This window comes from Notothenia rossii (genome assembly GCF_949606895.1).
Source record: "Notothenia rossii genome assembly, chromosome: 6".
In the NCBI taxonomy this organism is placed as follows: Eukaryota; Metazoa; Chordata; class Actinopteri; order Perciformes; family Nototheniidae; genus Notothenia; species Notothenia rossii.
In genome coordinates, this window is record NC_136909.1 from 61802893 (window position 1) to 61867565 (window position 64673).

A 64673-nucleotide genomic window follows, 5' to 3' on the forward strand; every position below is an offset into this window, starting at 1 on the left:
TTGACCATGCCACATTGCGCTCATGTAGTAAATCAGAAAGATCTGATGTGAACCATGCATTGTCTCTGCCTTTTACTCTGTATTCTCTTAAGGGGGCATGCCTATCAACTATTTTAATAAAACCATCATAAAATAATGTCCAGGCAGTTTCAACATCTGCAATGAGATTGATTTTGTCCCAATCAAATAGAAACAGGTCGTGAAAAAACCCTGCTCTACAAAATGTTTCATATCACGCTTTATGATGATACGGGGTTTTGTCTTAGGGACTTTTGTATTCCGTACCGTGGCAATGACACAGTGGTCACTGATGTCATTTGCAAATACAGAAGCAGGGGTGTATTTATGAGAAGCATTTGTAAGGATTAGATCAATTAAGGAGGATTTTTCAGGAGATTTCAGATTGGGTCTAGTGGGACTGCCAACAATCTGAAAGAGATTTAAGGAATTGCAGTATGTTTTAACATCATCAGATGCTGGTAGCAGCCAGTTCCAGTTAAGGTCACCCACAATGACAATTTCAGTATAGTTAAGACTGGACAAAAGCTGCATTAAAGATGGTAAAGCTTCGCTGACAGCTGAAGGTGGTCTGTAGCAACCAACAACAGTAATATGGAGCGCTTTTGATACTTCCAAGTCAAGAGCCAAAAGTTCAAATTGTTTTGTCAGTGATTTAGAGAGAATAATTGTTACATGAAACTTCGATTTAACATAGACTGCAACACCTCCACCCTTTTTAGGTCGATCAGTCCTATACACATTATAGCCATCAATACAAATATCCTTGCTTGAAATTGATTTGGTCAGCCAAGTTTCAGATATCACTATTATATCAGCATCGGTTGAATGTGCCCAAATACGAATCATATCCATTTTAGCAATCAAACTGCGCACATTCAAATGGATGAGACCAAGACCAGACCTTGATTTAAAATCTGCAGGGGTGTTAAAATTAACACAATATTCTGGATCCGTGGGTGAATAATGTCAATCACCACAATAGATACGTTATTTTCCCCTGTGCAATTCTCAATTTACTTAACAATAACACATAATTATCCTTGTGTTTATTTATTTGTTTGATTAATAAAAACAAGTTGGAGTCCGTCAGGAGGACCATATATACAGTCTATGGTCAGGAGCAGCTCATTTGCTTTACAGAATATTACACCCGGAAGTAAGTACTCTCTCCGCTTCGCTTGGCAAACCCCGTGATAGTCCTCAAGCTCTGTGATTGGAGAGTGTGCTCCGAGGTTTACGCCGAGCGCCGAACAGCACTTTGAAAGGGAATGGAACGACGGAAGACTGTCCAAAACTGGATTTGAACGGGTCCACCCCGTCCCCCCCTCCCCCACTCCGTCCCCAGAACTACACATGCTGGCTAATGTGTTTCGCAGCATGTTCCCTATCTATGGCACGTCTCTACTGGGAGTTGTAGTTTTAAAAGACGTTTTCATATTTCCCATAATAAGAAGTTGCCAGTATTAAACTGTGTACATCCCTGGAGGTTTAGGGGATAGGAAACACTCAAATTTAAAACATATAATCAATAAATGGGTGAAAATTGCTTGTGCCCATAATGGGCAGCCTTAATATATACCCACATGCCAGCTAAGGTCAGAAGAGCTTTATTTAACAGCTGGTCTTCTGTCTGTGACCCCTCCTGTTGTTCATTGATAAGCCTGAAACATGCACTTGTCAAGGTTCAGAAGCACATTTTTGCAAATATGGCAGTAGCCATCGATCATCTTAAGATAAGATATACTTTATTGATCCCAAGTTGGAAACACTTGCGTTACATCAGCATGTGTAACAGTTGTAAATATGCAGTGGTGTTTATTTGTAAATCATAGTATAATCACACAAATTCTGTGTTCCATATTTAATAATTCTTTGTTCTTTATTTATTGATTGTTCAATACCTGACAAGGCCGGAGATGAAAAACTCGGGTCGCAGGTTCCTCAACAGTGCATTACAAAACATCTATCAATATGTGTGTACCTCCACCATTAAACTGTCATATTCTGCACATTTCTTATACTATCTAAATACATCTTATATAAGAGTACAATACATATGTATAATATCAGTTAAAATAAGTGCTTCAACATAGTTAACATTGCTGGAGGTATACACAAAGTTTTTCATTCATTGCATAACTACACTGTTTGTGTATATGTCAATAAACCTTAGAAAATCTTGAAATCTTGAAAGGGATGTGCAAAATAGTCATTATATACAGTCTTTAATTAACTATTAGTAGAAAATAACGAGTAATGAATATACTTTATAGGGATCCTATTAATATCTAATAATAAAAATAATGAAATTCAATAACATGCTTTAACCACCTGATATATTATATAAAGCCTTGATGAGAAGACTTCTAGACAAACATGAGGAACTGCCGCCAACACTGAAAACGTGACGTGGATCATAAATATATCAGCAATTAAACAACATCTTACATTTATTTTCACACAATACATCTCCTCACAATATCAACACTAATTTGGCTGACTTTTATATTTGATCCAATTGGTAGATAGGCTGTATTTACACCATAAACGTGCACAGCTGATAGAAAGGGACACCTGGTGGTTAAAGCATGTTATTGAATTTCATTATTTTTATTAAACTAATGCGCAAGTATCAGCCGTATCTCGCGTTACCTAATGCAACTCCACACTACGGTGCTGTGTACCGGAGGAGAGACGCGATGTAAAACTACCAAAAAATACCAGCTCCTTAAAACACAACCGCTCTACTCAACGCAACTCTACTATACCCGCGGTCAGAGAGCGGAGATGTGTCCCCTGTGTGATGTAATATGAAGCGTTTGACGTATGACCTTAAAAAAAAGCCGTTTTTAAGAGCAGAGCTCAAAATTGCTCCTTTCCCTCTGAATTCCTGCCCTTATGTCTCGTAAAACATATCAAATCCTGCATTCACTTTTTTAATTGTAATTTTCAAGCAAGTTTAAGCATAAATGTAGAAAAAATAAAAACCTGCAAGATGCTCTTTAACCTTACTGAGCTGAGGTTATTTGAGCCTCTCAGGAGAGAGGCTGGTTGTAGAAAAGCTCTTTAAATTCGTTAGCATAGCTAGCTAACCAGATGCTAATAACAGATCGCCACTGTGCACAGCCTAGCAAACACTGCGGCATGTGTACGGCTTCTTATGGGTACTGCAATATTTGAAGAGCTGGAGCGGCGTTCCGTTGCACTCCTTCAGCACACTCCTTTCAGACGAGACATAACCACGTGAAGACACGTCACGTGTTGTGTTCAAGGAACCTGTCCTTGGCCAGGAAAAAAGAGGCACTCGCTTGTTTAATTATTTTGCGATCCAGATTTCTTCTTCTTTTTTGAAGTGAGACGTTGTCCGTCAGTCGGACGGACTAACGGACGGACTGACGAATTGACGGACCCCCCCCCCCCCCCCCCCCCCAAAACGAAAACTCTTCGGTTCTCCACGAATTACACAAGTCACCCAAAGCAGCGTTAAAAAAGCGGGAGGCGCCGAAAAGCGACTAATTTGCATCACTGCATGTGGGTATATATTAATGATGCCCATCATGGGCATCAACCATTTATTAATTATATGCTTTAAATTTGAGTGTTTCCTATACCCTAAACCTTCAGGGATGTACACAGTTTAATACTGGCAACTTCTTATTATGGGAAATATGAAAACGTCTTTTAAAACTACAACTCCCAGTAGAGACGTGCCATAGATAGAGAACATGTTGCGAAACACAAAAGCCAGCATGTGTAGTTCTGGGGACGGAGTCGGGGAGGGGGGGACGGGGTGGACCCGTTCAAATCCAGTTTTGGACAGTCTTCCGTGGTTCCATCCCATTTCAAAGTGCTGTTCGGTAGTGATGGCAGTTTGACACTGAAGCTTCGAACGGAGCTTCAACCCTGGACTTCCTATTCCATAGAAGCAGTGCTTCGAAGCTTGCTTCAAATCACGTGACATGTGACGTCCGAAGCAGCAACTGCTTCAAATCACGTGACATGTGACGTCCGAACCAGCAACTGCCTCATTTCCTGAATGAATCAACTCACTGGTTCGCCGTCCAATCAGGTGATTCAATGCACTGCCTCGTCTCGATTCTGACAGGTGACAGGTTGAAACAGTTTCACATTTGAGCGCTTCAACACTTTATAACCACTCTAAACAATGCGCAATGTGTGGGTTGTTGTCGTAGTTTGCATTGTTGCTGTTGAGTTGTTGTTGTTGGCATTGTATTTTAATTGGATCATTATAGAGCAAGCCAGGAAGATAAATAGGTCGTTCTGGCTCGTGAAACACTTCGAAATGTGGAGAAGTTGTGAACAAAAAGACAATGAGTAATATAAAAACACTTTGATGGTCTAAGGAATTGATATCCCAGTGGATAGAGCCGGCGGCTAGGATGCGGCGATATCCTCCGCGCAGCTGGTTCAAAGCTCGATTCAACTTTTAATCATTGCTTTTCAACTTTAATACTTTAATAACTGATAAAAGGCCCTCTCCGCCCAAAAAAATGTCAAGCACTCCCGAGTCTTTTCTCAATAACCCAATACACACTATTATTAATCTTTAATTGCAAATAGAACATGATATTCAGTCTTAGTGTGTGTGTGTGTATCGAATATTTTTCAAGGCAAAGATGCGTTAAACCCACTGCAGCCTTGCACTTCGCCAGGAGAGGTCGCTGTAACTGAAGCTTCGAGAAATGAACCTATTTCCGACACAATTGTCCAAGTGGTTCGACGCTTCATTCAAAGCTTCATTTTGCCATCACTACTGTTCGGCGCTCGGCGTAACCCTCGGAGCACACTCTCACAGAGCTTGAGGACTATAAGGGGTTTGCCAAGCGAGAATACTTACTTCCGGGTGTAATATTCTGTAAAGCAAATGAGCTGCTCAGACCCTTGGTCCTGACGGACTCCAACTTGTGTTTATTAATCAAACAAATAAATAAACACAAGGATAATTATGTGTTATTGTTGAGTAAATTGAGAATTTCACAGGGGAAAATAACGTATCTATTGTGGTGATTGACATAATTCACCCACGGATCTATGGGTTAGGGTATTGTTCTGCACGGACATTTTAGTGAGCCGGACTTCCTGTCTCCGCCGGTCTGTTTTTGCCAAATAAAAGTCTAGCTTGTACCTTTGATACCCCGCCTCCGACTCCCATCTCTCGGCACCACACTATGCCACAATTGCGGATTTTGTTAAACTAATACGTTTGCGCTGTGTACCAACATTGAAGGGGAAGGGGGTAGCAATGAAGATAACACCATTTTACACAACATAACAGAAATAATATCGATATTAGTGTCCCTAGCAACCACCTTGGTAACAATGTATAGACACAATTTCTTGAAGTAATCTTGATAATAACTAGCAAACTAAAGATCATGTACATCCACTTCACACATAATCTGAAATAACAACTCATATTTCTCGCATCAAATGACATCAAAACGCATTTTAATGGCCAAACTAACTTTAAAATAGGCATTTTACACCGAGAATAAAGGAGTTTGGCCTTTTTTTTTTTCTGCAGGGAGAAATGTGAAGATCACGTGACATAGACGCCAGCCATTGGAATGAATGGTGAAAAAAAACGTAAGGATCTTACAATTTCTGAGGCGTTTTTGTAGAAATACTACGTTCTACGTTGTGGACCAACGTAGTTATTACACGTTTTTTTGTGAGACTGGGTTGAAAATACAGCGTCAGGCATGTAACTCCATTTCAAACATTTATTAAGAGCAAAAGAATATTTACAATATCATTCAATGACAAATAATAAACAGAAAGATGTCACCTTGATGCAAATGACAGCTTGACACCATAGAGAATATCATAGACATGGAAAAAGGCTTCTGTGAAAAATCCCCGCACAGAGACTTATAAATACTCACTTTGCTCTATCAAAGAAAACTGTTTATGACCAATGACATGGCAGTATGTTGAACACTTGCCCGAAGACATATACAGAAACGTTACAAACTGAGGATGAATGCCCATCGCTTCGGGATTCCTCTCTTCTGATCTCACTGTAGACATTACCTCTGTCATTGTTAAACAGAAATGAATGGAGCGTTTCAGTTCATTACACTCAGAAAATAACAGCATGTCAATGCGATTTTGTAACTATTGGAACCTTTAAATTCATAAAAACATTTCAAGTATTTCTTTTTATCTACAGCACTAAGCTCAATACTGATGTAGACTTGAGTACAGAGTGGGACTAGCCCAGTAATATTCACCTCTTTCCAAATATCCACGAGAGCCATACTGACCATTATTTCCCCAATATAAACCTTTAACATTTGTCAGTAGTTCAGAGACTAGTTAAAAATGTAATGTGGCAGCTGCAGTTGTTCCTTGCTCACATTTTGTCAATTGAATGGACACAATGCCCTTTAACAAGTAAGCAATATATCAGGTATGCTAAAGCATCTTAATATCCCCAGGATAATCACTACATATATACATGAATGTTAAACACTGGAAGACCTGTCTGTTTCTAACATTACACTTTAACACAAACTACAAGCAATAACAATATTTTAAAATGTTAATTCCTAAGATTATTATGTAAAAATGTATAATATGATATCTTTCATCGATGGGGTTGACCTGCAACTTGATGCACAGGAAATGCTGCATGTCGCTAAAACAGATTTGATAAAGGCACAGTTTGGCTCTGATATTTCCAGAAAACAAAGAACAGAAGTCTTTATACACTATTTTTTATAATTTATGGAGCATTGCATTGTGGCTATGGTTGGCTTTGCCTCTGAGTATTTTGCACATGTCTGTCCTTTTTTAAAATCTGCACAGCTCTCTACTTAAACTTTAATATATTGTATTTTGTCTTATTTTCACTTAACTATATTACATGTATCAACAGGAGCAAGAAAAATAACAATTACAAAATGTTTTGTTTTTTTATATATATTTAACCCTTAGATGCCCGAGTCACTGGATCCTACACTCTTCCATAAGTGGGTCAAAAAGGAGCCGTATTAGAATAATATGTGTTTTTATGCAATTTTTATCATTTTGGTTAAGAAAAATCACAGTATTATATTTTGGCTCACACTAGAAATATTTTATATTTAATTTTTCACTATTTATAATTTTAGATTTTTTTTTTACATTTTCAAAAAAAACAGAAATTCCATAGGGGTCATTTTTTTTTCGTAATACAAAAACTACAATTTCTTAAAATGGAAAAATTTGAATGGCATGATATCCAAAACATGTTTTTTGAGGAATAGCTGGAATATGAAATGATAAAAAAATGTAATTACAAAGATACTCTAAGAAAACCACCTCACCGGGTCAAAAAAGACCCACTTATGCATCTAAGGGTTAACAACATATTTACTCATACTCTGTTTTTGTAAGCACCAATTTCAGAAAGTATAGTGCCCTTTTAAACCACTTTATAATATTTTTTTAAATAACAAATGTTTTTCCTTAAAGGCCCAAAAACGCAAAAAACAAAAACTATTGAGTTGCCTCATGTGGCATGGATCATGGTAAAAAAGTTGCATTTGAACCATTGCCACTTTGGAACTAGAGCCGACCATCACGTCTGTGCTTGTGTGAGAGGAAAACCTCTTCATTACAGCATGAGGTGGTCGTTTGTTAAACAATTGTCCTGATGAGTTCTCCTTCACGTCTTTGCTTTACCCTATAACGTGTTTTGCTGAGGTCGAGGAAAAGTGGTTAAGAAAAGACCTAGGAGCAGATTGCTTTTCTAATAACGGCAGCCTTGTTGAGTTGGGGCTAAAGGTTATACAGTTCAGTTCTCCATTCATTTTGATGCTTATTTTTTCACGTCTGAGGCCATAAATGGTGCTTTGAATAAAACTCTTCCAATGTGCACCAGTCACCACTGGGTGTCGCCCAACCCATCTAAACATTTCAACGATCTAAAGAATGTACAGTTTCAAAAACACACACAACATAATAACACAGTTGACCAGCAACTGTTACAAATAAATCATATTAAAACCTATTTACTAAACAAACAATTGAAAATGATTGATCAAAGAATAGTACCCTCATGTATTGGGGATCTGATTTCCCTCTATAGACCTTACAGGTAACAACAAGAACAGCTGACCCTGAATATGAAGAGCTGCTGTGAACAAATGTAAGTGTTCATGTCGTCTTTAACACACTTATCTTAATGGTTAAGACTTTGAGGGCAGTGTTCAGTAAAGTGTTGCTCTGAGGCCAAACAGAGAACCATTTAAGTTGTATAAACGTCCTTTCCTCTCGTTTCCTTCCCTCCTGTCCTTTTCCTCTTTCACCCTCGTCTGTCTGAGAGACCCAAATTGAGGTCAAATCCAAATGGAGAAGTAAGGCTTTGTAAAGACGAATCGTTTGCCCTTTGTTTGTTAGAGATAAAAGGACATACTGTCAATACTGGGAGAGAAAGCCATGGCCAACTGTCCACCAGCCCCCTGTTACAGTCATACAGAAATAGAGTTGCCATTGGTGGTGGGCAGGCTGAGGCTCAGAGTAGGACTGAGGCCTGAGCTGAGAGTGGGCTCGGGGGAGGGGGGGGGGGGGGGGAAGGTCTCTGCTGAGGGCACGCAGGTTGTCCAGGGGGTCAGGAGTCCCAGTGAGGTTGTTGAGGTTGGGTGTGAGATCGAGGGCAGCTGCAGACGGAGCCACTCGGCGGAAGACGAAGTGGAACGGCGTGGCCTGCGAGCGGCTGTGGAGCTCCGCCTTGATCTTCTGAGGGTGGGTGTCCGGCGCCAGCTGCTGGCTGCTGCCCTCCATCACCAGGAACAGGCCGTAGTTCTGGGGGTCCGACACTTTGAACTTCTGGGCACACAGACGGCACACCTCGTCCACGGAGGCGTACGGTCGGACCTGGAGTGTCTTGGCGGTGCAGCCGCTGTCCAGCTCCTGCAGCGCCACCCGCAGGTAGTTCTGTGGGACAGTCAGGAGAAGCAATCAGACTAACAGTGGAGATCTTTCAACACTGAGCAGTCCCTGTGGCTAAACCTGCCATTTACCTACATCTTAGCCACAAAACAATGTTTGATACAGCAACGTTTAACATATTGGACTTCATTCTTTATTGTTTTTGAGTACAGCTGAATTGGTTGTAATACTTTAAGTGTGAATCTAAACGCCTACAGAGCATTTTCTGTCAGCTCAATTGATCTTTTCTGCTTTTTTAAACTGTAGTATGTGCTCATGTGTTTCATTGTTGGTGTTTAGTCTACTACTACTAATAATAATAATAATAATAATAACTTGAATTGATATAGCGCCTTTCATAACCTCAAGGTCGCTTTACAAAGAAACATATAAGGACAAGACATAAAAACATAAAACCTGCCTGAATATGCAGAGGATACATTTTTCAACCTAAATATCTTGGCTTTCCTCTTGTCTAAGGTTACACTGTTCTGTCTCCTACATCAAACACATGAAACTCTCCCTAAATCGTCAGAAAATCTGAGCTTCGTTCGTACAGTGTGTTGGAGGGCTGGCCAATAGAAGCGTGAGTGTTACATAGTGATGTCATTATGATATGCAAGTAAACAAAAGAGTCCAATGGCAGGCAGTCGAGGGAGTGTGTTGGAGTGAAACTAATAGGAGCCCTATAAATATGAGATGACTTGAAACAAAGTCTCCAGTTTGAGCTACCTGGAAGTCATCGATGGACGGAGCAAAACGCTGGGTGGTGCGCCGGCGGTGCCACTGGTGGAGCGTGTTCCTGGTTTCAGAGCTCAGCACTCTGGCCGCCTGCTCCTCCTGGAAGTTTTGAATCAGGGACATGGCTCCATATGCGCTGGTCAAGTAGTAGCCACCTGGACATGCAGAGGAAGAGGGTTAACCATTTATTAGTAAAGATGCAAATACAACTTTTCTCTCATGGTGGAGGCTCCACACTCTGTTATAACAAACCTTCTCCATGAAGCAGAGAGGGGTCCAGCAGCTCCATCATGTAGAGGATCTCATTGTTCAGCTGGGGCATGTCGCACTGGGCCAACACGTAGGTCAGCATGGGCAGGAAGTCATCAGCTCCATACAGACGACCTGAGAGGCACACAGATCCTTCAGGTTAACTTTGATAAGATGGCTGCAACATTTCAAAAAAATGTTGGATTGTCAACAGGATTACAATGTAACTAAAAACCTAAAAAGATCAGATAGTGGTTGTTCTAAACGTATCAGATGTTATTTCTTCTCTGTAAGCTGTACTGTTCTGAAGGCTAATACTTTAATGAAGTGTGAATGTATACGCCTACTGCAGGGGTCGGCAACCCGCGGCCCACGGGCCGCATGCGGCCCTTTAAGCCCCCCCCTCTGGCTCCCTTGAGCTTAGACAAAAAATAAGAAGGAAATAAAATAAGTAGGACTATTTATATTTTGTTGCATGGTTGAAAATGTTTCGTATCTTGTATTTTGAGGTGATACTGTCACACATAAATAAAAAACAAAACGGTTTTAATTAGGTCAACTAAAATATGCGTCACATATAAATCAAAGAAAAGTACTGGAGAAACACAGGATTTAATTCTGTGTGGACAGAGTTATATGCTTTCACAGAAAACGATGCTGGTTTACCGGTATGTTTGATATGTAGAGAGAAGTTGTCAAAGGTGCTGCAGCTTTTACGTATGGAGGAACAACGGGAACAACATGGAGAGGAAGACAGCTGACGATCTTCAGTCATAATTCAATGGGGTATGTAATTTATTTCAGAAAACACTTTTTGTTGAATATATTAAATGCTTTGACAATAAATACATACAAAAATTAATCTCTGGAAGCCGTAGCGCTGTAAAAAGCACAACCAATCATCTGAGCCGGCCCGGCTAAAATAACTGGATGGCCTACCTGCCTGTCTGCCTGTCAGCCTTCCATCTGTGCACAAACTTATCTCGTTTCCCTCATTGGTCATGTGCGCGTTCGTGTGTGTTGGAGGAGGGGCTCTGTGAGGAAGTCTGAAGGAAGAGGCCTATTTTTTCCGGTTGTGTATTTTCAAATTCTAGCGCACTCGAGCTGTTTTCTCCATTCTCACCTACCCTACCTTTAACTCGTTTTAGGGTGCAGCTATATGTTTTATTTATTTCAAAGTGGGCCCATTTTAATAATATTTGTTTTCCTTCAAACGTGCAGAGGACTCCCCAAGTGCTGTGTTTAATTTATTTTAAAGTAGGCCTGTGTATTATTTTTAATTCTCCTTATAGGAGTTCTTTGTTTCTGATTAGAGGTTAACAGTTTTATATAATGTAATAAATAGCCTAATAAATGCAAAAAACCTGTAGTTTTTGTCTGATATAACAATAAATACAACTTTATTAGCTATCAAGCTATGAAATATGTTTTGCGGCTCCAGACAAACCTTTTTTTGGAAAAAAGAGCAAAATGGCTCTTTTGGTCAAAAAGGTTGCAGACCCCTGGCCTACTGCCTACGGAGCATTTCCTGCTAGCTGAGGTTTTATTTCTCTTTTGTGGAAATGTGCTCATGTGTTTCGGTGCAGGTGTATAGACTACTGCCTGAATATGCTGAATGAATCGCAGGTTTTCTTATCAAGAAAATCTCTGAGCAGAGGACACATCTTTCCTCCATAAAAAACCTAAAACTCTATAAATCTTGAGTATTGTAAGACAGAATTTCCAGCTTCCAGCAGCCTGTTAATAATTTCCATCAATAATAGTGTTAATAAATGCCGGTAATTGTTGTGATATTCTGATCTGTACCTGAGTTGTCCTCCATGATGGTGTAGATGAGTTTGCAGACCCTCAGCAGCATGCTGACCTTCTTCTCGGGGGAGTACAGTTTGATCATGGTGTGGAACTTGTGCTTGATCTTCTCTATAGCCACGGGGTCCGGGGGCAGCGTGTCGGCCACGCCCATTTCCTGTGGCAGCCGGGCCTTGGCTAAGGCCAGGTTCTCCTTCAGCTCCTGCCACTCCCCGCTGCGGACCTGGAACTCCTTCAAGGCCACGCTCACCACCGGCTTGAGGGTCTTCAGGAGGCACTTGTGCATGGCCTTCTCCAGGACTTGGTCTTGGAGAGGAGCAAACGGGTGAGCTGTTAGAAATACATTACTATCATTTATTTAAAGTTCAAAATATTCTATGTTTTTGGTAGACTCTTTTCATTACTTGTTATTAGCAACTTAATTTAAACATTGCTAGGGTATTTTTGAAGCCAAAGCCTAATTAACTCTACAACAGTAGCCCCAGTTTGTGCCTGTATGTATTACTGCGATGCATTTGTTAATCTACAATAGTACTTTTGTGTTCCTGTTGAGTATCTGAACAAACAACTACAGAATACTAGTACAGTTAGTCAGTTAACTGAGGTTCTGGAGAAGAGGCACAGCTCAACCACACCTCTATCCACCTGCTAAACTACTTCTACCTGGTCAACACACCCGGCCTTGTTTCTCTACCATTTCACAACCCACCATTTGTCCATTTCTCTTCTTACCTCCTCTTCACCTACATCACTTTACCCTTACCTCCCTTTATCCCTCTGTCCCTACACCACTTCATCTCTTCTTCCCTAACTTCCTTCATCTAACCCAGGGGTGTCCAAACTACGGCCCGGGGGCCAAATGCGGCCCGCAGCCCATTTAGAACCGGCCCTGAACAAATTCAAAAAGTATAATGAAATACAAATGAAACTTGTGCTTTTCTTATATTGTACTTCTAAAATATATATGTACAAATATATTAAACACACAGTAGTATTCATGTGTTAATAAGCTCACTTTTCAAATACATTCAGTCAATTCATGTTGAAAATATTTGCTAACAAATCTTAGGCCCAATAACTTATTTACACAACAAGCTTGAAATAGACCCTTCATATTTCATCTTATTCTAATCACTGAAGCTTCTGTGTTAAGGGATGAGCTGCCAACAAGAGAAATGAAACCCTATAGAGAGCTGTGATGTAGGCTGTTTCTTTCTTAAATCATATTCATGTGTCAAGCCTAATTTACCTACATTTTGTTAACTTATAACTTAACTTACGAGGCAATATGCCTCTATAAGTGGCCCAGCACTTCGTATATTTTTCTGTATGCGGCCCTCGTGAAAGAAGTTTGGACACCCCTGATCTAACTTCACTATACTCCTTTGACCGCTTATCACTCCCTTCCGACATGGCTTAGACCAGGGGTCGGCAACCCGTGGCCCACGGGCCGCATGCGGCCCTTTAAGCCCTCTGCTCTGGCTCCCTTGAGCTTAGACAAAAAATAAGAAGGAAATAAAATAAAAGTATTTGTAGGACTATTTATATTTTATTGCATGGTTGAAAATGTTTAGTATCTTGTATTTTGAGGTGATACTGTGACACATAAATAAAAAACAAAACGGTTTTAATTAGGTCAACTAAAATATGCGTCACATCCTGCTACGGTCCCGCGCGAGCGCCTTTTCCTGCGGGTGAATAACCTGACCCCCGGCTCGATGAGCGAACTATGGATAAATCAAAGAAAAGTACCGGAGGAACACAGGATTTAATTCTGTGTGGACAGAGTTATATGCTTTCACAGCAAACGATGCTGGTTTACCGGTATGTTTGATATGTAGAGAGAAGTTGTCAAAGGTGCTGCACTGCAACATTTACGTATCGAGAAACAACGGGAACAACACGGAGAGGAAGACAGCTGACGATCTTCAGTCATAATTCAATGGGGTATGTAATTTATTTCAGAAAACACTTTTTGTTATATTCCATGGAATGCTCTTAACATCCCGATAGCAATGAATAAATTAAATGCTTTGACAATAAATACATACAAAAATTAATCTCTGGAAGCCGTAGCGCTGTAAAAAGCACGACCAATCATCTGAGCCGGCCCGGCTAAAATAACTGGATTACCTACCTGCCTGTCAGCCTTCCATCTGTGCACACATTTATCTCGTGCCCTCATTGGTCATGTGCGCGTTCGTGTGTGTTGGAGGAGGGGCTCTGTGAGGGAGTCTGAAGGAAGAGGCCTATTTTTTCCGGTTGTGTATTTTCAAATTCTAGCGCACTCGAGCTGGTTTCTCCATTCTTACCTACCCTACCTTTAACTATTTTTAGGATGCAGCTATATGTTTTATTTATTTCAAAGTGGGCACATTTTAATAATATATGTTTTCCTTCAAACGTGCAGAGGACTCCCCAAGTGCTGTGTTTAATTTATTTTAAAGTAGGCCTGTGTATTATTTTTAATTCTCCTTATAGGAGTTCTTTGTTTCTGATTAGAGGTTAACAGTTTTATATAATGTAATAAATAGCCTAATAAATGCAAAAAAACCTGTAGTTTTTGTCTGATATAACAATAAATACAACTTTATTAGCTATCAAGCTATGAAATATGTTTTGCGGCTCCAGACAACATTTTTTGGGGAAAAAGGAGCAAAATGGCTCTTTTGGTCAAAAAGGTTGCAGACCCCTGGCTTAGACAATGTATCCCTCTCTCTCTCAACACCCCTCCACTCCATTGACCTTTTATTCCTACCTCCCTACATCTATCCCTTCATTCCATCTTCCAACTTCCCTTGGACGATTCATCCCTACATCCCTTTGTCCCCTTTTCCTGTCTCCACTTGTCTCTTTCTATTTCATCTGTTGCATGCTTTTCTCACATTCTAGGTGTCAGCTCGGGCACCCTGTGTTTCCCTCATCCTGGACTTCAGCAAGTCCCCTAAACAACCTTCTTCTCCCCTTCCTCTTACACACATGAGTGCTATTAAGCCTTTAACTGACATGTTTGCTAGTGAACCCTCAGATACACAACATTATAGAAGAGTCCAAAGATGTGTCTGACTGGTAAACACCTATTTGTATAACCACCTCTGAGGATAAGCATGGAAAGCCATTTGTCTGACTTTGAATTGTCTTTCTTTATGTTTTAGTATTCAGTAGCATGTTGTCTATCTGTCTAGTGTGAGGTTATTTCCTTTCAGAGCAAACACCAGGTCAAGGTAAACCTCACATTCCATATCAGTCATGTTTCCCAGCTCCCAGAGGACAGCCAAAGTCAGCATGGTCACGTGTGATACCCACACTCTCACTGTTCCCCATATGTAAACACTCATAGTTGATTTGCGTTTTTGTGCGATTGCAGTTTTGGGTGTGAATCGGCCAAGCCAGTGTCAACAGCAGCTTTTAACACAACACAGAGCGGTGGATGCAGACCGCAGCACTGCTGAATAAGGAGCATGTGTGCACGCTCTCGGTGCATGTGTGCTGATTCTCCTCAAAAACGTCAGCAGTTTTTTTCTTTTTCTTTCTGCAGACAAAGATTCTACTTTCCATTAAAGAATGATCGCATCCAGCATTTGCCTGTAACAGTCAGTCATCATGAGATTATGAATTCCCCCTCCCTTGCGGTCTTACTGGAACAAATGTTTTCCTCACCCACATTACTGCTACCTGCAGATACCAGACAGTGACGTCTCACTTCCTCATGTACACTGCATACTGATAAAGAGTTGTCAGTTAGTGGGGCAACCATCATGTTGAACCGGTATGGTTTCTGTTATCTTAAGAACATTGAGAGGAGTTGTTTGGCTTTGATGGATGACCTTAGTGTTCCAGGAGGGCCCTTTCTTTAACTTCTGATTGGAATCAAACATCTTCCGATCCTATACAATTCCCTGTGACATCCCCTAAGTGTTACTGAAACTACTGAATGAGAAGTCACATTTGTCCACTTTCACTGAGAGAGAATACAACAATGTTACGGAACAGATTTTTAAATACAAAACATGTATTCTGTTACAAGGAAGAAAACATATGTTAACTCTCAAAGTTCTTTGTTAGGGATAAGAATAAAAAGAGAGATAGAAAGATACAAAGGTAAGACAAAAAGCTTTTTCTTTCAAATCTGAATACTACTCAGCTGCCACTAACAATTGTTCTCTCATCTGCAAATTATTTTGAAAGTAAGAAAACTATGGTAAGACAATGTCTACAATAGGAGCTACTTAAAGTTTAAATGTGTTGTTTTTCTCCGCCAGGATTTGAAATTATAAAAAATGTACGATAATAAAAAATTGAGAAACATTGCAAGTATTCACATTTGACAAGTTAAAGCTTGTTGCTGTTGGGACAAAAAAGCTTGCAAGGTTACTTTAAAGATGGAGCAGACTATTTTCTAAAAAAATTAAAAGAACAAGTTGTTGCCGTGGTAAACAGTACAGGGCCTGAACCATGGTAGAAACGACTAACCTGAGGTCTTAAATGCTCAGTATGCACCTTATACTCTATGAACTGTTTATTTATTCCCTAATACTGTCCTCGAGCTCAACATTTACTCGATAGTCTGTTACAGTCATTATAAACAGGGCCAATATTCTTCACTCTGGGCATAAAGGTTGGACTGTTTAAGTGATTCTAACGGTGGAAAATTCAAATTTTTACGTACATACACTTTAGATTGCTCAAAGTAAAGTTGTGTATCTTTCAAGCGTGTATGTGAAGGCTTACTGTGGACATACTTGTTCTGCAGGAGGGAATGTTGACCCCTGTGTCCTGCTCTGGCTTCAAAGTGAATTCTGATCCGTGTGCATTGGACTGCGAGCTCCCCAGTCTACGTCACAGTCTCTCGTGTGTTGCATCAACAGACAGACGGTAGGAAACACAGATAAGTCAGGCGTCTTATCAGTCAAGGTCAGCTCAAGCAGGCAATCTGACACAAACACACACTGCTGGCAACAACACAGCCTCTTCCCGCTTGATACAAACATCCTCTCGTCTTTTTGGCAATGGTAATTCTAGCTTGAAATAAACATACTGTCCTAGACATTTGTACAGACAAATGTAAAAACTAACAGTAGTTATCCTCAAAAGAACTAGTGTTTCTGTTTGTCGCTCTTGGTGCCTTTATGGCCGAGGAGTTTTCCCAATTATTGAAACTGAAATTTAAAATCTATTTTGATTTCCTGTGTGCTGGAGAGTAAAGAAACATCACATACCTACACATGTATAGTCCTCTGAATATAATTCCCATGTAATTAGCTTTAATGTATCTTTCAATATATTTGTGTTTTTTATTTCTATTACTTTTATTCTTTATTTATACTTTATTTTGGTTTTGTCTTTTGTTTCTCTATCGTATTTTATGCAAAAACCTGAGTTTGTATTATGAGTGAAGTGCAGCTGTTAATGAACTCAGTCAATAAAAAAAAAAAAATCAAATAAATGTAAAACAAACGAAGTGACCCTTTTCATAAAATAAAATAAATAAATAAATAAATAAATTCTATACCACATGGAATGGCAAAGGCATGTAGACTATATGACTGTCTTTTAGGGTTGCTCTATTTATAGTATTTTAATCGCAATTACGATTTTGGCTTGCAACGATTATGAAAACAACGTAACCGAAATCAAACTTTTTATTTTTTTCATTTTTTTTCCAGTTCAATTATACTTAAAGTTCAGGGTAATCAACTGTTGGAAACATACTGTTCAATTTTTTTCAATAAATGGATGTTTTCTAAGTAAATGGAAAATCGTTTTTAATAATCCTGATATCAATTATTGACCCAAATAATCGAGATTATGATTTTTGCCATAATTGAGCAGCCCAACTGTCTTTAGGAGTAAACATAGCCTGTAGTAATCAGAAAGAGAGGAGTCTCGGTCTGAGCTGTCATTGAACCAAGGGCCTCTCCTGATACACACTTTGCTCACTTCCTGCTTCGAGAAGGTACATCCCAAAATAGCCTTTGCACCCATTTAGGTCCTAGCATTGCTAAGGAAAAGTAGCAAAGGCTGCTTGAGTCTTTCAACATCTTCTGGAGGGATGCTGCTAAATGCCAAGGCCTACTGTTACTTCAGCTCTAGGGTTAGGGTTAGGCTCTACGTTGAAGGCCTTACTACCTCCTAGAACAGTGGTTCCCAACCTGGGGGTCGCCAAAGATCGCAGGGGGGCCACCAGACCTCAGATGATTTGAGGCCTAATATCATATTTAGAATAAAAAAAAATAAAAAAATTAATATATCATTTTTTTTTTTACATATCATTTTTTTTACATATTGTAACGCAATACATTATTGGCGCTAAAAGACTTGTCTACATTACAATAAAATATAGAAATTAATTGATGAACTAAAATAAAAAAAATTCATCTGATACTCCTCCGATTGGCGCCAACATTGACGTTACTGTGTCAGCTTTCATAATAATAACAGTTTGCTGCGGTTGCTAGCTAGCGACCGACTTCATAAGGTGAATATTTTTGTCTAAAAATGTCTGAAAAACGTAAAGGAGATGACAGCTCATCTGCAATCAAAAAGAAAATGAGGACCTACCTAGAGAGCTTCCTTAACTTCGGTTTCATGGAGGGAAAGGACAAAACCCGCCCAGAGTGTGTGATATGCAGATAGAAGCTAGCCAACGAAAGCATGAAACCCAGCAAAATGAAGAGACACCAACAGACCATGCACCCAGAAACAGTCGGGCGTGATCGGGACTTTTTCAAAAAGAAACAACACCTTGCAAAGGCAAACAAGCCAATGGATATTAGAACAGCGTTTGTTAGGGCTGGCAGCGAGGCCTCTTTTGAATGTGCACTTTTAATAGCAAAGGCAAAGAAACCGCACAACATTGGCGAGCAGCTCATTAAGCCAGCTTGCATTAAGATGGCTGAGAAACTGTGCGGCCCGCAGGTGGCGGAGAAGCTAAAAACTGTACCACTGTCAAACAATACGGTGAAAGACAGAATTGAGAAGATGGCAAGTAACTGCGAGCTGCAGCTGCTCGAAAAGCTTGGAGAGGGGCCATTTGCCATACAACTTGATGAAACCACAACTGTAGCAGACGAGGCTGTGCTGATCGTTTATGTGCAATATATCGATGGGGAAGATTTGAAGCAGGACATTCTTATGTCAGTCAACCTTACCAATACCACCCGGGGTGAGGACATTTTTACTGCAGTGGATTCTTACCTCTCATCCCACAATCTTTCCTATTTGAATTTAGTTGCATGTTGCACAGACGGAGCTGCCTCAATGATGGGGAAAAACAAGGGATTTAACAGTCGCTTGAAAGAAAAGGCCCCACACTGCACAATATTTCACTGTGTGATACATCGCCAGGCCCTGGCCAGCAAGAAACTGTCAGAAGACCTCAGCGAAACACTCTGAACTGTTGTTAAAATAGTCAATTTCATCAAAGGTCGCCCCACCAACAAGCTTCTATTCGCAGACTTGTGCGAGGGTGAAGCGCACCAAACCCTCCTCCTGCACACGAGGTGCGCTGGCTCTCATGCGGCCGAGTGCTGGCACGCTTTGTAAAAGTGAAGGAAAAAATTGAAGAGTTTCTACAAACTCATAACCGCGCACTGTCAGAGCAAGTGACTGAGTCATTCTGGATTAAAAGAGCATACCTGGCCGACATCTTCAGTCTCTACAATGAAACAAACAAGCGTCTGCAAGGCGTGGAGTCCAACATTCTCCGATGTAAAGAGGCGCTCGATGCATTTTTGCGCAAACTGGAGTACAGGGTCGGGAAAATGGAGAGGGGGGAGCTGCAACAGTTTCCACTACTGCTGAAACAATCCCAAAACAATCCTGAAACGGTGCCTGTGTCTGTACGTCGCGAGTTCATCAGCCATATGAACGCACTGCAAACGGAAATGCAATCACGGTTCGCTGACAAAGACGAGTATGTCTCCAATTGTGGGTTTTAGATCCCTTTATTGCCAAAGTTGAGGATGTGGAATACCTGGATTGCGAAGATGAGCTCACCGACATCCAAGCTGACTCGCTGTCAAAGAAATACTTCCAGGAAAAAGGATTTAAAAAGTTTTGGATTCTCAAAGGACCAAGCCTCGCTCCAAAGCTCACACTGCATGCCACGACCAGGATTATACTCCCATTCAGTACGACATATCTATCAGAAACAGCCTTCAGCGCACTTGTTGCCATCAAAACAAAAGCACGCAACACACTGGACGTTCACAACGACTTTAGACTGGCTGTCACTCACATTACACCGGACATTCCATCCCTGGCTGCGGGCGTGCAAGCCCAAGGTTCAAATTAATGAAGCTACTTGAACCTCGTCTTCTCTCTGCTACCTGTTCCATGGCAGACAAGCATTTGATTTACCTGCTTAATATGCCAGTTTTTCATTTTTGTTTTATACAGGCCTATACCACCATATTACAATTTATTTATTTGACATAGTATATTCTTTTGAAGTGTCCTGTTCTTCGACATTTGAAATAAATATGATGCATACATTTGCAAGTTAGTAGCTAATAAAAGTATACAAAGACAGAAATGTATCATTTTTTCTTTAATAGAAATGTTTCTTCTCTCAAAGTTTTGGGGGGTCGCAAATTCCAACAGGAGTCATTTGGGGGGGCTCTGGGTGAAAAAGGTTGGGAACCCCTGTCCTAGAAGATCAACATCATTGATAAGATCCCCATCAAAAACAAGGTGAGTATGGTTCTACTACAGGAAACCAACATGGAAAACAAGAACTTCCTCCACATCCGGCCTCTCGTTTATGTGGTTTATTTTCCCCCTTAATTATTACTATATGTTAGTTGGAATAAGGGGTTTTGGAGAACGGAGTTTAGTAATCTATCCATAAGTAGTAGACATGAATGCCTCTGAGAGCAAATACATCAGAATACAATGTGGTGTGTTTAAGAAGCAATCTTAAAGCCCCGTCAGAGATAATGTCTTGATTACCCAGGTTTCTTTTTCCTCAGGCTCACTGCGTTTACCCATAAAAGAGTGAGTATGGTGTTTCATTAGGTTGTACCCTTCAACTGCATGAAATGGACCAATTGCTTATTCCAGTCAAGAGGAAGAGCTATTATGTATCATTTATAAATGGAAAATATAAACTGTTAGATAAAATATAGCAAGAGTGGAATGCTGTCCGACAAATGACAATCCTGCATAATATATATATTTGACCACATGTGCTCTCCATACCTACTGTTTAATTAGAAATGGGACAACTGCAGATTATATTTCTATAGGATACAGGAAGGCTACATACAAATCACCTTAGTTTTCAGCCATATCAAAGAAAATCAATTGTGTTGTTTGAGATAAATACCAAGGCTTGTTTTGTCGCCAGCATGAGTAAATAGCCAGGTAATACTACAAACATATTCAGTAGTTGAGTGAGAGCAAGACATTTTTTGGGAATAGCGCGGAAATAAGTAATCAGATTTCTAACTAAGAGAGATTCCTGCCTCTCCAACAGAGAGTTCCTCTGGCAAATAAACTTTATGTAATTTATGTAGTTTATGTTATTTATCAACTTTGTTTGGGGGCATTACTATTGTAAAGCTTAACTCATTAGCATATTCACTCATCTGAGAAAATAGGGTGAATATCCCTAGGAAATGCAATTGATGTATTCGGTGAGTGTTTGGAGAAATAATTTCATGATAAGCATTATCTTCTGCCAGTTTCCATGTGGCTTTTTGCTTAAACATTTTTTTTTAATATTCTTCCTAGCCAGTTATTATAACGATTTTTTGTTGTTGACGGAAGAAAGCAGTGGATGATCGGTCCATTAGCGCGGTAAAGACTCAAATGCCCCATTTGTTTTTAAAGCAAAGAGCCTGATGAAGAAAACCTTGGTAAAAAGCAACATCGATCATAATCACCATCTATTATTTTGATTAGGGTTCAAAGTTCCTTGACAGATCCTTCCTTAGGAGCTATCCAGCTGTTGATGCTTTCAAGGACACTGTGAAGCACCACAAACAGAGCTTCCTGACATGGAGCCGTCTCAGGCTATCTAGCTGTGGAGAGTCTAGCAGTGCTGGATGAATGGAAAACAAGGTACTCTATTCTTGCCCCCCCCCCCCTAAACATCCTGAACCCAAGCACACACATGGTTGGGCTGCTGAGGGAGCACTAAACATGGAAAACAACATCATGAATAAACTGTGAATTACTCTATTACATTCTGCATATTTGTTTTTCTCTTTGTGTGTATCCTACGGATAAATGTGCTTATGATGGATGCTTTTACTGGTATACAAGGAAGTATTATAAGAGATGATAGTGAGTGTGAAAATACCCATATCAATGAAAGCATTAACTGTTATAGCGAGAGGGAGAATGGATGAGGAGAAAGAGGGAAAGGGGAAAATAAACACAGAAAGAGTGTCCAAGGACTACAAAGTAAAGAGGTCTTGCCTCAAATTATATCACTTTAATTGGAGAGTACATTTAAAGGATGTTGAGTTGAGGTAAGACAGAGGTTGTAAAGATTTGCAAAACGTCACCCAAACACATCTGGATCGGCTAGTCTTTGAGTTCATTAGAAAACACTCCCTGAAGCTGCCACAACAAAATGTTGCGCAATTATTCCAAGAACTGAAACCGCAGCAGTTCTAATTGAGTCATTCCTGAGAGGCCTTTTGGAAAACAGGCAACCCACGGCACGCGACATACAAACATGAATATATTTCCCCTTTTCCTTTAGAACCTTTACTATTAATATTGGTAATTCAAAAATAAAAGTTGAAATCTGTCTTTATCATTTTCAAGTTGTGTGTTATTATCTGTAAGTGTCAATCCAATGGAAGGCCACAATTCTCTAAACGTGACTGAAGTCTACAGTGTTAACATGAGCTGTTAGCAGCCAGAAATGGTGGTGCAGAATAAAGTATTTATAGACCGTAAGGCAATGTTCTTGCCTTGCAAAACAGACATCGCTATACTGTTGCATACTACAGTATACTGGAAATATGTTCATAGTTAACTGTTTATAAATGCATTGCAAATTACAGAATCATCTCCCAAAGCAACAAAAACGCCCAGTTAAGGTTTAACAATAACATAATTATAGCCTTGTGCTAAACTATGTGAGCAGGGCCAGCAGAAACGGGTTGTTGAACACCCCCAGTGGTCCTGAGATAAAACCCTCTTTGTGCTCTCTGTTTACATGCTGCTCCGGCCAGCCTCTGAGTCTTGGCCTCAATGATTCAGACCGCTCTTCCGGCAGGTGTGTGTGTGTGTGCTGGTATGTTTCTATGCGGTTGTGTCTGGTCCCCCTTTCATGTTGTTGTCATGGTATTGTTAGATGCAATAAAGGATGGATATTTAAAAAGAAAAAGCTATTGCATGCATAAAAACACTGGAACACATCCAGGCGCAAACACACGAGGACAAGTTTTCCGATGAAGTCACTGCTAAAATAGTGAAGTGAAATTGCTATATCAGCAAGCTTTCTCTGACATTGTCATTGTGTTAATATTTTCCACAAGAACATCAATCATTCACACTTCCTATGAATATAAAACAGACAACAAAAAAAGATCATGAAAAGATTAATTATTTGGGACTCACCGATCTGGTCTTCGGGAATGAGGCTCTCGATTGGTGGGTCCAACTCGGAGCTCTGTCTCAGGTAGCTCTTCATCTGAGTGATGAACTGACGAAGAGTCTGCAGCAGCTCCAGTCCGGAGGCGTAGCCCTGCCAAGCCTGGGTGCCTGCACCCTCGCTCATGTAGCTCAGGTAGTCCTGCACCAGGCAGCCGAAGTACGAGCTCTTATCCCTAGATAGTTCCACCACCCTGCGGATGGCCCTCTTCTCGGGCGTCAGCAGAGAGTTGAACACTCCACTCATCTTGCGAAGATGCCCTCGCAGGGCCCTCTGCAGGACCAAAGCGCTGGCACTGGGGCGGCGCCTCGTGCGGTGGCCTGGTGGCACCATGGTCAAGTCCTGGTCTTGGTCCTGGTCGCTCTCAAGACTGACACCATAGTCATGCTCCTCTTCATCCTCGTCTTCGTCATCATCGTCATCCTCCTCCATGCTGGAGTAAGGCAGGTGAGATGGTGGGAGGGAGAGGGGGAGGTGGGTGTCAAAGTCAGCCATGGTGGGGGGACTGGGATCATGCAGAGGAGGAAGGAAAAAGACTGAAGACTGAGAGAAGTCCAGAGAGTCTGAGGAATCGGTGGAAAGGCTCATGTCGCTCAGACGCTGGCCGCTCCCACTGCATTCCTCGCCTGCTTCTTCTTCTGCTCCTGGCACATCTTCCTGTTTGCTTGTTGTTGAAGGGTCTGGAGGACTGCTGGAGTCCAGGGGGGGGTTTCTGTTAGCATTACGCTGAGAGAGTCTGGCCCTGATGACGGCCTTCTCAATGGTCTGGTCCTCCAGCGCCAAGTGGCATTGGGCCTCCTCATGGCTAGACGACGGTGAGGCCTTAGCCTGACGTGGTGAGCAGGAAAGAGACTGCAGAGTCATGGGCAGGGAGGGCCGGGGGATGGAAATGGGGGAGCTGATGCTGAGTCTCTTGGGAGGGGAGGACGAGGGGCTGATGCTGAGGGAAGAGCCCAGACGGGAAAGGAGGCTGCTGCCCCTCTCTTCCCCCTTCCCCTTCGGGAAGTTGATCCAGGCGATCTTTTCTGGCATACTGCGTTGTCGGATTGGAGGGGCTGATATTTGCGACACAATTTGAGGTGGGGGTGGACGTGGAGGTGGGGACCGAGGCTTACTTAGTTTCTGAATGCTGCTGCTGGTTGGGCTGTTATGGTCCTTTAGCTTTGGGTTCCTATCAAGACTCTGAGGGTTGCTTTGACCTGCCTGATCTGGGACCTGAGGATGATGTTGAGTGTCCTTGTTGTTGGTTTCTAGGCTGTCGCTCACGGGTTCCTCCCTCTGGTTTTCCTTTGCTGTACCAGAGGGACGTGAAGTGGTGCTGTCGTCACCATCTGGTTGGTGAACTTTGATGAAGAGGGGGTTGATAAAGCAAAGTGCTCCGTTGGACTGGCAACAATCAAGCTCTGAAGGGGTGCGAGTTCGAAGTCGAGGGCGCCCTGGGGTGGTCACCAAGGAGACTGGTGTCTGGGAAGAGGGAGCAGCTATTCCTGACAAAAAGACTGAGTCCTTACTCCTGTGGCACAACTGAGAATCCCAGAAGCCTATGTGAAAGAGCAAGAAAAACACGCTGTGTAAATTGTTTGGACAGGGTAGGGTACAACCTGAAAAGATGCATTCACAAGATGCACAATTTGCTCTTTGATCACCTCAAGATTGGGCCTCGCCTTGAAAACAGCTAGTGAAGTTTTGCTTTTATGGTTACCTCCCTTGCTAGCTTGTGACGCTACATGCATTCTGACATCTGAATGGTTGGGCTTTGATAGTCGGCGTTAAACGAGGTCAAAGATTAAGTAATTTGAACTTTGATTGTGGCGCTCGGCGACAATAAAATATCCTAGTGGGCCGGCACAGACCTGTTACCACCTGTCTTGTGAACGCAGCTTAAGCGCTACATTTACTGAAAAGTTTTGTTAACATCACTTTTTTTTAACTCTGCATCTCCAGAATGTAAACATGCTAAAACTCTTCAGATCCAACGATGCTGACTTACAACTGAAAACATTATCTGACCTCCTTTTCTGTAAACAGCTATTCCGGTTATTTTTAGTAGAACAAGGATCATTTTTAAAAGCATGAATTGCCCTCACTATTGAAGGCAAACAAATTGGAGATGTAAAAGCACATTTATCGGTAACTAACCATTATCTGGACTGTAAAGTACATTCAGCTGATTAGGCATCTTTTTTTGGTTTGCTTAGCCTTAAGAAACAAAATGATTGTAGTATTAGAGTATGTAGAGTATTAGCCATAATACCCATATCAACAAGGAAACGGTCCCTTTTGTCCCCTGATTTTATGTGTAACCTGATAATCGCATAGACGCAAATCAAGTTTTACATACTAAATGTATGTATGTATTTGTTTGTCAGGAAAAGTGTATAAAACATTGGAATAGGTTACAAATCATGATACAAATGTGTAGAATAGTGTTTCTAGGTTTCTAGACAAGGCTAATTAAAAACATTTGAAACACAATTCCCAATCATATTGGCAGATATAAATATTAACATTCTCATACATGTGACATTATACTACAGTGAGCGGCAGCAAAATAAACTTAACTTGCCAGCTATAATTTGCCCACTCATCCACTCCCAATGACTCAATAAAAGCCCTGCAATTTAAAACCACAAAAAACCTCTAAATGCTGCTCTGTGCAAAATCACTGCTGTTTACTTTTGCAGAACAAGGCTCAGCCTGTCTGGGATAAAGAGTCAAATAGCACTATACTACTACAACACAAGAATATTTGAAACCTTTAGAGTCCAAGCCGTACCAGACAGAGCAAAACAAGACAGACACAACCAGAGGGGAACAATAGCGCTTGAGGAAAACTAGTACCAGACTCAGAGCAGCTCCTTCACACAGTGACAGCAGAGAGCAGAGCAACAATACTCACTGTGACCGCACACAGAGGAGCTGTTGATTTCACCTCAGGAAAACTTCTCTGTACAGTTCTGATCCTTTTGAAGTGAGAGTGTGTACACAAGCTGAAACTCGACTGGCTTCTCTGGCTCACTCACGTTCAATCTGTATTATGACTCACTCCTGTTAATGTGTGTGTGGGCAGGCTGTTAGCTCAGTGATCCCGCCTCCCTCCCTCCCTCCCTCCCTTTCAGTTGGTGTCATGTTGATGTCTCTCGTTCTCTCACTTGCACTCTTGTCTGACAAACCAAAACATGTTTACTGTCCTTATAAACTACTTTTGTTTACTCTTACTATCGTCTCCCTTTCACAGGATGACATGATCTGATTATGATAGTGTTTTTTTAACATTATGTTGAAGGATTCAAAAAAGGCCCTATACAGTAATGTGTTTTGGGTTTTCCCTTTTCTGAAGTGTGTATTATATGTTTTGTGCAGGTAGATCTGCAAAGGCTAAAATCCCTGAGTTTCTCCCCCACACACTCTGCCTGAACCCCCCTCCTTTGAACTCCTTTGTTTACTTCCATGACATAGTGACAACACTCGCATTTCTACTATCCAACACATTGTGGTGATTTGCTAAGGGGCGGGATATCTCTAAGCAGTTGACCAATCACAACAGGGCCGGCCATGAGGTTGAGGGATGAGGTCACTGTGGGGAGGAGCCGGGTTCGAATCCAGCTAGGGAGATTCTACTGCCTGTCATCCCCTCTCTCAGACACACAGCACATGCATTTAGTCCATGTATAATCTAATTGTCTGGACAATGAATACATCTGGATACTAGGTCATCCTTTTGAATACATATATATCATAATGTTTTCTTTACAAACCTAGTTTTGTGTAATTACTTTGATTCATCTGTTTAGCATACACAAGTTATGTAATGAGCTGCTGTTCAAACACACACTCATACACTTGAATGAATGTGGTTTGGTTGGGTTGATCGAGATCCGGGAAAGTCAAGGTTAAGTTACGGAAACTCAAACACATTAGCATGACAGCTGAACTGCAGCCAATAATAGACAGAGCTTATACAAGACAAGACGAAGTCATTCACTTTGCTTCATGCGCAGTTGGCATTAATATTACTTACCAGGCTTATGGAAAAATTACATTAAAAAAGGGAAATCATCAAACCAACATATACTTGCTGCATGCTAATGTTGAAAGTAGCTTTATCTTGATTACCACACTGCATGCCCTTTACCACACCATTACATTTGATATGATAAAAGTCTCATCTCAAAGGTTGGAAACGATAGCTGAGAGGTAAATCATATCAACACAAATGTAGCTTGGCATGTCAGTTTAACATTGCAGATTATTCCCTATTGACAGCTGTCAAGTTTAATATCTTGTTATGTAAGGATATGTAAAGGGATTATGAAAATACTGGATATTCCAATATGCAGTGGTGGTAAATGACTAAGTACTTCACTTTTAAGTATTTCAATTGAATGCTACTTTACACTTTTACTCTACTACAATTATAGGGAAATAATGTATTTTACGCCACTACATTTATTAAAGTTCTTTAGCTACTTTTCAGAGCTTTATACCAGTGGACTAACTGTGCAAGCTACAAAAAATAATTATCAAATAAATCATTTTTCGTTACAGAACTTTGTGTAGAAGAGTCAAATTCTACCTGATGCAACCACATTATCTAAACATGTTATACGTATATAATAATATCTCACATATGGAGGCGATTTTCTCTGCATAATTACTTCTCTTACTTTTTATACTTAAACTTTATTTTGATAATAATACTTAGGATTTTTGAATGCAGGACATTTTTTTTTTTTTTTTTTTTCAACAGTATCTGAATACTTCTTCCACCAATGATTATACTGTATGTGATTAAAATAGTAGATTGTCTTTGAAAATGTGGCACTGACAAGTTGCTAAATATAGTATTGCTTTCATGCAGTTTAGTGATGAGCAACAGCAGAAACAAAGCCATGAATACAGTGGTGTGCATTCATTTTGCAGACATCCTCATCAACAAGTCATAGTCAACATCATTTATTTTCTCATATCAAGGTCCACTTACCAGCATTTAAAGCATTATTCTTTTGTTCATTTTGCAGCAATTATAGACAGTGCCTGTCATCTATTGAAGAGAGCAGGGCTACGTCACTGCCTGGAGCAATGACGGGCCTGCCCCGTTTCCAGTGAAAACTAAGAATTGGCAACAAGTGGAAAAAGTAGTTGTATCATGCCTAAAAGCTGCTGTGTATTGCACGTCATGCCTCCACAGAGAGAAGGAAAATCAGACACTGTCAGTCAATACATGTATGTCTGTGGGAAACACTTATCACAGCTAAATGATGAAGCTAATGATTTTTGCCAGACTGACCTTTGCTATTGTGCTCCTTGTAGTTAAAACAATGCACAGTATTCTTTATTTATTTATGTGAATACAGGTCAAATGAAAGCGAATGTTTAAACTCAAAGTACTCATAATGCGTAATGGCCCATAACATAATAATATACTGTGTATCACAGCTTCTTAAAAGGGGAACTAATTGTATTACTTTGTATACTGCTGCTGCATAGTTTAACCTATATGTATACAAATGTTATCTATTTATCAAAACATTTTTTTATTCTCTATTAATCTGAATATATAATGTTATACGTAACTGATGCTTTCAAATAAATGTAGTAGAGTAAAAAGTACAATACTGGCCTTTAAAATGTAGCCGGGTATCAATACGTGCAAATAATCAGGTAAGGTACAATTACCTCAAATGATATACGAAATAAAATAAAAGCAATGTCCTTATGTACTTTACATTCCACCACTGAATAAAGTTTAGTTTCGGGGAAGGAGCTACTTTTTCATCATGGTGGGTTAAAAAGGCACTGCCAAACTTCTCATACTTTAAAATAATAATCTTGTAACTTTATCAACAAAAGACACGCCTTTAAAATGCCTCACAAAAGATAATAAACTGCGTCCTAATCCAAACTCCCCTTACAGGTGGAGAGCCACATGAGTCAACAGCACTCTTTTCTGATCTTTCCCAGCCATTGATGATGTCCGTATGTACGTCACAACCGCCACTATTCACTGCTGCTGAAGCACCTTCATAGACACAAAAAGCACCATTGTGCCAACTCACTAAACAAGAAGCCTTTTATGAATGAAAGAGAGACTGAACAACACAATACAGGAAGAGAATAGAGATGTAGACCTATACATGCAAGCTCAGAGCTGAGTCACAGGACGCGAGGCTAAAGGGGCAAAAAGGTCAATGGGTGGGCTGTGAAAAGGGAAGTGGGCTGAAAGATAATTCCACTGAAGTGCATTAAACTGATTCTTGCCCTAAAACATTAAACAGGTAGACAATAATGTCTGCTCCTGTTAGATTTGAGATACTCTTCAAAACAGACATGTTTTATTTTAGAGTGTTGGATGTTATTAATTAAAAGGTCCAATGATATTTGGCTAAGACTGTGAGAAGACCGATGGAAGGGGGGCGGGTTGAAATGGATTTACCATACCTCGGGGGGGAAAAAATAAAAAACTCAACAATGTTTACACACAACAGATGTTGGGTGGAGTTAAAGACTCTTTTGCTGAATAGAGGCTTTTCTGAAAAGAGGCTGAGGGAACTATACAAATCAACTGTTGCAAAATCATAAATAATTACACCAATTATGTTTAAGGCATCAGCCAATCAGAATCTTGGTGTAGTTCTGGACTATGACCTACATTTCAAAACCCATATTATTACAAAGTCAGCATACTACAACCACTAAAACATAGCCGGACTGAAAAGACTCATGTCTCAAGAAGAGCTAGAGAAACTCGTTCATGCATATGTCTTACATATTCATGATAACTGCAACAGCATATTTAAAACATGTGACAACTCATTCATAACGCTGCCGCCTGAGTCCTGACTAAAACTTAAAGAGCAGAACAAATCACCCAAGTTCTCAGGGCTCTCAGAGACTGGTTCCGAGTCCAGAATTCATCAAAGCTGGGATCTTTTGCACTCTTGATGCATAGACTGTAGTATTGCTAGCGTGAAAACGTGCACAACATTCATAACCCAAGCTGCAGCAACAGGAGCACATCCCTAACGCACTAATACATTTAAATAAGAGAACAAACCTGCTCCAAGTTTAGCAACCTCCTCGAGGTCAGCAGATGTTTTGGCTGATGCGATGACTTCTGGGAGCTGGAGAGTGAACGGCAACACGTCCCTGAGAGAAAAGATCCAGTGAAAGGGAGAAAGAGCTGGTAAACAGACGAAAGGAAATTCAAGAGAATGGCGGCGGGGCTGAGTCTAATCCAAAAAGTGTGTGAGTCACTTGATTGGAAGAGAGGTTGAACCTGGGTGTGTTGAGTGACTTTAACCACACAGCTGGAGGGTGACATGTGTCCCTGCTGCTTTCCTCCCTGAGGAACTTTTACAAGCTTTCCAAAGGCCTGAGGCAAGGGAAGCCAAAGCATTTTACCTGACAGATTTGTAATGCATATAATCTCTTTACCACCTAACTATTATATACTGGAACTATTAAGGAAATGACAAGGCGAAGAAAAGACATACGTGTGAAATAAGGGTCACATTTGAAGCAGAGTGATTTAAACCTTTTTATTTTACCCCTAGCAGCACTATAGAACAGTTTTTTAATGTGTGGGTTGTGTGTTCTGAAAAAGTTTGAATTTAAATGAGTTACAGATGAGGCAAGTGATTTCATTTTTAGTTCTGAGACTAAAGTCAGAATTGTAAGATTTAAGTTATAATTATGAGAAAAAACGTCAAGAAAATGTCAAAGTTCTTATTACATTGAATTGTGCAAGAAAATCAATCAGATTTTTCTCAGAATCCTGACTTTCTCTCAGAACTATCAGAATAAAGTCAAGATTATTGTCACATCTAAAAATCTAAATTAAAATGTGGCCGAATCCTCTGCCGTACATTTCAATATATGCCACTGCTCCAAAACAAGTGAGTGTACTAAAATAACCTAAGTGTCTCCTGTTGGAATCAAATCCTGCAAAAATAATGTTGTAATCATGAGAGGCATCAGTTGCGTTATGTTCTATTGAATAGTTACTCACACATTTCTATTTTAACTTTGTGATACAAAAATACATCTGTACTTCCTTGTTTTAATAAAGGTTAAAGTTGTTGCTTTTTTTACTTCCTTCTTTGCTTTTGTTATGATTTGTGTAAAACCTACACAAAAACACATCATATACTCGAGTTATACTGTAAAACATTAATATATTCTCTTGGGAAATAAACACTGTGTGAGTATTTTGAAAAATACGGAACAGGATCTTTTGAGATCTAACCAAAAGTGAATCAATCAAAAAATAATTTATTAATCCCGGGGGAAATTAAGTTTTGTATTTGAATAATTTATGAATATTATATAGTATTAATATGTAAGTGAATCTTTTCCTTTTTGAGATAGAACTCAGAAACCCCCCCCCCCCCCCACTCCCACTTTTGTTCAGAACTCTTTCTGACGTGGCCCTAATCTTCTTCCGTAGCAACATGTGATTATGAGGACTTTTAAGATTTTAATTTAATAAATCTATACTCACATTAGGTATTTTGTGTGTTGTATTTAGCGACCTATTTTATACACCAGGGGTGTCCAAACTGTTTTGACTGAGGGCCACATAAGCATAATCAATCAAATACATTATTCTTGATAATTAAAATCCTTTAAGAGAGAAAACAGCCTTCCATCAGGTTTTATTTATTTTGTTACAAAAAGTGTTGGCATCTAATCACTTAAAAAAAGCTTCAGATTGCTTATAATAAGGGGAAATAGTAAAGTATATTTCAAGCTTTCTATGCAAATAAGTTATTGGGCTGTTTTTTTTAGCAAACTTTTTTTTTTTACTTTAATTGACTGAATTTATTTGAAAATTGGGCACATTAACACACAAATACTACTGTGTCACATATGTTTACATATATATTTAAGAAGTGCAATTTAAGATAAGCACAAGTTTCAGGTGTGGGCCATATCCCATTATACTCTTACAATTTCCTGACAGCAAATTCAAAATGGACAATAGGCCGCAGTTGGACCCCGGGCCGTAGTTTGGACACCCCTGTTACACACCAATGAAACAGTATTTAGATGGAACCTGAATGAGTAGAGGAGAGTGAGTGTCCCACAGATATAAGAACCATGTTGATGTGACATTATAAGCATACATTGATTGAATTGGCACCATCACAAGTATCCTCAGCTAGATGTCGTTTCTGTTTCTGTAGCCATGTCTGTTCGACAGCCATCACTGGATTACTTTGATACTTGTGATCATTCTCAGACTAGCTCTGAGGGTTTCTATGATTTCTAAACCGGTTTGAATGACTCATAGAAGGATGATTGTAAATCACCTTTTTTGTTAGTTATGTATTATACCTATAAATGAGATATTGTGCACATCAGTGTGGTTTGGATGTCTTTGTGTGACCATGAGTAATTCTGAGTTATGAACTCACCTGCTGATGCAGCAGAACGCCACCAGACGGAAAAGGTCTGCAAAGCTCAGGCCTGACCCCATCAGGGAGAACGCTGCAGGAGCACAGAACATTTTTTACTAACCATTTTTATTCCTTTGCTTCCTTTGGCTAATTTCTCAAATCAAACTGCTTCAGTTTAAATGACTACAATTACTGTCAATGCATGGAGGGCGACATTATGTGTTGGAAGTGACACTGACTTATTAAGAACGGATGACTGTCCTCAGGTAATAAAAGTGACGTCCTTAGTCCACACCTTTACCAATAGTCAACAAACAAGATAAATGACAGTAAAGGCTGTAGTGGGCGGAGATTCCCAGCAGCACATAATCTCAATAGGTACTGAAAGCACTTGGCAATTCCAGTCTGGTGCCAAAGTTTCAGAACATACAGGTACAGGGAGAAGACACATCAGTGATGAGTTTGATCACAGCTTTAGGAAATAGCCTGTGATTCAAGAAGCGGAAAATAAAACAGGACAAAGAATAAAGATTTAGTGATATAATAATTGCAATGATCATGTAGGCAGAAGTTGGGATATAGTATTCTGAAGCCTCTGACACATTAGATAAGATAATCATGTAGCTCTGGAACAACAGCTCCGGAATACTGTATAGATGATGAAAGGTGAATGTAAAGAAAACATCATGTTGACCAGAATTATTTATTGGTTATGATTCTTTTGCCAACTATTCACTTAGTGCATCCTCACAGCCAAGTCAGTAAGCCAGACTTGACTATAGTACAGCACCCAGAAGGAGAGGGGAAAGAGAGGGGAGCTAAGCTAACTCAGCAGGGGCCTAATGCTATTACAACCCCCCCCCTGCTCCAGGCTGTTGTCTGTTTGCAGGAAATCCTGTCCTCCAAGATAAAGCTCTGGACGGGCTGACACAGGATAGTGTTTCCATAAATGTTGCTGGTGATCAAAAAACATCGGTAACAGACAATGTCATCGTGATGTGTCATAAACCAAATTAGGTTGCTAATATTACATTTAATATCTAACTCCTTCAGCCTACTTTCAGCTGCAGAAACCATTCAACTATTAACTTATTCAGCTATTTCAGGACATTGAGGCTATACATGTTGTTGTTTATACCTTTTTTAAACCTTTTCTTTTAAATATTAAGCTTCTTCACTATTTTCCCTCCTCTTCCAGTTTAACATTTCACTCTCAAGTTTCCAACAAAGTCATTGCAATGCATTTGAGCTGTAACAATTTGATTCAAATCATTTCACTTTTCTGCATTTCTCTGCTAAGTTCAGCAACACACTTAGTTCATTAAACTAATAACATATTCAGCTTTTTCTGCATTTTCTGCTAAATTCAGCAACAAATGTTCACAGTTTACAGCATTCACACGCATTTTCTGCAGGAAATGCATTTTCTAGTTCCATTACACTTTCTTATATGTTGTTTTACTGTAGGATTTGTGGTGGGTTAACACAAAACAAAGTTCATTTACCCTGATCTGAAATAATTTCAGTGTGCTTCATACAAACATATATTATCTGGTGGTCCAATTTCAAATTCGCTCTGCATTTGGTGCGAGCACAAGAAGAAGAAGAAGACACCTGATTGGCTGCTCCATGCCAAGAAAAAAACAAAGAGAAGAAATAAACAGAGGCTTACTGTACTGGCTCTCCTTCACAGGGAAGTCTTTGACGGTGACCGCAGAGTCTTTGTTCATACGTAGGGATATTACTTTTCTCTGCAGGCTGGTGGACTTCCTCACCACGAATGACTGCAGACCAGGACAGGAAATATCCATCAAAACATATAGGGAAACTGCGTCATTCAATGTGTTTATGACGTAAGTGTCTTTTAAGAGATTATTGTCTTGGGCTTACCACTATCGTTTCAAGAGAATAGCGCTCAATTATTAAAAGGTTGTCTCATTTGCTTTCACGCACCAATCAGGATTTAGCAATAGTTGATTCAATGTGATGACCATGTTTTACCTCTGTTAGATAAAATGGCCAACCTACAGTATATCACTTAAATTAACTCTGTTGTTGGAATGGGTTAAAGATGATTTAATTTGATAGCATAATCTATTATTAGCCATCTATCTCTATGACAATAATACATATATTATTGAATAGCATTTAAAATATTTTGTAATGATCAAAAAATACATATTAGGCTAATTTTCAGGTTCATATTTGTATTTAGTGTCTCTACTGGGACATGTCTCAGTCCTTTAAAGTTCAAAAAGCTCTTTGTTGTACTCATACTGCCTGTGCTGCAGCACCTCTTTTCACCCTCTGTCTGAAACCAGAGCCCAGTCTGCTCTGATCGGTTAGCCGGCCGGCTCTGTTGTGATTGGTTAACAACTTAGAGATGTGTCAGAAATGTCCTGCCCCTTAGCCTATCAAGTGCAATGTGAGGGGAGTGCTAGCCAATAGAAGATTGAGTGTTACTTTTACGGCTGTATGTATTCCCTGTTTCTTTTTCCCTTTGGTTCCTCTACCCAGGTGTGCTGCATTGCTGTAACGAGGTTCAGACGAGGTGCACCTCGGGAAGGAAGTGCTTAAAAGCTCCAGTGCAGCAGCAGGACTGCTGTGTTTCTGCCTCTCATCCTAGGATGGATAGTTAAACATTTGATGTGTTGGTTATAATAAATCCTATGGATTTGATGATTTTAAAGGTGTCTTTCGTGTTCTATTTGGGTCAGTGGTGGAATTTTGTTAGCCCCATAGGGCCATTTTTAAGGGTGGGGCGTAACAGTTACATAGCGATGTCATTATGTTATGTGAGGTAACAAAGGAGTCCAATAGAGGAGTTTCAGGCAGGGGGGGGGGGGAGAGAGAAACACCCTCTGGAGAGAACATAGGGATTTTAGCCTTTGCAGACCATTTACATACACATAAATGTATATAACACACTACCGGAAAGTGAAAACAGCCTAATTAGTGCCTCTTTAGTGTAATGTTATATCCCATCAATTGTTTTAACAGTTAATTTGTCATTGTTAGAGAAAGCAGTCAATGATGTAAAATATACCATTACTATTGTATCATATTATATTATACTAACTCGTTTTTTGAGTCATTGTTCCAACAACAATGAACGTTAACACCAAAGTAAAAGCTTTAAGTAAACAGTGTGGTAGAGGAGTCACAGTGGCTGCTGTTCTCTCACCCCAGCGGGTTGGCTCTGCAGGATGTCTGTGGCCTCCCGGTGGCTGAGGCCCAGCTGCAGCCACACAGCGTGTGTGTGAACCAGTCTGTCCAGAACAGTGAGACGCCGACGGAGGGAATCGTAGCCCGAATCTCTGGCTCCAGCCAGCCCAGATCTGATCCCAGCGCAGGGGGAAGTCTGTAGGAAGAGACCTTGCACCTCTTCGCCCAGTCTGAAAGATAGAACAAATATGAATCATACAATCTCTGTAATGCACTTATATCACCCCTGAGTATTGCAGCAAATGTATATCAGACTAACTTCTATGTATCTCTATTAATAATGACTTTACTTTTGGAAGAAAACAGCAATTTCTCTGTAAAAGAAAGCAAGAGCATTACGTTTTGTATTTACTTTAAGCTAGTGACAGACTTTACGATTTTTTGGAAACACTACAGATAATCACAAATTCCACCAAAATACATAGCAGTGCATGACATTAAGGATTTTGGGAGATGGCCCTGTGGATCTGGATGTGAGACACATAAACACATATACACACACACACACAACCTGAACAAATGTGTATACGCCACCTTAAGAGCTTACCCAAGCAGTGTATCTGTCTGCGGGTCTCCTTCCGCAGGCTCAGTCTTCTTTCCCATTTCCTTCTTCAACGTGCCAATTTCCACGGCAAATGAGTCAATAAGCTACAAGGACACACATGAAACAACACTCTCATTTTGAGGAAAGTTCAGAGATGAGTTCAAAATATTATTATCTGGAGGTGTTTTCAGCCCACAGGAGTGTGTTCAGGCGCTTCTACTGTATTTAGTTTTTTTTAGGTAATGACGGGTTCTCACTTCTGCAAGCTTAAAGTTTCATACGTGTAAAAGACAAAACTATCCCAAGCCAAAGCTCTTCCCACTGACTTTCTCACTAACCACAGTTTCTCAAGAGGAACACTTGCAGGAAACAATTAATAAAAGCACGATAGAGAGACAAGAGACATACAAAATTATGGGTGATATGGAGAAAATTGAAAAATCTAGTTTCATATCATAATATTGATATATTGTCTAGTCCTTACTCAGCTGCATTAAATCACAGAGTTCCACAGATCCCAGTTTCCATCATTTATTGCCCATCTGTTTTTCACACCAACGTAGCCTTAGCCATTTTTGTGGCATTTGAATGCAAGACCTAAGACCATGTGTGTTGCCTGACCAGTTCACTGCCTCTAAACACACATAGCAAGATATTTTTAATCCTCTAGCAACTGGTCCAAAATGTTATTTTAGTTGAATAGCTGATCTGTTTTAGCACAGCCTCTTCATGGCTGAAGGCTTTCAGGTTAACTAGAACTTGGCGAGGCAAGCATCAATCGGCTTTTTTAAGTCCAGCAAGAATATACAAATTGAAAATTAGTACGTAATGAAACAAAGATTCCCAATAAAAAGGAACAGGAAGTATTGTGGTTAGCTTGGCATATCTGGAGACGAGAGGCTGGCTTTATTGGATGGTCACTTCCTGGTTCACCGGTTCCCCAAAAAGCTGCATTCTCTCCGCTCTCCTATTTTGCCTGGATAGCAAGATCTGCACCTCTATTCGGAGGACATTGGACTCATCTATTGTTTAATAGGAATAGTGCAAGAAAACGATTTCTTTGAAAACAGATTTAGTCTGATTCTTTTCAGTGTTAAACTGCCGTCATTTGTTTCGTTTCCCGATTACTTGTCTAGTTGGGAAATGTGTCTGTTGGGTAACATCACATCAGCTGCTTTAAGCAGAGAGGAAACTATTACCTCAGCTGTTTCAAAGGAAATCACAAATGTTGACTCATTTAATTTGTCAAAGGCACATTTGAGGATAACAACTCAGAAGATTTACAATCTGGACTTCGACCTTAACATTCTATGTTGTGCACTGGATTATTTTTCCTTTGTACAGACAGAGAATGATATTCCATTTTAAGAATTGGACTTCCTTTTGGTTTTTATAAAAACGTTTTTCTAAATGTATAAGGCTTCATTGGCATGATCATATTTGGATGCAGTACAGATTTAATTATAATAATAGTATGCTTGAAAATATTAATGGGAAAAACTATAAGCATGAGTGTTTGAGGTAAATTCCTGCCGACAACTGGAACAACTATAAAAACACAAATAGTATTTATGAAAAAACAAACACATTCATGGTGATTCAAGATACTGATCACCATGTCTGTGTTTTGTTTTCATTAATGACCACCTTGCTGCACATTATCCCTTACTAATTACAGTTTATGTTTGTTTATTTATGTAACTTTAGGTGTAGACATATTGTTTGCAATCAGCTGATCTGCTCAAGTTACCACGGTTTGACTTAACGGTCAGGCTAACTGTGAGGTGTGCTTACTCTTAAAGGCCGTGGGTTTAAGACAGGCCTGTAATTATTACAGTGACACATCCTCTGAAGTGGTCGGCAAGTCTTTGAACGGTCTAGTTAAGCACAGTAAGCAGCTTCATTTCAGCTAGTGAACAATAGAGAATATTGTGATGGTATGCTTTGGGTTTTTCATGGTTTGTGTTCACATTAAAACCTCTGTGATCCGTGTTTTTCACTTGGCAGCTCTGATAACAAAACAATCGTCGGACGGGAGAGAACTGACAGGAAGACAAAAGACAGAGGGCCGTCTCCACATCCATCCTCCTCTTTATTCTTCTACACGACTAAGCCTGTAACTGAAGGGTTTTCTGAGCCCCCCACCCCAAACCCATTTCCTTACCTGAAGTGTTTTTCATATTTGTCAAGGATAGGGTGACCAGATGTGGGACAAAGAGTATGTGTGTGGGACAATTTGGGAGATGTTATCGATACTGAATTAAAAGAAAACACTATCCATCTGAAATAGCATGTCCTGCAGTGGTTTTACTTTTGAAACTATTGCCAACCCAAATGCAGGTCTCAATATGCATTATGATTTTATGTTTTGTGAGCTTATCTCTCTGTACAGCACTTTGGTCTCAAAGTGCTATATAAATAAAGTTGAATTGGATTGGATTGGATATGCGGGACTACAATAATGGTACCCCACATTCTTGCATTAAGCCGGTCAGTTGGTCAACCTAGTCAAGGATAATTTTCTGACAATATTCTAAGACTATCATGACATAAGTCTGACACTGTTAATAATAATAATAATTTAGATTTTTATAGCGCATTTCAAGAAATCCAAGGACGCTTTAGATAGAGCGTAGATAGGGAGATAATTAAGTCATAATAATCATACAGACACACAGGTTGAAAAACTGGTTGCTGGGTACTGCATTTTAGCTGGGGCTGAAGGCCTGAGTGAACAGATGGTGTTTGAGTTTTGTTCTGACGTCCTGCATCAAGCAGGACAACTGCTCACCTTAGTCAGGGATTTGTATGTTAACTAGGATGGCTAAGAGCTTCTGTCTTCACATGTCTGTCTGCAGAAATAATTTAGCCTCATAGATAGAATGATTTGAGTTTCTGTACCTTGAAGAAACTGCCTCTTCTCTCCTGCCTGCAGGATGGACTGATGATGGTGGTGGACATGTTGTCTGTAGAGGCTTCTCTGCCGGTCTCAGTCTTCTGAACTCTCTGTGAGGACACAAAGAAATGTTTAAAGACCCGCAGTTCACTATCTGCTCTGCACAAAACAGCAGATGGTGAAGAGGCTTCCTTTGGTGCTCAAAACCTGTATAGACCACTATTACCTATAGAGCAACACTCGTAAGTGGTTCATAATATTATTGGTGGTTCAGCGATTAAGCGTTGAATCGCATTTGTGTTAACACAAGCAGATTCAGTATTTTTGAGATTATCTTATTCACACTAACACTATTATAATGAGTGCATGCGACTGTTCAAACTCTTTGTTGAAACTGTATGTTGTGTATGTTGAGTTAAAATTCTACTTCAGCTTGGAACCTGATGAAGCAAAAAAATAAGCAACACAAGGTTTCAGCTGGTATTAACGTAAAGTCATATTTCAACTTTTGAAATCATTGCTCTCAAATAAAAATATTTTGCCACAACGGCTCTCTCAATTAAAACAATAACAATGGTGGCATTGTGAATGGCTTGGAATCCTTGTAGTTGTCTTCTCCCAATAGAACTCCTTCATTATATATTGGTGTCATCGGAATTCCACTGTTTTGTTTTCCTGATCACAGCTTCAATATATGGGGCGAAGCCTGTGGGCTAGTTCAGGCAGTCAACTCGAGCACCAATCAGACATTAACACGTGACGCACCTCGTCCCTCTTACAACCAACCAAACACATTCTCCTAAACATGCCGCTCTAAAGCTGCCAGGTTTTCCTGCCTCTGCCTCGCTATGCTGCTCCTGCCACTGCTGTGTTCACTTGCTATTGCTACATGTTGCTGCTTCTTGCCTGATGATCACAAAACATAAAATATATATATATATATTTTTATTATTATTAAACTTTGAATAATGTATTCACCCAAATACATACCAAATATAATAAAATAAACATTAAGGTGCAGCATTTCGATAAACTGAAATCATCTGTACATGAACTGTACTGTACAAGTACTCACCTAAGCAGCCAGCTTGACATTAGGACTTGCTTGCTTGTCATTGTATGTTCATGGTTTTTTAAAGAAAAATGTACTTGTCCACATTGCTTGCTGAAAGGGCAGATCTGCTGGCACTAACAACAATGTCTGTCTTCTGTGGAGAGCACCCTCTCGGTAGGGACAGAGGTAGCAGATACAGCCAGGTACCGCTTTGCTAACATGGCACTGCACTTTTTGCGAGTGGTAGAGGCTTAAATGCTAGTGTTGGGTTTGCACTTCAGTCACGTTCGGGTGATGCCTTTTCAAATGAGTGTGCAAGTTTGATGTATTGCCAGCCGCGTAACCAATTTTAGTTGAACAATGCCGACAAACAACTTTGGTTCGGTCCACCTGTCTTTGTCCGTCATCCTTGTATGTAACTGCGAAACCAAAATGTTCCCAAACGGGAGACTTCAATGATGCTGGAGGATTTTCAAGCTCAACTTTATCTGCGTTCGCCATTTCGACAGTTCCTCAAATTACTGACTAAATTTGGACGCATCCCTGTGACCAGCTCGCATAGTATGCCTCTCGTGAAATGACTTGCAATGTGAGCAAATTACACTGAATGCTGCGACGCAGCACCTGAGATTACTTTCAAAACGTTTTTCACGTTTAACGTTATATATATACTTTGGTACACATGTGTACCGACCCAAAGAAAGGGCCCATACCGAATATTTTCGGTACGAATACCGTTACACCCCTAATGGTAACACACGCCAAACATGCTAAATCATATCAGAAGGCATCACCCAGATTTGCCAATCACCGGAGCCTGGCAAAAGACAACAGCAGTTCAACAGCTTATCCCTGCTGTTTTTAAGAAGCCAATAGACATGAAAGTCGAGAGACAAAAATAAATAACGGAAGCGGCTATGCGCCCCTGAAACACTTATTATGTAATATTTTCAAGATATTCTTTTTAGTTTTACAGCTTGATGACACCTTTTTGTTTGACATCAGCCATTATAGGAAATATGGCCATCTGAGTGTGTGTGGTACTGTTTGTGTTTTGTTTTTAACTATGTAATACAGTTAATTATTCAAAATGTTAGAGTTCCTTAGTTTTATACTGAAACTTGCACTACTGTTCAAAAATAATAACAAACCTGGAATTATGCATTTGGGACTTTTTTTTGCTTTTTCTTGTTGTACCGAACCCTTACCGAACCGTTACCCCCAAACCGAGGTACATACCGAACTGTGAATTCTGTGAAACGTTATACCCCTACAATTGGTGCATTCCTTTGTTTTTTTTAGTGGCATGTGTATCCCACAGAAAGGTGAACAGTTTCATTTACGGGAAGGCATAAGCCACAAAAGCCACAAATTGCTATAAGGTATGTAACCTTGCTGGGGTTTTTCCTCCTCTCTCTCACTCTGCACTTCTTCCTACTATGCTATCTCCAGTGGGGCTCTGTGGGGCCAACCTCTAGTCAAAACAAAGCAGTAGAGGAGGCTTTTGGAGATGTGTGTGTGTGCGCTTTCATGCCTTGCTGCAGGCATGTGTGTGACTCACAGCCCTTGCCTGGTAAACAGTAAGGCCCTCTAGTAAGGTCTCTTTGTTTGAATTTTTCAAACTGTGACCTACAGACAGAAATGGCCCAGGTTTTTATAGAGCCACTTCACCTGGAATTCCAAATTATTTTCTTTTTTAATGATCACAGCTTTGATCTCTTTGTGTCGACCTAGACCCAACTCTTTCTCTACCTTTCTCTAAATCAAATTGAAAGGCTTTATTGGCATGACCACATGTTGATTTCTTTGTTGGCAGAATGGCAGAACAGGGTCAGAAAGTGAACTAAGGGTCAGCTGAGTGGGGGGACTTCTTTCTTGGCAGGGGCTCAGGCGGTACAGAGAATAATATACCAGAATATGCAAGGTCTGATCTGGAGTACTCCATGCTTAAGTGTCCTTTGGCAAGACACTGAACCCTAAATTGCTGCTGAAGGCATATACATTGGTGAACGAGTTTGTGACTGAGTATAAGATGAAATGATACAGTCTGGCACCGTGTAAGGCAGCCCTGTCGTTCAACCTCTTTGGTCCTTGGAAAACAGGAAAGTGATCAGAACAAGGCAATACTCTCTGAACGTTGAATTTCATGTACCAAGCATTTAAAAAAAGTGTGATTAACAGGAAGTAGATCCTGCAGCACGTGCTTGTTCTGCAGCAGCTGCATCTCACAGAGGAGAGGAGACACCCTCTGAATTACTTTTGATACATCCCCCTCAGTCAGTTTATTAAACATTCAAAATGATGGAACGATTACAGATTTCTTGTCTTTAAAAGAAAAAATGGAGGCAACCTCTGAGACGGTACCAAGTCACATAGCTAAGCAAAACAGATGCTTCAAAGATAAAGCTAAACAGCTACTGAAATCACTGCATGTCACCTTATTGCCGATCACTGAAAATGAGGCTAAAATCCAATGTCGAAGTTCAGCCAATGCATTGATTCATCCCTAGTTTTGACTGTTTTTAACAAGCACATTCTAAAACTGCTTGAGGAGATAGAGGAAACAGGTCCATGGTCAGAGCTGTCTCTTTGAGGCTTTGTGCTATAAGTTTTACCCCTCTGTCAGTGGGATGATGTGATCAAACAGATGCTGGTAATTAATTCCACTTTGGTGTGCCACATAAGGGAGATGGGCACATAAAGTTAAAGTTATTAGTGGGAGTAATGTTTCCGTCTGAACGTCTGACCTAGAGAATATGTGGATATTGTTACTTAATAAGGTGGGAAGTCCTCAATGGCTCTTTTTGTCAGCAGTCAAAGTGCTGTGGGTATAACACTGTTTCTCCTGGTGGGGTCATGTCATCAGCTGTAGATGAGGATATGTTTCACACCAACAAACTCTCCACTGGACAGGAATTCCATGGCCTTCTCTGTGGTCGGGCTCAAGAGTTTCACAGTTTTTCTTTGTGAACAGACAGGTCTTATGAAGAGAAGTTTGCTTAGGGCAGAACACATTGAGGGGGATTGAGGGTTAGGAGGGAGGGCAGGGTTTAACTCAGAGGGAGGGGATATGACATAGAGACAGGGAGTAGGAAGGATAGAGGGAGTAGTAAAGCAGGGGATAGGAATTATATGTTGGCAATGATCCTCTTCTTGTAGTGCACTTCTTTGGTTGATGTATATGTGATTTCCTCTATAATAGTCCAGGAAGAGCATATTGAGTCGACATTCCTAATGGCCTGTGATAATCTCTCTCTCTAAGAAGGTTACAGTTATTTAAAAATGAATTTCCATCTCAATATTGGTATAGGGCTAAAGGGTATAGGTCAATGGTCCAAGGAACTGGAAAGCAAGTGCACGTAACAGCAATCTGGTATGGATAAGGTGGGGACGGTTATATACTACAGGGCTGATAAGGAAAAGTGGAAAGAAGTGAGCAAGTGAGTGAGACTTTAACCTGTTAAGCCGCAAGCCTGTTTTTCAGGCCTCAAGCTCGAAAATGACATTCCCAGAACAAATGACAATAACTTCCCTTCTAAAAGGGGTAAATTAATCATCTTTTTTCTCAAACCAATGATAAACCTGTGAGTTGGATGTAGAAAAGTCAGAATCAATATAGATTTGTTTTATTTTAAAGTAAATTCAGATTGAACATAGTAAGAAAATGTAAATTATAGTGTCCGTCCAAAAATAAACCATCACTTAAAGTGAAAACCACCCTTGGATGATGGGATAGTAGACTAAAAGCTTTAGGAATCCAAACTATAACATATAATAAGTGCCGTGTATCAAGATTGATGCAAAACAAGTGACATTTGACCTTTTTAGAGAGGCTTAGCAAAAAAAAACCCACCTCTGGGCTCATTTGGGTGGAAATGGGTGTATTTGCCGTTTCTCTGGAACCCATTGGTCGATTTTCATGATTGACATCTCTTTTGAACCGTTAGAGCCAATAGAATCAAAGGGGAATTTCCACATACACACACACGTTACCATTGAAAAATGAGAGCTATGTGCACGCAGTTTGCCCAAAGCGAAACCTATCTTACGCTATGAATTCTGAAAACTAGTTTTATTGCTGATGGATTATCAGAAATCATTTCAAAGTGACACAAACACATTGGATTAACCTATGGATTAACCTTCAGCAGCGTTTTCATCGTTTTAATGCCATTGAAGACCATTTTTGATCAGAAAACAACAAAGGTAAGACATATTGCCTTGTTGGCTACCTAATCTAACCTCAATCTCCACGTCTCTGATCACCTGGCCATCATCATGGACATCAACATCCCCATCCCCGCCCAAAAGCAAAAACGCACAATGACCTACAGAAACCTCAAATTCATCTCACCTTCAGCAATCACTGCCTCCATTATCTGCAAGATGTCTGTCTCCCCCCCCCCCCCACTTTCTTAAAACCCATCTGAACTTGTGGACTATTATAACAGCACCCTCTCCTTCTGTCTCAATGAACTGGCCCCCACAAAAACTAAAATTGTCTCTTTCATACACTCTGCCCCCTGGTATACCCCCAAACTCCACCAAATCAAATCAAGGAAACTTCAATTTGAACGCCAACACAAGAAAACCACACTAACAGTCCATCTTCAAATCTACAAAGACTATCTCCAGCAGTACAGTAATGCACTCAAAGCAGCCCGGTCTAATTACTACTCACAACTCATTCAGTCTGGCTCCAGCAACCCCAAGCGTCTGTTCTCCACCATCAGCAAACTTCTCAAACCCTGTGACAACGCCACCTCGTCCTTCACCACCGAACAGTGCAACTCCTTCCTTTCGTTTTTCCAAACCTAAATCAGCAACATTTACAGCAATCTGACACCCTCATCAGCACCCACCACCTCCCCTCCTGGCTCCCCCCCCTTCACCTCACAGCCCCTGTCCCACTTCTCCCCTGTGACCCCCATGCAACTGTCCCACTTCATGACAGGAATTAACTCCACCTGCACACTTGACCCAATGTCCTCCAAATTTGTTAAAGAGAGCCTCCCTGCCATCTCCCAACTCCTCGCCACCATCATTAATTCCTCCCTCAGATCTGGATCAGTTCCTCACTCTCTCAAACTGGCTGCTGTCACACCGATTCTCAAAAGACCTGGACTCACACCTGACATCATGTCCAACTTCCGGCCCATCTCAAATCTCCCCTTTCTGTCAAAAATACTTGAACGTGTCATTGCCTCACAACTAAAATCCCACCTCAGCTCCAATGACCTCTTTGAGCCATTTCAATCCGGTTTCCGATCAAAACACAGCACAGAAACAGCTCTTCTGAAAATCACAAACGACCTCCTCCTCTCCTCTGACTCCGGCAACCTGAACATCCTCATCCTCCTCGACCTCACTGCAGCATTCGACACCATCAACCACACCATCCTGCTGTCCCTCCTTGAATCATCACTCAACATCACCGACACTGCACTCTCCTGGCTGAAATCCTACCTCACCGACAGACATCAGTTTATCAACAACGGCAACTCCTCCACTGCTCCTCTGTCCCAAGGCGTCCCCCAGGGTTCGGTGCTTGGCCCCCTCCTCTTCATCCTTTACATGCTCCCTCTTTGCAAAATAATTTGTGGCCACAACCTTCAATTTCACTGCTACGCCGATGACATCCAACTTTATATCTCAACAAAAACCATCACCCCCACAACACACTCCACTCTCACCAACTGCCTCTCAGAAATAAAAGCATGGATACAAACAAACTATCTCCAACTGAACAGTGCCAAATCAGACATCATCATCATCGGCCCCCCATCCCGTATCAAAGACATCCAGAATTTCAACTTCACCATTGACAGCCACACTCTATCTACCCCCCATCACATCCGCAACATCGGAGTCATTTTCGACAGTCAGCTCAAATTCAACCACCACATAAATCACATCACCAGGACCGCCTTTTTCCACCTCAAAAACATTGCCCGTCTCCGCCCATCACTCTCCTCCTCTGCTCCTGAAATCCTGATTCATGCATTCATCACTTCACGACTCGACTACTGCAATAGCATCCTCTACGGCATACCATCCAACCTCCTCAATAAACTCCAACATTTCCAGAACTCTGCTGCCCGCCTCCTCACCCACACCCGCTCTCGAGACCACATCACTCCCATCCTCCAGAACCTCCACTGGCTCCCCGTCCGTCAAAGAATCCACTTCAAGGTCCTCCTCATTACTTACAAAGCCCTCAACAACCAGGCCCCCCCCTACCTCACAGAGCTGCTGCACCACCACACCCCTTCCCGCTGCCTCCGCTCATCAGAAGCTAACCTCCTATCCATCCCCACCCGCACCAATCACCGGACCTGGGGGGACAGAGCCTTCTCCGTCGCTGCCCCCTCCCTCTGGAACTCACTCCCACAACCCATCAGAGACTGCACCGACCTCACCACCTTCAAAAAAACTCACAAAAACTCACCTCTTCAATCTGGCTTTTAATGTGTGATTGTTTTTGTATTATTTGACTTCAACTTTAACCATATATTTATTTGTTGTTCCTTTCTTCTCTTTTCTTTTCTCTTCACTATTATCTGTAAAGCGTCTTTGAGCACCTGTAAAAGCGCTAACAAATTAAATCTATTATTATTATTATTATTATTAATGCTACGTGGTGTGATGTCTTTGTTAGCTTCTCATGTCGCGAGTTCGGATCGGTCAGCAATGATACCAATACCTGTTGGATCTGTGCAATCTCAGCTTGCTAATCGACATCTTGTTTGTGCAGATACGATAAGTAATAAGGGTATTTTAACGTGAGTTCCGTGCTAAGGGTGTTAGCATTTTTTCGCTCAGGGTTAATTCAGAGCCTTTGTTATTACCCTTATGTTTTGTTTTTCTAAAAATGGTTAATATCGTCTGATAGCTGAGTTTCTTCCAGTTAAGTGGGTATGACACATGAATAGGTTTTTAAATGTCAAGAAGCCCTCAGACGCTGTTTCTTGCAGATGTTGCGATTTCCCCCCTGCTAAAATGTACCCGCTATTAGAATGCATTGATTGAGGTACAATGTTCTTTTATTTAGCATAGAACACAGGGTTAAGAGTGAGTTTTGATCGCACAGTGATGAAACGTACACCAATAAAATGTGTGGACTCTCAGCTTTCATATGATATCTAGTTTGTGCATGAAGTATAAAAGATCACTACCGTGAGTTATGTGCAAAGTGCAGATGCGCCTCCAGGGTATGGCTGGGCTAGGCTACAGCCATACCTAGAAATGGCTTAACCCCACAATGAAAAATGATGTTAAAGTAGGCAAAAAAAAGTCCGCCAACTCGCGCAGAGTAAATTGGACAGACAGCAGCAAGATTGATTTCAGTAGCCACTTGTCTGGAAATGCCGAAGACTAGAAACGGTTTTGAAAACTTTTGTCACATAGTGATCGTCTTCTCAATAAAACATCTTTGCTAAAGTCTTCTGACCAATCAGAATCACGATAACGGCGTGGTGTTGTTGCAGGAAGTCCCGACGGAGAATACTTTTGTGGTAGAACTTCTCTTTATATATCCATGGATCCAACATTACGTGTTGATAGAAATCAACGGGTAATGAAATAAGACCCCACGGTTTGATGATTGATAGGTGTGTGGGCTGTCTTTCATTTTGACACACAGAACAATGGGGGCTATCCACCCTTATCCACAATGTAAAGTAATTCACACAGCCTCTTCCCTCTTCTCTCTGTGAGGAGCAGCAGGTTCAGCAACACCTCCCTAGGGCGGCGCCCAGGTGGCATCCTTACTAGGTGCCCGAACCATCTCAACTGGCTCCTTTCAACGCGAAGGAGGAGCGGTTCAACTCCGAGTCCCTCCCGGATGACCGAGCTTCTCACCTTATCCCTAAGGGAGACACGAGCCACCCTGCGGAGAAACCCCATCTCGGCCGCTTGTATCCGCAATCTCATTCTTTCGGTCATGACCCATCCTTCATGACCATAGGTGAGGGTAGGAACGAAAATGACTCTTTGACAATTAGTCAATCTTGTGGCCCTCTGCAGTAGGGAACTCAATCATGCCTGTGTGTCTCCTTCTCTGGTCCTTACAGTAAAACGGCCAAAAGCAAAAAAAGGCGCAATATACACAGTGCCATTTCCCCGGAGTATTCTGTGAAGCGAACCTGAAATCCCTGCTTAATGGTTGTTTCTACACGGACCACTATTGCGGTAAGCATGTTGTAAACTTCCGGTTGTTGTTGTCATCTCCGGGTATCCCGTGTGCCTGTTCTGTTGCTGATAGCTTATTATCTTAACTTAATCGATCGTTTTAAAACTCTTGATCACGGCAACTGCCTGACGTTGTAATCACACGTTACTACAGCTTAAGCACTCACAACTCTCCTTCTCTTAGCGACTGTAACTCCACAGTTGCCTACACTCTTTTCGGGTTTGCTAACGGTAGCTACTTTAGCTTGATAGCTAGCCATGGCTCTTTCCCCACCCTCGGGTGCTATTTCCTGCTCTAACGGTCTCATGTTTGGTTACTTCCCTACCTCCTTTACTGGTACCGATACATGTGTTAAATGTAGTATAGTTGTTAGGTTGGAGGCGGGAATCATAGCCATAGAAGCCCGGCTCCGCATCTTAGAAAATAACTCAGCTACAGTAAAGCCCATGTTAGCCGGTGCGGACCGGCAAAAGGTAGCTCCTCTTAGCCGTCCCCCGGCAACTCCCGAGCAGCAGGCAGATTGGGTGACTGTTCAGAAGGGGCATAACGCGAAACCCGCAGGTCCCCACCAACCCGTTCACGTATCTAACAGATATTCCCCACTCAGCGAGACACCCGCTGAGAAGCCAACTCTGGTTATTGGTAGCTCTATTATGAGACACGTGAATTTAGAGACCGAAGCGTCCACAGTCACATGCATTCCGGGGGCCAGAGCGGGCGACGTTGAGGAGCATCTTAGACTGCTGGCTAAAAATAAACGTAAATACAGTAGGATTATTATTCACGTCGGTGGTAATGATGTTCGTTTACGCCAATCAGAATGCACCAAACTTAATGTGGCGTCGGTGTGTAGTTATGCTAAAACAATGTCGGACACCGTAATCTTCTCTGGTCCCCTCCCCAATCTGATCAATGATGACATGTATAGCCGCATGTCATCATTTCAGCGCTGGATGTCTTGGTGGTGCCCAGCAAACAATGTGGGCTTCGTAAATAATTGGACAGCCTTCTGGGGAAAACCTGGTCTGATTAAGAGAGACTACTTTGGAAGGTGCAAATCTCATTTCGGCAAACATTTCAGGGCTTTGTGGACTTAATCCATGACAAACTGGAGTTGAGACCAGGAGGCAGAGTCGCAGTCTGACACACTTCTCTGCGCTCTCTCCTAGGCAGTCATCCATAGGAATCCCGAACCCAATAAAATACCCAATATTAACGGTGTGTGTGTCTGCCCAAGGACAATTTAAGGTAAAACCTAATAGAGGTGTCATACATAATAACCTAATAAAAGTAAATGTAACAACTACTACAGTGCAACAAAACAGGAAGATTAAATGTGGTCTCTTAAACATAAGATCTCTAGCATCTAAAGCAATATTGGTAAATGATTTAATATCAGATTATAATATTGATATATGCTGTCTCACTGAAACTTGGTTGAGACATGAAGAATATGTCAGTATAAATGAGGCCACTCCACCCAGCCATATCAATACTCATATTGCCCGAGGCACGGGCCGAGGAGGTGGAGTTGCAGCAATCTTTGACTCAAGTTTACTTATCAATACTAAACAAAAATTAAATTATACCTCCTTTGAAAGCCTCGTTTTTAGTCTTACGCATCCGACCTGGAAAACTTTGCAGCCAATCTTATTTGTTACAGTGTACCGTGCACCAGGTCCTTATTCAGAATTCTTATCAGAATTCTCTGAGTTTTTATCAGCTTTGGTTCTTAAAACAGATAAAGTAATTATCGTAGGTGACTTTAATATTCATGTTGACGATGATAAAAATAGCCTTACTGTTGCATTTAACTCTATATTAGATTCTGTTGGTTTCTGTCAGAGTGTAAATAAACCAACCCACTGCTATAATCACACCCTCGACCTTGTTCTGACTTATGGTATTGAAATTGAGCAACTATTAGTCGAACTGCATAATCCTGCTTTATCCGACCATTTCTTAGTAACTTTTGAAGTACTGTTACTAGACTACAAAGCATTAGCCAAAAGCTCCTGCAGCAGAAACCTATCTGTTAGTGCTATAGCCAAATTTAAGGAAGAGATTCCACCAATACTTAACTCGATAGCATGACTGCATGTAAGGGAGGAAACTTATAAAAAATGTACACCACCCCAAATTGATCATGTTGTTGATAGTGCTCCAGATGCGCTGCGAATAAAATTAGACTCTCTTGCTCCTTTGAAAAAGAAGAAAATAAAACAACATAGATTAGCTCCATGGCATAATGCCGAAACCCGCAAATTAAATCAAAAGTCGAGACAACTTGAAAGGATATGGCGTTCCACTAAACTTGAAGAATCTCATTTAATTTGGCATATTACTCTCAATGAATATAAGAAAGCACTGCGTAAAGCGAGAGCAGCCTACTACTCTTCATTAATAGATGAGAATAAGAAAAATGCAAGATTTCTTTTCAGCACTGTAGCCAGGCTGACAGAGAGCCACAGCTCGACTGAGCCTTCTATTCCCATAGCACTCAGTAGTAATGATTTTATGTGCTTTTTTAACGATAAAATTATTACTCTTAGAAACAAAATGAATGACCTCTTGCCTTTGACCAGTATAGTGTTATCAACAGCTCCCGGAAACGTAAGTTCTAATATTACACTAGATAGTAAACTAGAATGCTTTTCAGCCATAAACCTTGAACAATTAAATTAAATGATTCTCTCTTCTAAACCATCAACGTGTATCTTAGACCCGATTCCAACTAAGCTGTTAAAAGAAGTTTTTCCATTAATTAGCACTTCTTTATTAAATATTATGAATATGTCTTTATTATCAGGCTATGTTCCACAATCATTCAAAGTAGCAGTGATAAAACCGCTTCTTAAAAAGCACAATCTCGATCCAGAGGTTTTAGCCAACTATAGACCTATTTCTAATCTCCCGTTCCTCTCAAAAATTCTTGAGAAAGCAGTCGCAAAACAGCTGTGTGATTACTTAAAAAACTATGATTTATTTGAAGATTTTCAGTCTGGCTTTGGAACACATCATAGCACAGAGACAGCTCTGGTTAAAGTCACAAATGACATTCTAATAGCCTCAGACAAGGGACTTGTCTCTATTCTTGTTTTGCTCGATCTTAGTGCTGCATTTGATACTATCGACCATGATATCCTATTGCAAAGACTAGAGCACTTAGTTGGCATACAGGGAACTGCTTTAGGCTGGTTTAGGTCCTATCTATCTGAACGCTCTCAGTTTGTACGTGTCAACGATGAATCTTCCATTCAAACCAAAGTTAGCCATGGAGTGCCACAGGGCTCAGTGCTTGGACCTATTTTGTTCACACTATATATGCTTCCGTTAGGCAATATTATAAGGAATCATTCTGTAAACTTTCATTGTTATGCGGATGATACTCAACTATATTTATCAATCAAGCCTGATGAAATTAATCATCTAAATAAAATTCAAGACTGCCTCAAGGACTTAAAAACATGGATGACCTTACATTTTTTGATGTTAAACACGACCAAAACTGAAGTTATTGTACTTGGCCCGAAGAATCTACGAAACAAATTATCTAAAGATATATTAACTATGGATGGCATTAATTTGGCCTCCAGTGAGACTGTAAGGAATCTTGGTGTTATATTTGATCAGGATTTATCCTTTAACACCCACATAAAATCAATTTCAAGGACCGCCTACTTCCATCTACGTAACATTGCAAAAATCAGGCATATCTTGCCTCAAAACGATGCAGAGAAACTAGTCCATGCATTTGTTACTTCAAGGCTGGATTATTGTAACTCCTTATTATCAGGGTGTACCAAGAAGTCAGTCAAGTCGCTTCAGTTGATTCAAAATGCTGCAGCTCGTGTACTAACCAGAGTTAGGAAAAGGGACCACATTACTCCTGTTCTGGCTGCCTTACACTGGCTCCCTATAGAACACAGGATAGAATTTAAAATTCTTCTTCTCGCCTACAAAGCCCTTAATGGGCAGGCGCCATCTTACCTTAAAGAACTCATTATACCCTACTGTCCTACTAGGGCATTGCGTTCCAAGAATGCAGGATTGTTGGTTGTTCCTAGAGTCTCTAAAAGTACAATGGGAGCCAGAGCCTTTTCTTATAAAGCTCCACTTTTGTGGAATCAGCTTCCAGTTTGTGTTCGGGCGGCAGACACCCTATCCGTTTTTAAGAGTGCGCTTAAGACCTTCCTTTTTGATAAAGCTTATAGTTAGGGCTGATTAGATTCAGCCCCTAGTTTTGCTGATATAGGCTTAGTTTGTCGGGGGACATCTTACTTCTTCCTTCTCTCTGTCTATACCTGTGTACTCTCATGTTCCGATTAACCCAGCTTCCCCAAATTTCTTTCTTTTTGATGTCTATATACGCCGGGATCCGGAGTCATGGATGATCCTGCGGTCCTGTGTCATGGATCGCGAGTCCTGGATCTTGAGTCGTGGCTGTGGTCCTGGATCATAAGTCCTGGATGGATATCCTCGTGGATTCATCTTCCTATTATACACACATGCATTTCCAAACATTTGGACTACCTATGTTGCAAATGTATTATCTTCTCAATTTACACACGGCATCTATTGCACGTCTGTCCGTCCTGGGAGAGGGATCCCTCCTCTGTTGCTCTCCCTGAGGTTTCTCCCATGTTCCCCTTTAAACTGTGGGTTTTCTCTGGAAGTTTTTCCTTGTACGATGTGAGGGTCTAAGGACAGAGGGTGTCGTATTGTCATACTGATATTCTGTACAAACTGTGAATTCCACTGAGACAAATGTAACATTTGTGATATTGGGCTATATAAATAAACATTAATTGATTGATTGATTAATAAAAATGTAAAGTTGAGAACTGGTATGGTATGCAGTTAATATTGTTTGTTATGCAGTGGGGGCGCACATTTAAACGTCAATATAAAAGCTTTCATTTAATTGTGGGAAAGCAAAATCGAACAAAAATGATTACACGGCCTGGTTGAATGCTCGTTTGTGATTGGTCAATTGTAACATTCAGCGATATGCTATTTTTTGTAATGATATGTCAGATCTAAATTCAATTGTTTGGTGAAACTTGCTTTGCCAACAGTTTGCTTTTTGAAAAAACAGTGCATGACACTAATTAGGGGACAACAATGCTCTTATAGCTATCATTCTATATAGTAGCTTTTATCCCTATGATTCTGTAACTCCCAAAATAAAAATAACTCATAGCCTTTGTGACTCTCTTAATAAGCTTAAGCCTCAAATCCCCCCCTCTCATTACTCATGGATTAGGACATTTTTCATCTATTTAAATAAGAGAACAAATAGGCCCTAGGTCCCTTTGTCACATTTGATTGGTTATTGGTATTCCCCTGTGTAATTGACATTCTTTGTGTTATACCTTGTTTGTGGTTTGATTAATTAACTTTTTCGTTGTATTGAAGAAAAAGAAGAAGAAGAAGAAGAAGAGGGATGAAACCCTCTTTAATGATCACACATGCAGAGCACACAACACACACAGTGTAGTACTAGGAGCACTGGGCAGCTATTGTACAGCGCCCGGTATTCTCATTGAAGTGGTGACCTTCCTGCTGTTTTATTCTCTATATGTATTTATTTTAATGTTACATCAATATGTGAAAATCCAATGTGACCTCTTGAAACCCCAATTGACAAAACAGAGGACAGAGAACTAGCTTGATATTCAAAAGGGGGTCTAAATACAGATTGCCAGACTAATGCACTTTTCTCTAATTCCTGACCTGTGACTCATGTTGGAGGTACACAATCTGCAGAAACTGGAAAACCCCAAGGTCTATGCCTTTATCAGGAAACACTGGCTTTTCCAATGAAAATAAGGAAGGAAGATGATATGATGTGCGAAGCTGGTGACACAATTTAGGGTTAGTCTGACTTGCAAATGCTTGGAAACAACTTTTAAACAGCAATCTGGCAAAAGAAAATAGATGACACGCCAATATGTGAGCAAAAGAAAGTAAAGTCTTGGGTCCCAAGTAAAAAAACATCACAGAAAGTGCATTTTCTGGCTGAATGAAACATTTACATTATTCTCCTAAATCCAATTTCTAATTCAAACTAAATATGGGTTCTACATTGCATTTTTGTATCTTTAAAACCTTTCTTAACATGACTAAAGCTTTGTATCTTTTGTGTAAATGTGTTATAAGACAATGAACCACACTCAAAACGGATAACCAAGTACAAGTATATTAACAGATTCAACAAACTCAATCTAAATCTGTTTTTAATACTGAACTGGCCATGGACTGAAGGGTAAAGGAACAGACCGCTTAAGCGTACTCATATTTATTCATATTATAAACATAAGTGTCTTTAATGTATTACATTTCTATACTTTTTATAGTGTTTATACATGGTTTATACCGATACATACATACATACTGTTCATACTGTATATAATTTAACTTTTTATATCTGCCATATGTATATAGTATACTATTCATACCATTGCACTTTACTGCTTCTTGTGCACTTCTGTTTAGATGCTTGCTAACTGTGCAAGGTTAAGTAAAAGTATTTAAGTAAGATTAGGAAACTGTACTTAAAGTATAAGGAGTTTATGTACTCATTGCAGAAAAAACTCCAAAAATATATTTAAAAGCATCTTCACATTTAAAAAGCTGGAAGTGTGAAATGTTTTTTTTACAGAATAAGTCTTAGTAAACTTGCTGCCAATTCATTTTCTGGCAAAACACTCATGGTTTGAGTTACTTAAATATAATATAGCTACTTTCCACCACTGATGCTATAGTGACTCCGCAGAGCAACACACATTTATGAACAAGAATTGGTGCGTTTACGTTTTGGTTAAAGCAGTGACGTCGTGCAACAGGTGGCGGTGGTAACTCGTACAACACGTCCCGCAGTATTCCACATATTTAAAGGTGACACAATAAATAATGACCATATGACTGATAAGTAAGCTTTTTCAAGAGACTGGGCAGAATTTGAGTTCAGAAGTTAGCTGCAGAGAGAAACAAAACACTGTAAAGGTGTCGCACAATGTTAAAACAAAGGGAAGGTTTCTCTTGCCTGTTTACGGAGCGAGTGTAATTCCAGTTTGACCAAAGAAAACTCCGCTGCTCCGACGAGTTGTTTCTTCACGTGTAAACTGCATTATAGCTCCATGCTGCGAAGTTGTGATGTTTCAAACTTGTTTTCATACCTTCAACTGAGGAAAAAACAGATAAATATATCTAGTGTTGTGCCGGGGGATACCTCCATGGTCCTACATTCTTTTGAGGAGCAGCTGTCTGCGTTGTTCTGTGTAACTCTAGGACTTCCGGTTAATTTTTTCGAAATAGAAGACGTACTTCATTTACTAAACTTGCCCACTCACTTACCCTGGAAAAATAATAAGATGACATATTTATTTTCCATTATAAACGATAACACCCTAAGTTAGTGGGAGCCTAATGTATACTTCCTGTGATGTATAACATTTTCCTATGATGTATAACATTTTTGTTATAGCCACATTTGTGACAGTTGATCTAATAAAAACTCATTTCCGATATTTAACATGGTCTAATGCCACAATGATGCCACGTGTGACATGATGACAACATTTAAATGCAGCAGCATTTTTTTCATGAATATTTTTTGCTTCAAATCTCATGCTTTTATTTTTAAGTTAAGCCCGCCCTACTTCCGGGGGGTTTCTTCTTCTGTGCATAATGTCTAACTTGACGCCATTGCCAGCTTCCCCCCCCCAGCACTGCAAAGGAACAAAAACAAACCGCATTAACTTCCATATCACGTAAAAAGTTGAAGATCCCTCTACAAAGCTTGGCTCCAGTTTAGAGAAACAACAACAAACTGAGATGCACTTCTGAAAAAATAGGAATAAGACCATGCAGTTTATAGAGGGTCGACTCTAGAACAAATCGAATGAGGGGGGCAATCATTTACCACACATTGCCGTCAACAACCAACACACAAACACCAACGCAACTTCAATTTAAAAAGACATGCTGTAAAGTCTATTGTCTTTCACACATATTGCAGGGGTGTGTAGTGCTATGTTATAGCGCACCTATGACTTTTGCATACATGCACAGTTGTGGCACGACCACCAAAACAGAAATATGGACTACTAGGCCACCATATCAAAAGTGAGCAAAGGGATCCATGTGAACATGTTTTAGGTGGGGGGTGGACCTAACCTCTAGGGGTCCGGGGCATGCTCCCCCGGGAAGATTTTTTTTTAAATATTGAAGTGCATCAATCTGGTGCACTTTGAAAGCAAAATGAAGAGATCTATGGATACATAGCGGATGTGAGCGGAGGAGAGAGGAGGGGAAGCAGCAGGAGGTTAGAGAAATAGGAACTCCTCTCCTCCCCCCTCTCTCTGGTCGCTACAATGAGGAAAACAAATTAGGGGCCAAAAGTTGCATTTACAAGTATTAAAAGTAAGCAGAGGACACCAAACCAACTGAGACTTTCTGTCCGCTGCATCCACGCACACACTGTCACACACACACACACACACACACACACACACACACACACACACACACACACACACACACACACACACACACACACACACACACACACACACACACACACACACACACACACACACACACACTAAACTACAGCATACAAATACAGAGTAATGTAGGCCTGTTATACTGAGGGATATATATTTTACACACTGCTCTGCTTCCTGCTCGGACCTCACAGCTGTTCTCACTGTAAACATTGCGTCGCGATGCGACACTAATTTCTCCTCCATTTTATATAGAAAATGAACTGCGGTCTGGCTCTTTCAGCTTGCATGCGGTTTGATTGGCTAGCGCTCAGCTTCAAAAGTTGAACATTGCTCAACTTTTGAATCCTGAAAATCCTGGAAATCTTCGCTTTGCTTCCCCACAATGCAGTACCGCGAAAAGCGAGGCAAAGTGACGTCACCCCATTCAAAGTCAATGGGCAGAAGCGTTGGAAGATTATTTAACGCTGCTGTGTGGAAGGGCCGCGTCTATCGTTATAGAGAGCCGCAGTGACGCGTCCTTAAACCCGGAAGTAAACTTCTTCCGGTTCCTTCGTCTAAAACGCAATGCAATTTCTCCATAGGATTTTGGAAAATAGCTCGAAATAAGGTCTGTGGTTGACACATATTTAAGAGATGGATCACGTTTTGTTCAGCCGGATAATATCCACATGTCAACCCTACTTTTATAATTTTTGAATAATAAATCTAGTCGGCAGAAGCAAAATGCTAACGTTATGCTATAAACGAACTACAAGCCAGTACAGCAGCAGGGTCGCACGACTTCAACGTCACGCCAACTTAAGATCGTTTCAACTGACTTGCACTGAAACTGCACTTTGAAAACTTTAAATATATTAACATTTTAAACTGTATACCCCGGTTATCTAGGCCCGTTTTGTTTAATGTATACCACGTTTATCTAGGCCCTTTTTGTTTTATGTATAGGGAGAGTGGGGTAATTTGTGCCAAGGGGCAAGTAGTGCCACCCCTGTTATCTAGAAAACCATAGAAGAAGTTGGTCATGTGACCACATATTTTTGAAGAGGCATCCATTTCAATCATCCTGCAAAGAAGAGAGACACATGGCTTGAGAGGTAAGTACATTTAAGTTCAAAAAACATTTTTTTACCCTCCAAAGTAAAATTTCTATGATCAAGGTTTTTGTTGATTGCTGTGTTTGAACAATTTAGAGAACTTTGAAAACAGTTCACACATTTTAGTGCTTTAGTAAGCTACACCATGAGTCTATACAGTTAGCATGATGCTAGCTCAAAACAGCTGGGGGATGCATTTTTTTCAAAATGGTGGGCTTGGGGTAATTTGTGCCAAAGGTCCTGGGGTAAGTTGTGCCAGTGGCCCAACTTATGATTATTTACTATATATTACTTTATTGTATTTTATTGTTATTGTACATTGTATTCTTACATTTGATCACTAAAACTATGTGACATTCTTAATTTTAGACCAAAATCCATCATGCCACGCAAATACAAAAGGAAGACAGACAGGGTTTCAACTCCTCTTGAGGAGTTGGAAAGAGCAGTGAAAGAGGTGCAACAGGAAAAGGAACGTGCTGAAAAGAAGAAAAGGAGTGGAAATAAGAAGGGGTCTCTGAAAGGGTCAAAACCAACCAAGCCCAAAAAGAAAGTGCTCTCCAGTAGCTCAGAAGAGAGTGACTTTCCGATTCCACTTAGCGATGCCACTCATTATGAGAGTTCAGATGTCCAGAGTGATGATGATGATGATGGTGACAAGGATCTGTCTGGTGGTGACTTTGTCATTGTGAAGTTTGCAGGTAAAAAATCCAAATCCTATAACTATGTTGGATTGGTGGAGAATGTTGAAGGTGACGAGATCAGTGCAAAGTTTCTGAAGCAAAGTTGTAAGAGGTCTGTTGATGGAAAGCCCATCTTCACATTTAGAGAGAATGATGAAGGAGTCATCCCTAGAGGTGATGTGCTCAAGAAACTACCCACACCACAAAAACTTGGTGGTACAGCCAGAAGGGAGTATAAGTCCACATTCCCCCGCAGCATTGACAAGTGGGATGTTCAGTAGTAGGCCGAATCTGTGAAGAGATTCAGATGCAGATGATTTGCAGATGATTAGGTGCTCATTTTGGAATTTTAATTTTGTTCTGAGTATGTGTTCATGTGGCGCTAGGCCTTGTTTAAGCAAATTGGCCACACCACAAAACTTGGTGGTACAGCCAGAAGGGAACAGAAGTTCATATTTCCCTGCAGCATTGGACAAGTAGGACGTTAGGTGTTCATAGGCCTTGTTATAGAAAAGTGGCCTTTGATGTTGTTAAAACTTTAAATAAACATTAAATAAATAATTTTGTATTGAATTTGTCTTGCTTTTATATAGCATTATTGTTTGTGAGATTAAAATGATCTGTTTTACTTCAATTATCAATGGCACAATTTACCCCAGTGTATTGTCTCTAATGGCACAACTTACCCCGCACAGGGGGCAAGTTGTGCCACAAAACCACTTTTTTTTCTAAAGCTATATTTCTCAAACAGTTTATTTAGGATCCGAAGTGATTGTTCCCAGGGATACACAACATCCTAAACTATATGTACATATTTTAGTTGGAGGCATTACTGTAATCCCCTTGCTTTAAAGGCACTTTAAGTAAAAATTGGCACTACTTACCCCACTCTCCCTACATGTCACACTGTGGGAAACGATATTTCGATATTTCTGGATGTATAACACATGTAGAATTTTTGACAATAAAGCTGAATTTGACTTTCGCGTGCTTGCATATTTTAACAAAGCTTTTCATTTTAGCCACACTGAATTTAACTAGAAGTCATGGCTGTGTCAATTACCAGTCTGATATCGTTTTACAAAGATGACAAGAGTGTAGATAGAGGAGAGAACCACTACAAGTCAGGACACGTTACAGTGCAGCCTAGATGAAGGTGTGCTTACCGGTGTTGTCAGGGCTAGCATGAGGGACAAGGTTTATAGTGTCGGTGAGTAGTGATAGCAAGAGTACCGTTAACCTTTTAAGACCGAGTTAATTTATTCACATTAATTCCCATCAACAAATCAATTTTATGTGTCACATGAAATCTTTATTAGGCAAGGTAAGGCAAGTTTATTTATATAGCACTTTTCAACACAAGGCAATTCAAAGTGCTTTACAAAAAATGAAAGACATTAAGAAAATGGCATTTAAAATCAGTCATTAAAAAGAAAAGCTAATAAAATAAACATTAAAAGAAAAAATACATGGATAAAAGTTACAGTGCAGTCTAAGATATGAATAGTTCAATTAAAAGCAGCGACAAAAAGAAAAGTCTTCAGCCTGGATTTAAAAGTAGTCAGAGTTGCAGCGGACCTGCAGGTTTCTGGGAGTTTGTTCCAGATATTTGGAGCATAATAACTGTACGCTGCTTCTCCATGTTTAGTAGACTCTGGGGACAGAAAGCTGACCAGTCCCTGAAGACCTGAGAGATCTGGATGGTTCATCATTTAGCAGGAGGTCAGAAATGCATTTTGGTCCTAAACCATTCAGTGCTTTATAAACAGCAGCAGTATTTTGAAATCTATTCTTTGACACACAGGAAGCCAGTGTAAAGACTTCAGAACAGGAGTGATGTGATCCACTTTCTTAGTGTTAGTGAGGAACCAGTGTAAAGACTTCAGAACAGGAGTGATGTGATCCACTTTCTTAGCGTTAGTGAGGACTCGAGCAGCGGTGTTCTGAATCAGCTGCAGCTTTCTAATAGATTTTTTAGTGAGACCTGTGAAGACACCATTGCAGTAGTCCATTCTACTGAAGATAAAAGCATGGACACGTTTTTCCAAATCCTGCTGTGACATTAGTCTTTTAATCCTAGATATGTTCTTTAGGTGATAGTAAGCTGATCTAGTAACTGTTTTAATGTGACTGTTGAAACCAATAACTAATTTAACCCGCTGACAAGAGAGCCCACCTCCGAAGATCGTGACTGGCTGAGGGACAGACTCTGGGGCAAGTTCTCAGGACTTTCTTGGCTTCTCTCCCCCGAGCCAGAAGAGGAACACTACAGCTTGGAAACACTTACTGTTCCTGAAATTATCAAATCTGTTGGGCATCAGGGACCTGAGGCAATTGTGGCAAGCATGGCATTGTCTGAAGAGCAACAGAGGGCAATTCAGGTGGCTACCACTGGTCAGCGAACCAGCCCAAACTGGCATTTGTTCAGGAAAGGAAGGTTGACTGCCAGCAACTTTGGAGCTGTCCTGAGGTCAAAGCGTGTGACTGCTTCCTTTATTGCCAGGGTGCTAGGGCAACAACAGGCCCTTGATGGTGTTTTGTCTGTACAGTGGGGGACTATGAATGAATGTGAGGGCGTCAGGGCATTCACCACTGCAACTCAGATGCAGGTCCATGAGTCAGATTTGTGGCTCTCCCAATCAGGAATGTTGGGGGCATCTCCAGATGGTCTGGTAGGGTCTTCCGCTGTGCTGGAGGTAAAGTGTCCCTACGGAGCAAGGGAAATGACAATTAGTGAAGCATTGCAAATCAAGGGCTTCTTTGTCAGTAAGGAAGGAGAAACATTCAGCCTGCGTGAGGAACATCCTTACTGGCACCAAGTGCAAGGTCAGCTTCACCTCACTACAAGAAAGAAGAAGAAATAATAAAATTGTGAATTGTTTTTAATTTACATTTACTCGCCTTTGCAATGTTGTGGTTGTTAGAGTGTTAGGTTTTCTGTCAGCTCGTCTGTTGGGAAGATATAAAATATAGTTTCATGGAAGTCACACCGTCACATATACTGTAAGAGCATTAAGACATACAGTACATAGGCTAAAACAAAACATCTAAAGATATAACCTTGCACTTTGATAAGTCTCGTGAACATTTTCACTATTTTGACATTTTTATAGATGAAAATTGAACTAAAGAAATAAATGGTAGATTAATCCATATTGAAAATAGGTGTCAGCTGCTACACTAATTATAATAGTTATATTTCTTAATTAATTAAGATAAGATATTACTGTATTGATCCCAATTTGGGAAATGTTTGTGTTGCAGCAGCATAACAAGAAAAACAAAATATAAGTTATTATATATTCAAAAGTATGTGAGGGATGGAATATTAAATTGAATATAAATGTAAAATGTACATGTGATTTTACGTCCAAGAGAAGCTATGGAGCAGAGAGTTCTCTGCCAGCCAGAGGTGATTTGTTATTAGTTCAATATGTCAAACTGATTTCCCTGACTACAATCTTTAGTTACATGGTGAAACGTTATGCTGCTTGTACTAATAAGACTTATCATATAAGCCACACAGGTTTTAATAGGATGTATTCATTATCTTTACTTGTGTTGCGGTCTTTTCAGCAGCGCCATCTCTATAACGGCGATACAGTCACTACCCATTATTTACATTTCACCGTGACATGGACAAAAATGTAACGTCAGCTTACCTCATGGCACGAATCCAGACTCTCCTTTGGAAAACATTGGCCGGGAAACGATAGAACAAGCACGTTTCATGCGAAGACCTGTGGCTGCAACCCGGAGCAAAGCAACAAACCATTGCGTAGCTAACTAGTAGCGCTAGCTTTAGCTAACGTTAGCCAACGAAACGAACTGCCGAGTAAAATTGGAAAACACTGGTAATTAATTATTCTATAATTTGTAAAACTACGGTGTTAAAAACGACAATTTCAAAAATACAGATTCTAATGGTCAGATATAGATATACAGATACTAAAGATAGGCAGGTACTTGCTTTTAAGCAGAACACAGGGGAAAACAAACTTAGCGGGAGTGTTTACGTGTTCGGCGTAATGACGTACAACGGCCTCGACAATTTCTGTAGTCCTATTCAGCCATTCGGTAACAACCATCGTTTTTCAGACACGTAAACTCTTCAAAAATCCCCAGTGGGGTCACTGCTGATGTATTTAATGTCGTAGAACAAAACGTCAATTACCTCTTACATTTGTGTCAACCACAGACCTTATTTCGAGCTATTTTCCAAAACCCTATGGAAAAAATGCATTGCTTTTTGAGGAAGGAACCGGAAGTGCTAAAAATGCTAACTTACTTCCGGGTTTTACGACGCGTCACTGCGGCTCTCTATTCCAACCCAGTTTAGATTTAACCACGCCCACTTTCGCCTTACGCAAGGATCGACGTAGCTCTACGCGATAGCGTCATAGACACGGCACACCCGCGAAATCTGAATCTAACAAGCAAAATACTGTCCTTATAAACGCTGCATTATATATAATATAATAGTGCTTCTTTGTCAATATGACTGACGACCACACTTATGCAGTGCTGAGGTAATGTTAATTCATCATTTAATATTAATTCCTGATGGATATAAGAGGGATACATTAGCAAACATCTGTATATATAGCCGATATATAATGTTTCGTTTTTTTGTTTGTCATGTAACATGTTAACGTTTATTTAATATTTTATAGACATTTATAATATGTTATAAATGTCTATTTTAACATTAATAATATATTAACGTTTTGCCATGTAAAAATGAAATGTTGGGACATTTATAAAAATGTATTCCTTTACATATAAGTGCTTTCCAGAGGTGTAAGAAGTGATAAGATCTTGTACTTGAGTAAAGGTACAAGACGAGATCATTCCGGTCATGGCACATGTGTGTAAGTAACAAGTATGCTGTATAATCTGCAACAACTGTCAGGCTGTGTTATTGATTATCTTTTTCAAAAGAGCCCCCACCAATATTGATTTTGAAAAATATCTTTTAATTGAAATATGGGAGCAAAAACTAAAGGGTAGAATTGATCATACCATATTATGTTATTATTGCAACTGTTTTTATTATATTGTGTTGTTTTGTTTATATATATATATATATATGTATGTGTGTGTGTACAAATTAATTAATATAAAGTGTATATACTGTATGTGAGTGTGTGTGTATAAATGAATAAATACACGTGTGAGTACATATAAGTGTGTGTTTATATATGAATAAATGTGTGTATATATATAAGATAGTATCATTAAATAATGCTGTGTGTGTATAAATGAATAAATACATTTGTGAGTACATATAAGTGTGTGTTTATATATATATATGTTTATAAATGTGTGTATATATATATATATATATATATATAAATAATAGTATCATTAAATAATGCTGTCAGATAAATGAAGTAGGCTCCACAGTAATAGTCAAGGTTATATTCAATATTCTGCACTTACACCAGCTGAGATGATAAAACACCAGTAATACAATCTCAGGACTCTGGATTGTTTACTTTCAGTCAACAAATCCTTTGGAAAGACAAAAAACAACTATTCAATATCCTGCTTTACACCGCGACCGCTATAACTGCCGAAGATGAAGTCTATGACGCTAAAGCTACGTCCTTGTGTAATGCGGAAGTGGTTAAAACTACACTGGGTTGGAATAATAATAATAATAATAATAGATTTAATTTGTTAGCGCTTTTACAGGTGC

At 40.2% G+C, this 64673-nt stretch overlaps 1 protein-coding gene and 1 long non-coding RNA gene across 3 annotated transcripts; one reads left to right on the forward strand and one right to left on the reverse strand.

Moving 5' to 3' along the window:
* Positions 1 to 5751: 5751 nt before the first annotated feature.
* Positions 5752 to 55960, reverse strand: LOC307042261 (ras and Rab interactor 2-like). Of its 2 annotated transcripts, none has more exons than XM_079686057.1 (12): positions 55731 to 55960; positions 39443 to 39547; positions 36545 to 36645; positions 35957 to 36167; positions 34445 to 34556; positions 32791 to 32863; positions 30429 to 30520; positions 23338 to 24912; positions 11755 to 12063; positions 9952 to 10083; positions 9691 to 9854; positions 5752 to 8964 (listed from the first exon to the last, which is right to left on the reverse strand). In XM_079686057.1, exons 2-12 carry the CDS (start codon positions 39500 to 39502, stop codon positions 8446 to 8448), a joined length of 3348 nt encoding a protein of 1115 aa, XP_079542183.1. In that variant the 5' UTR covers positions 39503 to 39547; positions 55731 to 55960; the 3' UTR covers positions 5752 to 8445. The 2 variants fall into 2 exon arrangements, with proteins under 2 accessions (XP_079542183.1, XP_079542184.1); XM_079686058.1 differs by lacking the exon at positions 55731 to 55960 and adding an exon at positions 55499 to 55713.
* Positions 55961 to 57692: 1732 nt separating this feature from the next.
* On the forward strand, positions 57693 to 59533 carry LOC307042263. The gene is made up of 2 exons (XR_013809056.1): positions 57693 to 58289; positions 58659 to 59533. It is a non-coding gene; the product is annotated as an uncharacterized lncRNA (long non-coding RNA).
* Positions 59534 to 64673: the final 5140 nt, after the last annotated feature.

What these genes read in the sequence shown, in the direction of transcription:
- LOC307042261 (XM_079686057.1), bottom strand. Translation starts at nt 39,502, where the DNA reads ATGTCCACCACCATCATCAGTCCATCCTGCAGGCAGGAGAGAAGAGGC. An exon ending in GCGTTCTGCTGCATCAGCAG is followed by an intron (nt 30,521 to 32,790) that starts GTGAGTTCATAA and finishes CTTTTCTCTCAG; the next exon opens with GGACGTGTTGCCGTTCACTC. An exon ending in CATCATGGAGGACAACTCAG is followed by an intron (nt 10,084 to 11,754) that starts GTACAGATCAGA and finishes TGTGCCTCTCAG; the next exon opens with GTCGTCTGTATGGAGCTGAT.